Here is a 72089-nt window from a genome sequence, read left to right on the forward strand (position 1 = left end):
TCCTAACTATTCAATGAAAACCAAGAAAGAGGGGAAACCAAAATATGTGTGATGATAAAATGAATGGTTCGGAAGTGGGTCTACCATTATCCAAATTCATTATATAATATATCAAATTAAGGCCCTATTTTCCTAGTTCCTAAAGATTCTAACCGCTCATCAATTGGAATTTTATTGAGCAAGTTATGACCAATTTACTACTTACTATTCAGTAGAAACTGAGAAACATGGGAAACTGAAATGTATGTGATGATAAAATGAATGACTTGGCAGCAAGTATACAATTATCCAAATTTAGCGTATAGTATATCAAATTAAAGCCCTGCCTATCTAGTTTCCAAAAATTCAAACCGCTTGTCAATTGAATTTTTATTAAGCAAATTATGACCAATTTAATATTGATTTTAAGTGGAAACCGAGAAATAGGGGAAACTGAAATATGTGTGATGATAAAAATTAAACATTGTTCAACATATTTTTTTGAATAGGCAATAGTAATTTAAATGGTGCTTTTTTTAAAGACAAGAACAATGGTTCGACATATTATAATGGTTTCGAATAATACAAATTGATCAACATATTACAATGCTTCGACAATTTTTTTGAATAGGCAATAGTAATTTAAATAGGCATATTATTTCAATTAAACATTATTAAGCATTTTTTTTGCTATACAATTGTGAATGAATCATGGTTCGGCAACAAGTATCTTGCAATTCTATAGTACTATTTATATAGTTTTGCATCTTTGTTCTTACAATTCAATAGTAGTGAATTATAGCTATTGTAAAGATACTTTATGGTTCGGCCAATGGCTAACTACAATACTATAGTACAATTGTAAACAACTTGATAACCAAAATGGTTTGACACATGTAAAGAAAATAGTAGAAAAATAATTGAATGAAATATTTCGGCACATGGATTTTTTATAGTACAACTGTAGACAAATAAATGGTTTGGAATGGTTCGAAATATGCTTTATTATAATTCAATTTACATAATTAAGTTTTGGCAAAATAATTTTGGCGATCCTGTAGTCGACTTTATAATCAACATGTGAACTATCAAAATTGAATACTCAAAAAATTATTGTTCTACAATATAAATGTACAAAAATTAATTGTTCGGAATGGTTCGGCCCTACAATATAAATGTACAAAAATTGATTGTTTGGAATGGTTCGACCTCTATCTTCTTCTAAATGAATGACAAAATTAATGGTTTGGCAAATGGATCTGACAATTCTGTAGCAGAATTTACAATTCAACATCTGGACTAAAACAATCAAATTGTCAAAACCATACAATTAATTACATAACCTTTTAACAAAAACTATATAGCAAACATGATAAGCGATTGAACATGAGTATTACAATACATTACTGTAACAACTGCTGTAAGCTAATACAATGCATGCATAATAACAATAGAAAATTGGACCCAAAAACTTTCTTTTCATTATAAGTCATATGTCTTTTATACACAAAGAGGATTGTTTACAAAAATTCATTTTAAAAGACAAAACAGGGGAAACAGTGTAGCTATTGCTCCTCGCTTGCCGACGCCCCTCCAACTGCATCAACACCTAGATCCTGCATCCACAAAGGAAAAATAACGGGGTGAGCACAAAATAATGCTCAGTAAGTAAAACCCTCTATCTGTCTATCCCCGTATGTATTACTCTTAATTCTTTCCTTATCCTATTTCTGTTTCTATTTCTGTTTCTACTAAACGTCATGGCCTCATCTTACCGGAGGTACGGTCGGATGGCGTTCACACAGTACCATCTCACTCTCCATGACTATCGGGTGGAATTCACACAATACCAACCCGTTCTTAGTGACTACTGAGTGGGGATCACGAAGCACCTACTCGGTTTTCGTAACTATCGGGTGGAGACCACCTAGCACTACCGTTTCTCATGAATTTTGGGTAACGATCACCAAGCATTAACCGTCTCTAATCATTGTCGGGTGATGATCACAAAGCATCAACCCCTTCTCTAAAAACTAACCAGGTGGTGGTCATAAGGCATCCACCGTTTCTAATACTTATCGGGTGATGATCACAAAGCATCAACCCATCTCTACTACTCTTCTCATTCACTCTATTCTAGCATTTTTCATTCTCCTACCCTTAGGTAGTTGCATCCACCAAGTTCTCACTCATAGAGTAATTGCATACACAAAGTTTCCTACTCTTCTTAGGTCACTTTTCAATGCCAATTAGTGCCTATGGATGGTTCATCTCCACTAATGCACTTATGAAATGCCAACATGCAATGTTGCCAAGAATAAGGTTCACTACTCATACTCAAACCTCTATTAGGCATCTTCATCCAACACTCAAGGTAATAAAAACTCTACTATACCAATGATTCTAAATCTCTCTCTAACCATCAAAATGGGGAGAAACCTCCTCACATAGCCACAAAATTGCCAAAGAAAGACATTCCAAAAGGGTCCCACAATACCCCTTCAATCCATCTAACAATAACTTTCCACCCACAACTCACTTCTTATATTTGAAAGGTATAAACAATCACAAAGACCTAGAATCTCTATTTAAGCCTCAAAACATGGATATAACATGTATATAACACACATACATAAGTGCTATCAAAACCCTAATCAAGAAAATTCCCAAATCTCAACTTGGTTGGGGTACTTACTTGTTATGGGAGTTCAACTAACTCTTCCTTTCACTTGGTTTGCTTGACTTTTTCTCTACTCTTAAACAAAAGACAAAAACCCTCAATATTCAATATATACTAAACTCACAAAGTTCAAACCAAAGCAAGAATCCTTACCTTAGGATGTTAGGTTGATTTTCTACCCCAAATCACTCCAAAAGCCCTTAAAACTCCTTGATCAAAAGAAGAGAAATTGAGAGGAAGCAGAGAGGAGAGTGGCGTTGGAGAAGAAGAATGAGGGGTTGTAATGTCTTAATTCCTTTTAATGAAATTTATACACAACCATTCCCATTTTGCCTTACTCTTCTTGGGAATTATATCTTATCCTTTGATTCATTACAAAACACACCCCATATCAACATATCTCATGAAAATTCCTTACATTTTACTCCCACTTTTCCTACTAATTAGGGGTAGAATGGTCAAATTGCCATGGGAAGAGAACATCTAAAACTTAACAAATATTTTGGTCGGATGTCGCCGCGGGAGGAAGCTTTTGTCCGCGCAGCGAACCGTCCAGAAGTTTCCCGTGGCTTCAACACATCTTCGCGCGGCGAAGATTTTTTCGCCCGGCGAAGCTTGGCACATTGAAATTCTTCTATTTTCAATCAATTTCAGGGCAAGTATTCAACACAGCACTCAATCAAAGGTCAACCAAAAATATACCAAGAGACCAAATCAAATAAGAGCAAAAGAAGAAACAATAACTACGTACCTCAAGTGGGGCGTACAATTTCTCCCCCTTAAAAGAATTCATCCCCGAAATTCATGCAAATAACTCTGGGAAACGATTCGCTGTCCCATTCTCTTCCCAAGTGGCCTTTCACTTTGCGATCCTCCAAGGATCTTCACTAGCGGAACACTTTTGTTCCGAAGCTTTTAACCCTTCGATCTAAAATCTGAACTGGACGTTCTTCATATACTAGATTCTCTGTTACTTAAAGTCTCTACACTCAGGAATGGAGGGGATCACTTAATATTCCGTAGCATCGAGACATGGAAGACATCATGCACCCTATCCATGCTAGGTGGTAGTGCCAGTGTAGGCCACCTTTCCCACTCGTTGCAGACCTCAATGGACTTACATATCTCGGTACTAACTTCCCTTGCTTCCGAAACGCATCACTACTTGTAAGGGGAAACTTTCAAAAACACTTTGTCGCCCACTTGGAATTCCACCTCCTCCCTTCAAGTCGGCATAACTCTTCTGTCGATCTGGGCTTGTTTCATTCTATTTCTGATTAACTTCACATCTTTACTAGTTTCTGAGTCATCTCTGGCCCAAGAGCGGCACTCACTCATCTTTCGCCTACTTCATCCCAATGAAGTGGAGACTTACACCGTCTACCATACAAAGCCTCGTAAGGTGCCATTCTAATTGTAGATTGATAACGTTGTTGTAGGCAAATTCCACTAAGGGTAACATCTCATGCTAGGATACTCTATAATCCATGCCACAGGCTCTCAACATATCCTCGAGCACCTATTCGTTCTCTCGGTTTGGCCACCGTCTGAGGATGATAGGCAGTAATGAATGCTAAACGGGTACCCAAACTTCTCGTAAACCTCAGAAGGCTGAGATAAATCTGGAATCTCTATCCGACACTATAGTCTTGGGCATACCATGCAACTGACTATCTCCTGAGGTAAATCTGAGCCAACTGATCTACATTGGCACTCTCCTTTACGGGAGGAAATGGGCTGATTTGGTTAATCTATCCACAATCACCAAACTTGCATTACACCCTTCTGTACTCTGGGAGACCCGTGATAAAATCCATTGAAATGCTCTCCCATTTCCACTTGGATAATCAATGGTTGAAGCAACCCTGACGACGTTGATGTTCCGCTTCACTTGCTGACAAGTTAGACATTTAGCCACAAACTCTGCAATGTCTTTCTTCATACGACCACCAATAGCCTTCTTTACATCTTGATACATCTTGGTTGCTCCCGGATGAGCGTGTATGGTGTGTCATGAGCCTCCACAAGAATTTTCTGTTTCAACTTCTCATTCGGAGGAATGCACAACCGATGCTTAAAATAGAGGACACCATCTTCACAAAGAACTCGGATGTCTTGCCCTCAAGCACTTGCTGAACTGTTTTTGACACCACTCATCAGCCACTTGCTTTTCTCTGATTTCCTTTAGTAAAGAAAAATGTACCTCTAGACTGGCAACTCTCCGGAACCACTTCAATCTGCTCCTTAGACAATTTCTATTAAACTCTTTCTGCCTGGTAAGCCGGAAAACATGGGCTTTCTACTCAAGCATCGGCTACTACATTGGCTTTCCTCGGTTGGTACTTGATCTCACAATCATAATCCTTAACCAGTTCTAACCACCTTCTTTGCCTCATATTCAACTCCTTTTGAGGGAAGAAGTACTTTGACCTTTGATCGGTGTAGATTTACTCTTCACACCATAAAGGTAGTGCCTCCAAATCTTTAAGGCAAAGACCACGGCTGCTAATTTAGTCATGCGTAGGGTATCTGGTCTCGTACTCTTTCAATTAATAGAGAAGCTAAGCTATAACCCTACCTAACTGCAAGCACGGCGCCAAGTCCGCAGAGAGCGTCTGTATAAATGTCATAATCTACACCCTCTTGTGGTAACACTAGTACATGAGCTGAGTTAACCTCTTCTTCAACTCTTGAAAGCTTCTTCACATGCTGCTGACCAGACAAAAGGAGTTTTCTGTTTGGTAAGAGCTGTCAACGGTTTAGCCACGGGGGAATCCGCTACAAACTGGGTAGTAACCTGCTAAGCCTAAGAAACTCCTGATTTCTTTCACTGTTCTCGGCTTTGCCATTCCAGGATTGCCTGCACTTTACTCGGATCTACCGAAATCCCTCCTTCGACCGGTATGACCCGGAATATCACTTGATTAAGCCAAAACTCACACTTAGAAAATTTTGCACACAACTTCTTTCTCTTAGCCGTTGCATACTAATCTAAGTGTTTCTCATGTTCTTCTCTGACTTGAGTAATCAGAATGTCGTCAATGAAGACAACAATAAACTGATCCAAATATAGGAATACCGTTCATCAGTCCAAAAAACTGCTGGGGCATTAGACAAGCCAAAGGCATCACTACAAATTCATAATGCCCATAATCAATACACATCCTTAGTGATCCATCCTTCTTTTTCACAAACAGGATTGGAGCTCCCCAAGGAGAATGACGGTCGGATAAAGCCTTTATCTAAAAGTCTTGGAGTTGCTTCTTTAATTCTTGAAAACAGCTGGGGCCATTCGATAAGGGGTTAGATATTGGTGCTGTTCCAGGTGCTAGTTCGATATAAATTCTACCTCCCTTTCTGGAGGCAAACCCGGTAACTCTTCCGGAAACACATCTAGAAAGCTCAACTACTAGCACCTTTGAATCTCAGCTGTGGAACATCACCACTCTGTACTACATGGGCATATATCCGATTCCCTAACTGTCGGTGATGATCACCAAGCATCAACACGATTCCATAACGTCAGGTGATGACACAAAGCATAACCCATATCTCTACTACTCTTCTCATTCATCTATTCTAGTATTTTTTCATTCTCTTTACCCTTAGAGTAGTTGCATCACCAAGTTCTCTACTCATAGAGTAATTGCATCACAAAGTTTCCTATCTTTCTTAGGTCACTTTTCAATGCACAATTAGTGCCATTCATCCACATAATGCACTTATGAAATGACAACATGCAATGTTGCAAGAATAAGGTTCACTACTCATACTCAAACCTCTATTAGGCATTTCATCAAACAACTCAAGTGCATAATAAAACCTACTATACCAATGATTCTAAATCTCTCTCTAACCATCCAAATGGGGAGAAACCTCCTCACCTAGCCATAACCTGCCAAAGAAAGACACTTCCAAAAGGGTCCCACAATACCCTTCAATTCCATCTCAACTACCTTTCAACCCACAACTCCTTCTATATGAAAGGTATAAACAATCACAAAGCACTAGAATCTCTATTAAGCTCAATAAACATGGCTATAACACGTATATAACACACATACATAAGTGCTATCAAAACCCTAATCAAGAAAATTCCCAATCTGAACTTGGGTTGGGGTTTACTTACTTGTTATGGAGAGATTTCACTAACTCTTCCTTTCACTTGGTTTGCTTGACTTTTTCTCTACTCTTAAACAAAAGAACAAAAACCCTCAATATTCAATAGATCTAAAACTCACAAAGCTTAATAACCAAAGCAAGAATCCTTACCTTAGGATGCCTTAGGTTGATTTTCTACCCCAAACCACTCCAAAAGCCCTTTAAAACTCCTTGATCAAAAGAAAGAGAAATTGAGAGGAAGCAAGAGAGGAGAGTGGCGTTGGAGAAGAAGAATGAGGGGTTTGCAATGTCTTAATTCCTTTTAATGAAATTTATACACAACCATTCCCATTTTGCCCTTACTCTTCTTTGGGAATTCTATCTATATCCTTTGATTCATTACAAACACACCCCCATATCAACATATTCTCCATGAAAATTCCTTACATTTTACTCCCCACTTTTCCTGCTAATTAGGGGTAGAATGGTCAAATTGCCCTTAGGGAAGAGAACATCTAAAACTTAACAAACATTTTGGTCGGACTGTCGCCGCGGCGAGGAAGCTTCTGTCGCCGTGGCGAAACCGTCCAGAATGTTTCCCCGTGGCTTCAACACCTCTTCGCCGCGGCGAAGATTCTTCTTCGCCCCGGCGAAGCTTGGCACATTGAACTTCTTCTATTTTCAATCAATTTCAGGGCAAGTATTCAACACAACACTCAATCTAAGGTCAACCAAACAATATTACCAAGAGACCAACTCAAATAAGAGCAAAAGAAGAAACAATAACTATGTACCTCAAGTGGGGCGTTACAATTACCTTCAATAGGAAATAAATTGCAACTATCAGAACAAATTTTGCGTTTCTAACAAAAACTATATAGCAACCATAAGGAGCGATTGAACAGGCATATTATGCTTCAACCAATAGTACATACCTACATCAAACCACAATAAAAAATGTTAACAATAAACGGCCAAAAGCAAAACAAAAAAATTATAGAACAATTAAATATTGACCAACTCTCTTTCTTTAGATAAATCATGTACCAAACTGTTAATATATTTGCATATATATATATATATATATAGGATTCAAAGTAATGAATCCTTTCATATTCAAATAAAAATAAATATATCTAACCCTTCATATTAATTAACATACAACATATCTTTTCACATTCACAAAATTCGATAATACACCTTATCAATCCATTAATATTCACATTCATTCATATTAATATATCTTTAGATCTTCACATTCAATTCAACAAAAACATTGAATCAAACATAAAGCATTATAAAATGTATAAATCCCTTTACGTTCACATAATTGTTTCTTTAATATTTAATGTGAATGTGAAGCGTTTGTATTTATGTAATTAAACTCATTCGAAAAAAACTTTGAATGTATATTGTATTATTGTTATATCAGTATTTGTCATTAATAATACAAAATATGAAAAAAAAAATCATAATAATCCACATGTATCCAAAAAAACCTTCATATCATCAAAACCAATAACATATAGACAAATGTACAATTAAATAGCCAAAACCAATTACATGCATACACTTGCAGCAATTATAGAGCTTCTGAGATCCTACGTGGCACTCAATTAGCCTGTGCTTAAGGATTAATATAGATATATGGATTGACTAAATAATTAGGAATTTCATAACATTTCATAATTTTTAGATCAAATATAAACACTTTAACGAAAAAAAAAAAGTAAATTTAATTAATTAATTTAAAAAATAATGAATTAAATTGGATATTTATGCTTATTAAATGAGGATATTCTGAATTAAATGTTTCATAAATTTAAAATTTAAAATAATTTAATCCAATATAATTTTTATCTTTAAATGTGAGATTTGGTCAGGTTTTTATTTAATATTATAACATTTTAATTAATGGGCATGGACCGATTGGTGCATGAATCAATTAGTTAGATTTAGTCTTAAATTCTCACATTGCATAAGATAATTTAATATATTGCGAGTAATAAATTCATAATTTAGTATATAAACAATTCATTAGTAATATATAATATTTAACTAATAAAATAATGATTTTAATGTGGTAATTGGGTTTTTGTATGATTCTAGAGAGATAATTAATCATATGTGAGCTATATAATTAATATTGTAATTGATATTTTTATTTTTTAAAAATTTAAATAAAGATGAAAAGTTTAAATTTTTGTTCTCAAATTTAAAAATAAATTCGCTTTCATTTTCTGGAAACAATATTTTCCATGGGCCAACAATACTAAAAATATCATAGATGAAAGAATACTAAAAATATTGTTGATACGAAAACTCGCACAAACTAGAGAGATCCGATTGACCTTGACGGAATTGGAACCGATGTGTGCATGATTTAATGAAAATCAGCAATGCAATATGAAAATGCGATAAAATAAATAACACAAACGAATTTTTAAGTGGTTCGGCTAGTTAGAACTTAAGCCTACATCCACTGTTCTCTTATTACTTTAGAAAGCTTACAAGAGAAATATATAAGATGCCTAGAACAAATTGCTAATCACCCTCTTATAGTTTGAGGGGGGTATTTATACAAGTTCTAGTAAAAGGAAAGAGGGATAAGTTCGGGATAGCGATCAAATTTGGTATGCAATCTTGTGATCTTCGTGATTGAGCGTTGAGATTGCACTGCCAGTGCTATTGATCTTATCTCTTCCAAAATATCCGAGATTGAAGCTTATCCTTGATTTTTTGAGTAGTTGTTAGGATTGGTCTCTACGACAAGCTTCGATTGGATCGAGCTTACTTTGGATTGTATTGATTCTGGGTCAAGCTTGTTCTAGGTCGAGTTTTCTTTAAGTGTAGTTGATTCTGGGTCGAATACAGCTCTGCAAGCTTCTGAGATCTACGAGCTTTCTTGCAAAATCACACACAACATCTGGCTCCAGTGTTCAAAGGTCGTGCCAAGCTTTGAAGACTGAAACTGCTTGATTTGCCGTGCAAATCGAATTCCTTCGTCGATTTAGCTTGCACATAGGTCACTAAGATTATTCGAGCTTCATCACTCGACCTTAACTTCACCCAACGTGACTAAGACTTAGCTTCTCATTACAATGTTGTTCAATTTGAAATTTAAACTGAAGGACACAAATGTAATTTTTGAGCTAGCATGTCGCATTAAACACGGCCGACCTTTGCAGTTACTTTTCGTCGTGTGTGAACTATTATAGCTGGCCACGCATGGAACTGAAGCGACATGCGTCGCTACTCGTAGAGTTAAGGCGACGCATGCTGACAGTTATCATTGCTCGATCTGACAGTTGATTGCCCCTTACAGATCATCTCCATGTGTAACCATTGGTCGATCATGATTGCTCAGTGAATGGATAGTTGAGATTCGTTGCAAATCAATGCCTGAGATCGACTCTGCCATTTTGGCTTCCCACTCACCACTATAAAACGGGCTATTTGCCCTCATTTTCTCCATTCTTGCAAATCTTGAGAACTTTTCTTACGCTTAATCCTCTTCTTCTCTACTAGCTTTTGCGGCTTGTTTTTACGACGACTCTCCAGCAAGCCTTCCCATCACTTGCTTCTTAGTAAGCATTCTTTACACTTACTCTCTTTAGTTTCTCTTTTAGTTTTTTGCTGTCGGGGTAGCCACTGTCATGGTCAAGTTAGTTATTTGGGTTTAAAACCCTCTAACTTGGGTTTTAAGGGCATCTTGATGAGCAGCCATCGGAATCCTTTGCTAGAGTTCTCTATCGGTTGTTGGGAATCTTGATAGCTCGCTCAAATTTCTAGGTTTAGCCTTAGGTCTTGTTTTTGCATGAGCTTTTTGGATGCCTGAACTAGATACAAGTGTGAATACGTTGCCCATAATCTGACATTTGACCCTTGTTTCTTCATGTTTCAAGTATCCATAAGTGAGCTAGTCAAACATGTCTTCCCACGACGTCAGCATTGAGAGGATGTTCTCAGACGCATCAAAGCAACTTTGGCTGGTAGTGGGGAGAGAGCTCGGGATGAGCTCGTTGCCGAGGCTCTTGAGAGGACCACGAGTAGTGGAGCTGAAAACTTACTAAACCTGAGCGAGAAACCCCTTCTGCGAGCCCTCTACGTGCCTCTAGGTTTAGAAAGGATCTAACCTCATCGATCACCTCGAGTGACCTAGAGCGAATAAAGGGGAGTTATGCGATCAATAACTATCTTCGTGCTCTATGAGATTTCTTACGAAAGAATCCCCCCACAGGTTGGGTAGCGATCTCTGAGGCTCTCCTGAGGTCCCACCTCACCCATTCATTTCCAATGTTTTGAATCGTTTCAACGTCTCTCCCCTTCAATTGATGGGGAATTCGTATATAATAATAGTAGGCATGTACATTACTTACAACTTATACGAAATAAGTGAGTTATCTATAGAGGAACTTGTCCATCTATATAGACTAAAGAAAGGTCAAGATGATACTCTCTACCTCTCCAAAGCAAGAAAGACCCAGTTGGATGGGTTGGTCAATGTCCCCAAGAAGCTCAAAAGTGTTTCTTCTATCACTCTAGGGGCAATGATTCTTTTGTAAATGAAGCCCATGTGTATTCTTGCTTTTTTATTATTGTTAAGTATTTATTGGTCTACTTCTAACTATTCTTGTCTTCCTTTGTAGAAAACATCCAGCAAACCTATGTCGTTGCAGACCACAGGAGTCGATTGGGCTTTTGGCGACTTTCCTAAACGTTTTTGCGAAGTGCCGAAGCTATCATGCTTCCTCAACTGAAAGTGTTTGGGTTCTGCCCAGATTCGGCATTTTTCCCAATAATCTTTGAGAAAGATAAGTGTGGAGGAGCTCGCTTTTTCACATTCCTCTTCTTTACATGCTAATGTGCTTGTTGTTCTTGCAGACATGTAGGCCAAGAAGCCTCAAAATTTGAAGAAGAAAATGGTAGCTCGCGCTGCTGCAAAAAAACAGCCCTAGGCTTCTGCCAAACTAGTGGGGTTGGAACCTCATGGGCCTCAGTAAAGAGGATTGGGGGTGAACTTGAAGGGGCTCCCTGCTCCAAGAAGCCTGCAACTGCCACTAAGGTGGTTACAAAGAAGAGCACTCCCAAGCTCCAAAAGAGCTTGACGAAGAAAGTTGTTAAGCCAATGGAAAGCTCGAAGAAGAAAATGGTCAAGCTGATGAAGGGTTTGAGAAAGAAAGCTATCGAGCCCATGGGAGGCTCGAAGAAAATGTTGCCAGAGCCCTAAGAAAAAGCAAGCTCTTGCTATTAAGGCCCTTAAGCCAATGACTCAAAGGAGGATCTTGTCACGATAGTGCGACGAAGAGTAGAGGGATGTTGAGCTCAAAGCTAAGATTGACAAGCTGATCAGTGAGCTTCCAAAGCATCTCGACACGAGTGCAAATTTGGTTAGGCAAGCTGTGACCGCGAGGCTCTATTAGCAATACAAAACATGGCCCCCTCATGAACTGCTCTCTCGTACTACAAGCATGGCCACCAAGGTAAAGTAGCCTGTTTTTTCCTCTTTCTTGACTATCTTCCTTTTTTAGAGTTAATCTTACTCTTTCTTTCTTTCAGACTTCCATGATGGCCCAGCTCTTCTATCATGAGATCCACGCATCGCTCGTAGGCTCAGACAAGGCTCGAGAAGAAGCGGATAAGTCTAAGAAAGAGGCCTTGGCGAGGACCAGGGAGTTAGAAAAGGAGAACTGGGTGTTGAGGGACCAGTTCTAACAGTTGAAGAAGAAACAAATCGAAGCCCTAGCTATCAAGGAAAGGGAGTTTGTGGACAAACTCTCCCAAGTCAAGGTTGCCAATGAGAAAGCAACCAAAGACCTGGCACAACAATGAGGTGCCAACAACAAGCTGGCCTTCGAGCTCGCTGAGGCTCAAGCCAAGGTAAGAGGATTGGAGCTTCTGCAGCTTTCGGAGGATTATAAGGAGGCTGCAGTAGACTTTGCTCGTTTGACGAAAGACGTTGAGCAACATGCTTGGGATACTTTGGTCTTTCTGATCTAGCAAATATGGGAGGCCCTTCCTTTGCTTGACTTTTCCTTTCTTCCTCCAAAATATCAAACAGAGGTAGAGAGGACAAAATTCGAGGTTGTGGGCTTGGAGTTTGTCTATTTGGACAGCTCCGAGTCTGACAAAGGCTTTGACGGTGAGGATGAGGTTAAGGAGAAGGATGTGATCGAGGATGTGACCTCACCTACTCTAACCTCAACTCCTATTGACATCCTTAAGGCTACAATTGACACTTCTACCCTGGAAGAGCCACCAACCAATCCTCTTTTAACTCTGGCATTAGATTAGGCTCGATAGTGCTGGTCTTTAAAACGTTATTTTTGCTTTTTTTTCCCCTTATACTATTTATCAAACCATCAATAAAGGGAAATTTTTTACAAGTATATTCTTTCACATGTTCTTTATTGCTATTTATTACTTTCTTAAGAACTTTTTAACAAAACCTTGAGAGTTGATGCGTGATTCGACAAACATGCATATGTAGCAAGTGCACTAGTCGTAAAAAGTAATACAATGATGAAGCAGAGTATCGTTCCCACGAGGATTGCATGCTAATTATCGAGTTTCCTAATTCTATTACTAATTGAAGAATACAAAAATATTGGAATTGTGGGGTAAAATAAAGCTAGAATTAAAACACAAAATCAAACAACTAAGATTAAAACTAAGCTCATCAACACAATTTCAAATCAACACAAAAGAGGTTAGGGTTCGACTTCACTAGGATACTCTAGTTTAACCTACAACTTCTATTGCTTCCAAATTCACATGCAAGGATTATAAATCGAATTCCTTAAGTTGAAGAATATACCTTCTCATGCTATATTCTCCTACCTATCCCTATTAAGCTTCCACACCCAACAAAATGAAGATTAATTGAAGAGAATAATGGAATTCTTAATCCTTATTAAACATGACTAAATACAAAGAATTTATACAGTAATGAATTGTTATTCTAGGAAGTTAATCCCTAGAAATCATGAAACAATTAACTACTAATTTATAGATAATTGATTATAATTACTCCCTATGATTACTGCTAACCCTATAATTATTGCTAAATATAAGAATCTTGGGATTTCAATTAAATCTGAATTTCCAACACTCCCCCTCAAGCTGGGGAGTAGATATTTGCCATCCCTAGCTTGCTTATAATCCTTTGAAATGTGGAACTTGTCAATCCTTTAGTTAAAACATCTACTAATTAACCCTCTGTAGAAATGTAGGGAGTGCAAATTAATCCGCTCTCAAGCTTTTCCTTTATGAAATGTTTGTCAACTTCCACATGTTTAGTTCTGTCATGCTGAATTGGGTTATGAGCTATGTTTATTGTAGACTTATTATCACAATAAAGCTTTATTGGGTTCTTCCATTTAATCTTCAAGTCCTCTAGGATAATTTTGAGCCATAACAACTCACAAATACCTTGTGCCATAAAATGAAATTCTGCCTTTGCACTAGATCTTGCTACTACCGATTGTTTCTTACTCCTCCAGGTTACCAAATTTCCACCAAGAAAGGTACAAAACCCAGATGTTGATCTTCTATCAATAACAGAGCCAGCATAATCAGCATTTGTGTAGGCTTCTAATTCCATATTTGTGCTTTTTCTGAAGAGAATCCCTTTTCTTGGACTACTTTTCAAATATTGCAATATTCGGTATATTGCATGGAGATGGACATCCATAGGGTTTTGCATGAACTGACTTACCACACTCACCGCATATGCATTGTCAAGCCGTGTGTGTGACAAGTAGATTAACTCCCAACAAGTCGTTGGTACATGCCTTTGTCAGCTGGTTTTCCTTCCATATACTCTCTTAGTCTATGATTTGGCTCAATAGGCATGTTTGATGGTCTACAACCGAGTTTACCTGCTTCTTCTAGCAAATCAAGAACATATTTCTGCTGTGAAATAAATATTCCTTCCTTGGACTGAGCTACTTCTATTCCTAATAAATACTTTAACTTCCCAAGGTCCTTGATTTCGAATTCTTTTGCTAAATATTTCTGAAGAGCTTCCTTTTCATTTGGATCATTTCTGTAACACCTACTGAAAACTAGTACAATGCATGCAATTAACTATGGAAAATTGGGCCCAAAAAGTTTTCTTTTCATTACAATTCACATGTCTTTTATACACAAAAGTTACTGTTTACAAAAGTGCATTTCAAAAGACAAAATAGGGGAACAGTGTAGCTATTGCTCCTCGCGCGCCGACGCCCCTCCAACCGCACCATCACCTAGATCCTGCATCCACAAAGGAAAATAACGGGGTGAGCACAAATAATGCTCAGTAAGTAAAACTCTCTATCTGTCTGTCCCCGTGTGTGATTCTTAATTCTTTCCTTTTCTAATCTGTTTCTATTTCTGTTTCTAATAACATCACGGCCTCATCTTACCGGAGGTACGGCCGGATGGCGTTCACACAGCACCATCTCACTTTCTATGGCTACCGGGCGGAATTCACACAGTACCAACCCTTTCTTAGTGACTACCGAGTGAGGATCACAAAGCACCAACTCGGTTTCTCCTAACTATCGGGTAGAGATCACCTAGCACCTACCCGTTCCTCATGAATTTTGGGTAATGATCACCAAGCATTTACCCGTCTCTAGTCACTATCGGGGGATGATCACAAAGCATCAACCCGCTTCTACTAGCCGTTGGATGATGATCACAAAGCATCAACCTACATATCTCTTAACTAATCGGGTAGTGGTCACAAAGCATCTACCCATTTCTATTACTCATTGGGTGACGATCACAACGCATCACCCATCTCTAAGGCTATTCGGATGATGTCACAAAGCTCAATCCGATTCCCATAACGGTGGGTGATGATCACAAAGCATCATCCAACTATACTACTCTTCTACTCTTCTATGTAGCATTTTCAATGCTCTCTACCCTAGAGAATTTTACCCACTAAGCTCTCTACTCATAGGGTATTTCTATACACAAAGTTTCCTACTCTTCTTAGGTCACTTTCAATGCATATAACATGCACATGGATGATTATCTCTACTATGCACTTGTGAAATGCCAACATGCAAAGTTGCAAGAATTAAGGTTCATTACTCACACTCAACTCTATTACATTTCATCAAACAACTCATGTGCACCTAAAACTTATCATAGCCATGAATCTAAAACTTTCCTAACCATCCAAAATGGGGAAAAACCCCTTCACAAAGCAAAAGCCTGCATAAAAACACTTCCAAAAAGGGATTCATAAACCCCTTAATCCATCTCAACTACCTTGCCAAACCAACAACCCATTTCTCAATTTGCAAAGTAAAACATCACAAAGATAGAAATTTATTTCATCCTAACATGGCATATTACATGAATCACATACATACATCATCATCAAAACCTAATCAAGAAATTAAATCTCAACTTGGGTTGGGTTTATTACTTGTATGAGAGAACTTCACCAAATCTCTTTCACTTGTTTTGCTATTCTCTCTACTTAACCAAAAGAATGAAAACCCTCAAACTCAATATGGGTTAAAAACCAAATCACAACTTAAGAGAGATCTACCTTAGGAAGCCTTAGGTTGTTTTTACCCCCAAATCACTTCAAAAACCCTTGAAAACCTTGATCAAGAGAGAAGGAATTGGAGGGAAGAGAAGATGGAGTGTCGTTGAGAGAAGAAATGAGGGTTTGTATTTCTAATCCTTTAATGAAATTAAACAAAGCATTCCCATTTGCCCTTCTCTCTTTGGGAATTCCTCTATACCTTTGATTCATTACAAACTCACCCCCATAACAACACATTCTCCATGAAAATCCTTACATTACTCCCCACTTTTCCTGCTAAAAAGGGTAGAAAGGTCAAATTGCCTTAGGGAAGAAAATGTCTAAAACTCAACCAACATTATTCGGCCGTCGCCGCGGCGAAGAAAACCTTGTCGCCGCGGCGAAACTGTCCAGAGAGTTTCACCCTTGGTTCAACCCATCTTCGCCGCGGCGAAGATTCTTCTTCGCCCCGGCGAAGCCTGGTACACTCAAATTCTTCTATTTCAACCAAGATTCAGGGCAACAATCAAATAACACTCAAACAAACAAATATAACAACAACCAACTCGATTAAGGGCGAAAGAGGAAACAATAACAACGTACCTCAAGTGGGGCGTTACATGGTTGGAGTTGTTGTTGATGGCTAGATTTCTGGCTATCATTTGGCCGTCAATGATAGCCAAGATATGGCCATCGTCAACAGCCAAATCTGGCCGGAAAAGGCCAGATCAGTGCATGACCAGCCAGATCTAGCCAGTCGTGCATCATTCCAACAACTTTCGGCCACTATCCAATGGTGGTGGGCTGCCGACAATAGTTGGGTGGGTGGGGTGTTTTTGTTAATTTATAAACTTTTACTATGGGGGCTATTTAGTTAAATTAACAAATGTAGAGAGTTAAAAAGAAATCTAAATAATTTCAGAAAATATTTTCCAAAACACATTCTCATAATCCTATCCTATTTCATTAAATACTAAAGGAGAATCCTATTCTAAAAAGCCTACCAAACGCAGCCTAAGTTTTTTGATTAAACAATAAGGAAATTTTCAAAGTAATAACTATGCCAAGTATGGCAGATTAAGTTAAACATACCTCATTTTGGGGCTATGCCCTAAAGGCCGTGACTCACACACTGAATTGCATGTCGTCAAAATCAATAAATAAGACTTCATATGAACTATGGAGTGGTTGTAAATCCACAATGTCTTATTTGAGAATTTGGAGTTGCAAAATATGTCAAGAATTGACATCAAATAAGCTTGCCTCAAAATCTGAAAAATACATCTTTGTGGGGTATCCTAAGGAAACTAAAGGATACTACTTCTACCATCTAGAAAAGCACAAATACTTGTTGTTCATACTGGGGTCTTCTTGGAGAAGGAATCTCTTCAAAGAAGGACTAGTGGGAGGAAGACAAAACTCGATGACATTCTGATCCACAAGATATATCTAACAAAGGATAAGTTGATGTGCTATAAGAAATGGTTGGACATTGTGAGAAGGTTGCACCATAGCATATGGAACAAAGTGAACCACCTCAAACTACACAAGAGCTATGTGGATCTGGTAAAGTACATCGAGCTTGAGAGTTTTGGATTTCTCATGATCCAACACAGCGACATACATGTCTAACAAGACGATAAACCTAGAATCTACATTGATGTTATATTGAATCCAAATTCTGCTAAATGGATTGGATGCACCAAAACCAAGTATGCACTCTGGTGGATTCACCTAAAGGGGTAAAACCCATAGGGTGTAAATGGGTCTTCAAGAAGAAGACTAACATGGATGGTAACGTGCATACCTATAAAGCACAGCTGGTTGCCAAAGGTTTTAAACAAAAACATGGCACCGACTATGATGAAACCTTTTGGCCAGTTGCAATGCTTAAGTCCATTCAGATTTTGCTTATGTCTGCTGCATACCATGATTATGAAATTTGACAGATGGATGTCAAAGCTGCTTTCCTTAATGGAAACCTTGTAGAGGATGTCTATATGACACAACCTAATGATTTCATTCTTGAAGAGAAAGTTGTAAGATATACGAGTTGTAGAGGTCCTATATGGACTCAAGCAAGCTTAAAGAAGTTGGGATATTCATTTTGATGAATTCATCAAAGGGTTTGTCTTTGTCAAAAACAATTATGAGCCCAGTTGTAACGCCCATATTGAGGTACGTAACTTATTTATGCTTTTATGCCCTTAGTTTTGCTTGTTTTTAATGTGGAAGATTGGAAAATTGGGAAGTGCAGACTTCGCCGCGGCAAAGGTATTTGCCACTCTGCCCAAATCATGTTTTAGAAATTGCAGGCTTCACCGCGGCAAAGAAGAAATCTCGTTGCGGCAACGTATGCTTTGGAATGCTTTGCCAAGGCGAAGAAGGATTTTCATCGGGGCAAAGAACTGGCTAGAATTTTTTAGAAAATTCTAGAAAACTTCCTTAAGGGTTTAATGACCATTCTACCCCTAATTAGTTGTAAATGTGTGGAGTGAAAAGTAAGGAAATTTTATGGAGAATGCAATGAAGGTGAGGCATTATTGTAATTGATTAAAGGGCAAAGATGGAATTTCTTAGAAAGTGTGAGAGCAAAATGGGAAAGTAAAAGCATTAATATGAGATATTAAGGGTTCAAGAATGGAAACCCTACCATTCTCTACTCCTTCACACGCCAACTTCATCTCCAATTCTCTCAATTCTCTTCACCAAATTTTCAAGGAGATTTAAAGGATTTTGGCTAGGTTTTCATAGAATTTCAATCCTAAGCATCCAAAGGTAAGAATTCTTGCAATAAGATGTGAGATTAATTTTTAAATTGTTGAATTCTTATAGTTTATATGCTTTGGGTTTAAGAAGAAGAGGAAGTCTACCAAAGAGAGAGATTCTAATGTGGAACTACTCAAGTTCAAGGTAAGTAAATCCAACCCTAGTCATGATTTGAGCAAGAGTTGTGCAAGGAATTGTGCAGAGAAATTTTGATATACATTTATGCACTTGAATGTTGAGAATTGTTTATGAATTTGATGTTGAGCGTTGGTTAGAACTCCACCATGAAAAGTAGTGTTTAGTATGGGATGAATTGGTGGAAGTTTGAAGAAGTTATGAAAGAGTTGGAATTGAATTTTGAAGTGTGAATTTCCTGGCCAGGTTTGAAGTTAATTGTAGAGAATTATGCTCTAAATTTTGGTAGCTAGAAATAAGAGATAGAAGTGTAGCTAATTTAGTGCTTGTTTGTGCATACAAAGTGTTTGATGAAATGTCATAGAGAAGTGCATGTATGAGTATGTTGATTTATTATTTTCATATGAGCTTGTAGATGGTAGAGAATGACATGTTTACATGCCATATTGCATTCTTGCATTTAATAGGGCTGTGCAAAACCGGGTACCCACTCCGAATTTGGCCAAAAACCGGGTACCCAAAAATTCGGGTACCTCCAAAAATATACCCGCTAACCGAACCGGTTTTAAACTACCCGGTTTTGCGGGTACCCGAAAATTCGGGTCAAAAACCGGGTAACCGATTTTGGTACCCGAATTTTTATATTGCTTGGTTACAAAATTTTTAAAAAGATTTCAAATATTAATTAACCAAAAAGAAAAAGGTTTTAACATGTAAAAATAGATTGAAATTTTAACAATTTAATTAAGCTCCAAAAGAGCTAATGAGAGAATCTCAAAAAGCCGTAAATTAATTTATTTAAAATCCTACAAGCCTTCTTAAAATACAACCAAATAATTCAATGTTGTTTAATGTTTATGACTTTAAATAAGCTTTTCTTACTAATAAATAAACTCTTAGATAAGTTGTTTCATTGTCAACAACTCAACTGGATAATTTCGGCTTCAAATATATAATTAATTTATGAGAAAATACATATTTACATGGGGTTTATGAATTATGATTGATGTCAAAATCTGTGACTTGCCCCACAACTTAGTATCATTAGTTAAATATATTCCAAAGGATATAGAAATGTACAACTTAGTATCAAATATGTAATTAATTTATGAGAAAATACCACATCTAATCATATATATTCCAAAGGATATAGAAATGTAAAACTTAAATCTTATTCATGTAGTATCATTAGTTGCCAGAACATCAACTTTTAATTTAATGCCTTCAATACTTAAGATTTAATATACACCAAATCAAATGTAATACTCTATATCCTTCATCTCAATCTCCAAGTTCAGATCTCTCCATTTTCAAAGTATTATTTATGCTCAAACAAATCTCAGACTCCAAGATCAGATCTTTCCATATAATTTAACCCAACCAACCATCTCCTGAAGTTAAGTTCATCTCTAGAAACTGAAATGAAAGTTCACCCAGTACCAACAATTAAATCCATTACGAGAAAAATAGTATCATTTTAGTTTCTTGGTCTGCAGAATGAAATTAGGCAGAAACAGATATTGATTCCAAAATATGATAAAGCCAAACCAATTCAATGAGCAAGAAATAAACCATAAGAGATTTAATATAATTAAGAAATGACAAATGTCTTTTACACCAGCAAACAGCAAACTTATACAGCAGTACCGTAGAGCACTAGAGCTGGCCAAGTCGCCAAGAGAAATTGCTAGTTGAAGTATGTAGCTGTATGACTTTCCTTTAGCCAGTGTAATCCTGCAGAAATCAGTTACCATTAGGACCATCATTCGTATGGAGTTTCAGAAAATAAAATTTGATTTTCAGATTTGACAGTGGAGACTGGAGACTGGAGACTGGAGAGTGGAGAGTGACGGCCTGAAGGGGTTTTAGTTTTAGGGCAACTGAAATTTTCAGATTTGGCATTTGGGGATTTTTTTTGCACAGATGACTCGTGACGTCTTCTTTCACTCTTAGTCTCTTTTGTTAATTTGTTTTTTTTTTTAAAAAAAATAAAAACCGGGTACCCGGTTTTTAAAAATAAAAAACCGATACCCGAACCGAAAATTCGGGTACCTTCTAAAAACTACCCGAAAATTCGGTTTCGGTTCGGTTCGGTTACCGTGTTCGGTTCGGTTATCGGTTTTTTTTGCACAGCCCTGGCATTTAACATGGAATTGAGAAAGAATCATAAGAAGAATCCATCTACATGCATATAAGCACATTAAAGAACAAAAAGAAAGAAAGAAGAGTGCTAAAGAAAAGAAATTGAATATTAGTTTCTAAAAGATAAGAGAAAAGAAAGGTTGTTGCGATGAGGAACCCGTGAGTGATAAGAAGAAGAATATCCCCACATGCACGTCACCTTCAGTAAGTGGCCTAAGAATAAGAAGAAGAATTTATACAGTCCGTAAGAATGCATGTGGATGAGGGCTGTACCCAGAAGAATATACCTACATGCACGCCGCCTTTAATGAGTGGCCTAAGAAGAAGAAGAATTTGTACAGTCCGTAAGAAATGCATGTAGATGAGGACTGTACTCACTCACACGGCCAAGGTTCCAAACCAATTTTTCAACTGAGTCCAATCGGCAAAGAATAAGAAAGAATAGAAAGAAAAGAAAGAAACACAGAAAAGAAAGAAAAGCAGAATAAGAAATAGAAAAGCAGAAAGAAAAAATACACATCCTATGCATTGTGCATTTGCATCATACCTATGCATGATACCATGCCTACTATCATGAGTAGTGAAAAGTGAGAAATTAGAAAAGAGAAAGAACAGAGAGAATTAGAAATACAGAAAAAATTAAAGAAAGAAATAGAAAAACAACAAGGAAAGAATCGAGAAGAATAGAAAGGTGTGATGTAAGGAAAGCAATTCAGAATACAAATAACGGAGATACAAGAATAGTGTAGAGGATTTACTTACTGAGCAACTAGTGCTCACCCCGTTGTTTTCAATGCTTTTGCAGGAAATAGGTGAAAAGCGATCGGATGGAACATCGAGAAGCAGAGGGGAATGGCACTACTATCCACTGTATTTTTCGATTATGGATATAATACTTTTTTAATGTAAAGAAATTTTTGGGCCCACTATTTTGTACTTAAATATATATATATATTCTATGATATAATTAGTGGTTTTATATTATACTTCCCAAAGTATACTAGCTAGAAAGAGTTGTTACACCTGTGTATATAAGAAAGTCAGTGGAAGTGTAGTTGAATTCCTGGTGTTGTATGTTGATGACATAAATCTATTGGATATGACATACCGAGCTTGCAATCGGTAAAGACTTAGTTGTCCAAGTGTTTTTCCATAAAGGAATTAGGAGGAGTAGCCTACATTTTTTGTATTAAGACTTGTCGAGATAGACCGCATAGATTGCTTGGTCCTAAGTCAGAGTACATACATCGACAAAGTACTGAAAAGATTCAACATGGAAGAATCCATGAAAGGATTTCTTCTAATATGTCACATGGCATTTATCTCTCTGAGAACATGTGTCCTAAAAAACCAGAAGAGAAAGATAAGTTGAGTAGGATACCATATGCATTTAAAACTGGATCCAACATGTACGTCATGTTATGTACTCGGATTGATATCTGATATACGATATCAATCAGATCCAGGAAAACGTCACTAGATTGTTGTTGAGAATATCCTTAAGTACCTCAGAAGGACTAAGGACATGTTCTTAGTTTATGGAGGAGATTAAGAGATCATTGTGGAAAGATACAGTGTTTATAGATCGCAAGTTGTAGTGAGCTTGAACCTTTCTAGCAAAGCACTGTGTCATATTCTACAGTCAAAACTGAGTATATTGCATTGTTCAATGCAACCTAAAAGGGTGGTTTGGGTGAAGAAGTTCATCACTTATCTTCGTATGGATCTTAGCATTGTAGATCCAATAGTAATTTACTATGTTAAATATGGAACCGTTTTATAGGCTAAGGAACCATGGCCTCAGCAATGGTCCAAACACATGCTCAGTTGTTTTCATATGATCAAGAGATAAATCAAAAGAAAGATGTGCAAATTTGCAGTATACCTACCAATGATAACATTTCATACCCACTGTCAAAAGCTCTATTGCGGTATAAGCGTGAAGAGTGCTTAGTGTCATTTGATGTTGTATACATAAATGATTGACTATAGTGCAAGTGGGAGATTGTTAGAGTGGGTGCTCTAGAGCCAATCATATTTGATTCTTCATAACATCAAACAAAGGCATCTCTCTATATCATGTAAATCATATCCTTATATGATTTGATATGTGTGCTTAGAATGGTAGAACCGTGATGAGTGAATCAAGTGTTTTAAATCTTGATTGTGAGGACCCTATGATCATATATGGTGGCCATTCTAGATACATCTGTAGCCCTAGTATTATTCTGATCTTGGGCATAGATAATACAGTAGGCTATCATAACGTTGAATAACCCTATCGAAAGGTAGTGACAAATCTCACATGTCAAAGTTGTTTGGTGACAACTTGGTGCAACGCATGGGTGCATGTTGCTTACAAGTTCACTCGACTAACCCATTAGAGGATTCCATATGGATGGTAACCCTAGTGTTTATGGAATAAATCCTCTAATGAATGGTGGTGCATGTGATTCTTAGACTTGAGATCACCGGAGCATCTTGTGTACCTATTGGTGTAGTTTGACACTAGCCTAACGTAGTCCTATTTAGGGCTATTAATATGGTAGTGATTGGCTACATTGAGAAGTATATTGAGGCTATGGTGGATCAAATCCTGGGTACAAGAGAGAGTTATCCCACTGTGCAGTTTGGTTAAGTGGACACGACACATAAATCTATGGCCATAGTGGGATTAAGTCGTCGCTCTATCCAAATTTAATTTGGTTGTTGATCCGATAACCAGATATTAACACATCAGGATAACATCTGAGGTTGACACTATTTCTATGCTTCACGCTAATGGGATAACAGTATATGAAAGGATTTGTATTGCATGATAACCATACGGTTGATAGGTATTACTTCTTCACTGATCTTTACTTGCTGGGTGGCCATGACGCCTTGCTAAAGGCCAATCTTGGTATGTGAATAATGAACTATTAATTGGTGGTTAATCGCAATCTTGCTCACTGCCAACATGATAGGGAGCCTACAGGTCACACACATAAGGAGATTTGATTGCGGAATGTATATTTAATCAAAGAAGGGGTTATATTTTGGTCTTTTCACAAAGACAAGGGTAATTCGGTAATTCTACATGGGTAGGCTTCTATGTGTATTTATTGTGTAATAAATAAATTACCTAATTAATATTTCTTATATTTATTATATATATTAGAACTAATTGTATTAATTAAATTACCCTAATTAATATTAAATCTTTATATTTAATATTAATTGAAAAATAAAATTCCTAATTAGTTAAGTAATATATTTAATATATTAATGCTATTAGGAAACTTAATTAATACTATACTTTTTTGGTTAGGATTAAAACCAAACAACAGAAAGAATAGTATCCTATTCCAAATTGGAATAGGGTTTTAAGTTGCCTGTATAAGACAACTTAAAATTAGGTTTAAGATGTGAATTCATTCAATCAAAGATTGAGAGAATTTTTTAGAGAAAAACCGTAGCCTCCATTCACTCCCTCTCTAGCTATTAGGATTTTCTTTGATTAATTTGCAAGGGTTATCAATATGGGAGTGATTGGCTACATTGAGAAGTACATCATGACTATGGTGGATCGACAAAGGATTCATCACTCCTATATACAGGAGATATTATGTCGGTGAGATTCTGGTGAAGGACAACGACCTTGGAATCTATGGCCACAGTGGAATCGAGTTGAAGCTCAATTGGTCGATTGGTCCGATAACTGAATCTAAACATGTCAAGGTGGTTTATACTTGAAATCGACAGTACTTCTATGCTTCAAACCTTGATGAGATAATAGATGATGAAAGGATTTGATTGCACAGTAACTATACTTTTGATAGGTAGCGATTACATGAGAGCCATCTTTAGCTCCTTCATCCATTTTACACTTGAACAGCTGTTTTGACACCTCATACCTTTCATTATGTTGAAGGTATAAAATCATGGTAGAAGGATCCATGTTTTCATATGGCTTTTGCAGTTTAGGTGTCATTGATGCTAACATAATGTACTTGATAATTTCTATGTTAGTATCATCTAGACGTTTTTGGTAAACATCTTGCTGTTCTCGGGAGATGTCATCACCAGGCTCTTGAGGTAGAGCCTAATCGATGGTATATAATTTACTTTCATACTCAAGTATAATCCAAAGAATTCTATACCAATCTAAAATATTACTACCATCTAGCCTGTGTTGATTATCAGACACATTGTAAGGCTGTTGTTATTCATTTTATGATTCGACAAGTGCAAAAAAAACAAATGTTATTATAATGTTTATTATTTTTTAATAAGGTCTTTTATTAAATAATTTCTCCCACTATTTTCCTTAAGCTAATACCCTCATTATTAACACGGGAAAGCTCGTTGGCTTTCCTAGTGGACTGAGATCCCATCTAGCCCATTTCAAACCTTCGCTTTAGCGAACAAGCTAAAATGGGTTGATTAGGTAGGTCAACAAACTTAATTCATACCAATGATAGCTCCTACTACCAACCTCAAATGCGAAATAAGCTAACAAACCAATCACACAATTCAATGGTTGAAACCATTGTCCTCAATGGTGATTCCTAGTATCAGTAGAGTGGACACTACATGTCACCACGTACACATAACAAGTGTACTTCTTTTACTATGCCTATGATGTGCTTATCAACCTTCACTTTGGCGAACAAGCAAAACACATCATTTAAGTCGACCCATCACCATTAAGGAAAACTCTAATGATGTTTGACCTCCCACTGGTAGAAGTATACCCTTTGCTTTAGCAAACAAGTTTTCAACAAATAGTGGTTTGGTCAAACCCATGGTGATGGAAGGCATTTCAATTAATTGACTTAATATACTTTAGTTGAGGGGTTTTTATTTTATGTCTCACCAATTTTATCTTATTAGGATGTTATAGTCATAATATACACCCTTACCATGCATAGTAAGCATTCAGGAAACATGTTGGTGCATAGCCTTAACTAAAACCGATTTCCTCGAGCCTAAAGGAATCGGTAGGTCAACCTAGGTTTAAATAATTAAATGGATTCTTCAAGTAATTCGCCTTCTTCTTTCCATTGCTTCTTCTTCTCGATTATTACACAACTTTCAAAATAAAATTACATTTTACACAATTGAAAAGAAACCTCGAGTTACCTTCGAGGGGAGTAAGATGAGAGAGAGAAGTTACATTGGAGAGTATAGACAAAGGCAGGGCATACAGGCCCTATTTTAAAATTACATAATCCCAAAAATTATTAAACTAGGTTCATAGGCTTATACACCAAACACCATGCATTTTCAAAAACAAGAAGATGCATAAACAATCAAAATTTAGAAGTTTGATTAGGTCTAACAAGTTTTAAAATTTTTATTTAAGTCCCTTGTTATCAGGCCTTACTCAGTTGGGCCTCCATAATGCTTCTAACATGCAGCAACATTTAATGGATTTAAAATTATCGTGTAACGATGTGATCACGGCCCAAAATTCAACTCATTGCATCAAATCATAGGTTGCCCAAAAATTACAGATTCGGTGCACGTTTTTAACGTGCACCAGATCAGGCCCTTGGCTGAAAAACCAAGTGCCGATCAAGCCCAAGTGTAGGGAGCACTTGGCCACCACAGGATAACCACATATAGTAGCTCACGGGGAGGACAGTAGTGGCACATTCGCATGCACTGCTGCTGTGTGCGGCAGCAACCTTTGTGTAGTTGCACAAGGCTACTGCTGTGTCGTTTGCAGGGCAAAGCCTAAGGCCTTATGCTGGAGCATGTGGCCAACACTCCTCCACGTACGATAGCATGTAACAGTAGTGTTTTTGCACGCGTTCTATCTAGCAGCAGCGCACATTTGCGCGCAGCCACTGCTGCTCTTTGTTGTTGCCATGTGCAGTAGCACACAGTAGCAGGTACTGCCCTTCTCGGCAGTGCACTCCACAGATCAAGATCAAGTTTTATTTGATCTTGATCGAACACAAACAAGTCAGATCTGATGCAATATTTATTCAAGGCAACACATCAACCAAAACAGTTTTTTTTTTTTTTAAATCAATTTACAGTTTTTAAGAAAAACATTAAAACCCTAATTGATACATATCAAAACCAAATCATCCAAACATCATATAAAACAACTTAATAAGGTAGAAGAGACTCTGATACCACTGTAGGTTTACAGATCAGATTTACATAGCAGATTTCAAAAGTAAACTTGATCCATAAACCTTCGAGCCCTAGATCTTTATACCCATTTACAGTATTTGCATATGAAACATATATTAAACTAAAAATCAGAGTTTCATACCAGCGTTTGGAGGCTCCTTTAATCGATATGAACCACTCCCACTTCAAGTTAGAAGTGAACTTTCGGTATCCACACAAAGACAGGACATCGATCACCAAGTGGTTCAATGTGCCAGCCAAACCCGCGAGTATCAAGGATGGGAATGCAGAATTTTTCTTACAAAAATTCTCCTCCTTCAACAATGGGTCCACGGTTTAGAAGAGTGAGAGAGAGAGAGTGTGTGTGTGTGTGTGTGGGCGGCTAGGGTTTAATTTTTGGTGAATATTATTATTTGTTTTGATTTTAAGTACACTTAAATAGTGCACACCAAAACCCTAATTTAATTTTGGAATTATATCAAATAATTCCATAATTAAATTAAATATATTCAATTACCAATTTCAAGGTAATTTCCCACATGACATTTTATTTCAAATTCAAAATTGAATTTGATTTTATATTATCTTTAATATTAATATTATTCAAATATTAATATTAATATTAATATAACATTTAAACAGATATATATATATATCTATATATATATATATATATATATATTATATATATACACACACAAAATCTCACTTATTTTAATTTCCATATGAAATTAAATATAGGCAACGACCTCAGCAAATTTAATTATACTGTGAGATTACCAAAATACCCTTCCATCTTAAAAGACAAAAATACCCTTTGCACTTATTTATCCTTAATATGTCTTCTATGTGTGTGACCTGAAGGCTTCTTATCATATCGGCAGTGAGTGATATCGCGATTGACTCCCAATCAATCGTCTCACTAAACACAGACCAAGATTGGCCTCTAGTAAGGCATCATGGTCACCTAATAGATTCGGATTCAGTGAAACAGCTTACCTATCAACGATATGGGTATCATGCAATCAAATCATTTCATCATTCATTATCTCATCAAGGCTAAGGTATAGAAGTAGTGTCAATCTCAGATATCCTTAACATCTTGGTATTCGATTATTGGACCAATGATCGGAAATGGATTGGATTGAGTTACAACTCAATCCCACTGTGGCCACAGATTTAGTGTCGTTGCCATTTATCGAATTGCTTAGTGAGATAATTTCTCCCGTATTCGGGAGTGATGAATCCTTTGTCAATCCACCATAGTCTTGATACACTTCTTGATGTAGCCAATCACTATCGTTCTGATAGCTATGAATAGAACTAAGTTAGGCTAGTGTCAAGCTACACCAATTGGTGCACAAGGCGCTCCAATGATCTCAAGTGTAAGGATCACATGCACCACCATCCGTTAAAGAATTTATTCCACAAACACTTGGGTCTGTCCGGTGAACTCGCCTATGGCAAGCACCCATGTGTTGCACCAAGTTGTCAACAAAGAACCTTGACAAGTGAGATCAGTCACTGCCTTTCAAAAGGGTCGTTCAACACTATGATAGCCTTATCATATTAATTGTGTCCTTAGTCAGAATAATATTAGGGCTACACACATTTTTAGAATAGTCACTATTTGTGATAATAGGCTCCTCATTATCGAGATTTGAAATACTTGATACCCTTTCACGGTTCTACCATTCTAAGGGCATACATTATGACATCCATAAATATGAATTACATAATCTAAAGAAAGCCTTTTTATTGATTATAAAAATTATTACTAGAGTCAACATTACAAAATGAATTGGCCCTAGGGCACCTACTCTAATATGATTAACACCCTATTAATTGTCTCACTACACACAAACCAAGATTGGCCTCTAGCAAGGCATCATGGTCACCCGATAGATTCGGATTCAACAAAATAGCTACCTATCAACAGTATGGTTACCATGCAATTCAATCCCTTTATCATCTATTATCTCATCAAGGTTTGAAGTGCAGAAATAGTGTCAGCTTCAAGTATGAAATTCCTTGACACATTCGTATTCAGTTATCAGACTAACAACCAAACAAAATTGGATTCGAGCAACAACTCGATTCCACTATGGCCACAAATTTAAGGTCGTTGCCTTTTACAGAATATCTCACCGAGATATGATGAACCTTTGTCAACCCACCATTGTCATAGTGTACTTCTCAATGTAGCCAAACACTGCCATAATGATAACCCTAAATAGGATTACGTTTGGCTAGCGTCAAACTACACCAATTTTTACACATGGCACTTTACTGATCTCAAGTCTAAGGATCACATGCACCACCATCCGTTAAAGGATGTATTCCATAGACACTAGGGTTACCATCTATATGGAATCCTCTATAGGGGCCAGTCCAGTGAACTCATGAATAACAAGCACCCATGCGTCGCACCAGGTTGTCACCAAACAACTTTGACATGCGAGATCTGTCACTACTTTTTGGCAAGGTCATTTAATGCTATGATAGCCTTAACATATTATATGTGGCCTCGATCAAAATAATATTAGGGCTTTGGACGTTTCTAGAATGGTCACCATATGTGCTCATAGGGATCTCACAATCAGGACTTATGATTGCTTGGTTCCCTCATCACGGTTTCACCACTCTAAGGACATATATTATTACATACATTATAAGATATGATTTACATAGTATAAATAAAGCCTTTTATCAATAGAATAACATAATGCATAGAGTCAATTTACAATTTTTCATTGGCTCTATGGCATCTACTTTAACAGAGCCTGGCTCACCTAAACGTCCCAACGACCAATGGTTCTTTTAAGATCATTCTTACTTGATGATTGGATGTCTTCGGTTGATAAGGGTTGCATTCCTCCTGGCTCCCTGGGGCTTCTGGCTAGCCCACATATTCCTTTAGTTGTCCCTTCCGAATTAAGTCTTCTATAGTGTTCTTCAAAGCTCAAAACTCGTTGGTGTTGTGGCCGGTCTCTTTGTGGTATCTACAGTACTTCTGGGAATCTCGCCCACCACGAGGTCCTTTCATCTTGTTTGGTGGTGGTAATTGTAGGGTTTTAATCTAATAAAGTGTGAAATAACAAAAAAAAAAAAAAAAATTCATTCGAAACCCATTTTATCCCGGATCATAGATTGATGTTAATAACCCATTCAAAAAATATATACATAAAAGATTAAAGAATCATTATAACCAAACCTTTGATTTGAGGCTCCACCACTTTTGATTGAAAGGAAAAATGCTCCCACTTCAAGAGGATAAATGAACACATGAAAATTCACACAAAGACAACAAGACCCGCACAATCAATTTGCTAGTTTGAGAGTGAAGGTTCAAAGAGGAAAAAGGGGAGAATATTTCTAGGAAAATTTCACTTTACAACTTTTATCTTGAGTGGTAAGGATGAGCTAAAAGAGGAAATGGGGTTAAGGCCTCTTTTTATAGGGAAACGCTAACCCTAATATTCCATTGACATATGCCAAGGGATATTCCCTTTTATTTCCACTAATATCGATTATTTATAAACAAATCATCTTACTTAGTGCGTAAGATAAGGTTGTTTTTGGTATTTTATTAGTATTGCATTATTCATACAATAATGATTCATTATTTAAAATAGAGGTGGGTAGGGACTGGTCCCATTTGGGACCAGTCTTTCATGGGCTTAGGACCCGTGAAAAATTTCAGGGCCCGGACTGGTCCCTAGGAGCTGTCCTAGGCCCATAGGACTGGTCTTGGGATCGGTCCCATGGGCTTAAACAATTTCATTTGCTCCCTTTTATTTTTTATCTATTTAGAGACTTAATTGAAATTATATATAGGGGTTTATGTAATTTTTAGGGGTACTTTGTAAATTTTTTAATTAATTAGTAAATAAATAATTAAATATAAATGAATGATTAAATGTTAATGAATAATGACTTAATTCTTAATTAGTTATAAATTTAGGGTGTTTTTAATTTAAAATTTAAGGAGATAATAATAATTTAATTTTAACATAAATATAATATTCACGCAATCACACTTCACAAATAAACAATTAAATAAATTTGATTTTATTAAACTATTAATTTACATCGTCAACAATATTTACATCCTCCGAATCTGTGTTTCTGAAGAGGTTGAGTAGTTCAGATCGTCAGGGTGTTGCTAATCTCTTCTATCTGCATGAGTCCAATCCTGTAAACATGTTATGACTTCAACCATCTCATTGGTTAAAGAACATCTTCTCTCTTCAACAATACGACCACTAACTGAGAATGTTGACTCAGATGCCATTGTCGAAACTGGAACAAATAAAATGTCAGGTGCCATTTGGGCTACTATAAGGAATTGACTTGCATTGTGGTTCCACCATTGAAGCACATTCATCTCACATTTCTCCTTCGTGGTCATGTAGGACATGTCTATTTGTAGGTACCAATGCAGCTCATTTGGCCTAATTGTCTGTACAAGTTGCTACTTTCACCACCACCGCTGCCACATTCCACAATCCTCTAGATGCTCATTCCTTGCCATCCTTGGTCTTCATTAGGGTCATGTTGCTCGTCTTTGCTGGTGCGAGATGCTCCAATGTGCCTAGTCTGATACAAAGAAAAAAGGCTTTCCAATTTTTTGTTAAAGTCTATCAAATAAGAACTATATATAATCATATTGTAAATTATAGCCTATCTCGACAACCATACAATTAAATACACTTAATTTAAATATAGAATCTACAATAAGACCTAATCCATATAAGAATGGAATATCTAACCAATATTTATGGTATTTTTTCCATTGGAACAACAATGTCGTGCAAATCTTCATTATATCTATATGTAGCAGAAGTTGTAGAAATTCGAAGTAAAATATCTAACGCTACATTAGTAGTAGGATAATAAATACCACTTAATATATTAGTGGAATCGTAAAAAACTTTAAGAAACGAAAAAACTAGTTTGCAAACCGTCTAATCGGATTCATTGACGACTTCCTCCGGATAGTTCTTCCAATTGACGAACTTTGTAATTTGTCTTGCGGTTGGCATAGCTTTTTCCAACATCAGGTACGTGGAGTTCCAATGGATAGGCATGTCCGTACATAACTTCTTTGGTTCAATCAGCGGATACTCTTGGCGACAATATTTGTGGAATTTAGTCCATCTTGAATTGCTACCGGCGATGAATCTAATAGCTGTGCGCACACTTTCAATCCTCAAATGTATAGCTTTTAAACTTGCTTCAACAATTAAATTGATGATGTGACAAGCACGTCTTTGGTGAAAAAATTTGCCTTCACCATGCGGATCCAATCTCTTTTCAAATAAAGGAATTGTCGAGGTGTTAGCAACTACATTATCAAGTGTTAGCGCCACAACTCTCTCAGATAATAAATATTCTTGTAAAACTTTAATAATTATAAAATAAATAGTGTCAGCACTATGTTTTTCATATAATGCTTTAAAACCTATCAAATTTTGTTGTAAATGCCAACCATGATCTAGATAATGTATTGTGACACTCAAAAAATCTGTTTTTGATCTAACAACCCATATATCTAAAGTAAGTGCAATATATATATTCCTAAAATTTTGAAATTATTTTTTAAATTGATTTTTAATTTTATCATAAAGTTATATCATGTCCCTTCTAATTGTACCTCTACTAAAACGGGTAAATGCTAGACAAAAAACATTTTTAATCATGACAACAAAATAAGGTTTTTCAGATAAAGAAATAGAAGAGTCCATAGCACATATGATTTTGCTATGCACTCTCATGCTGTGAGTGCATTGTATTGCCATGTTGAGAGAGTTGAGGATTGTGGATTAAAAGTAAGTTGAGTTCGAATTTGCCTACCTAGTGTGGTTGAACTTGAACCAAACTGGCGGGACTGTTGCATATGTTGGGGGTGCTTCTTCTGCTAGTGCCACTGCATCGTCAAAGTCTCGTTCTCAATGCTGATAATGGTTGAACAAAAATTAAATTCCCTGCACGTCTCTTCCCCCAACTCATTTAGCTTTGACCATTTTGATTTGGTGAAGAATTGTCATACCCCGAACATGGCCCTCTTTGATGGTCGGGCCGTGGAGTCATAGCTCACTTGTGTTTGGCTGGACCCAGTCCCGACCATTTGTGGTTGTGGAATTGGAGTTGCTACCTCTTGAAAGGGTGAAAATGGATCGAACCCTTCCATTTCTTTGATGGATGGAATGTAAAACTTATTTGGGGATGATCCTCCGAATGCATAATTTTGGGAATCCATTATGAATTTATAATAAAATAATAAATAATTAAAATGAAAGAAGAACAAAATTGAATAATAATATGAATAATAGATGAAATTGAAAAATGGAAAAAAAATTGAATAATATAAATAATAATATGAATAAATGTAAATATAAATTGAATTGAAGAGAATTGGAGTACAGAGATTGAGAGTTGAGTTGTGAATAAAATGGAGGTTTAGGGGGGTTTTTATAGTTGAGGTTTGGGGGGGAAAGTGAAAAATAAAAAAACTACCCCCCCCCCCCCCCTCCAATTGCCTTTGAGCAGCCAATGGTCAACTGACCGTTGGCTGCATTTATTTAATTTTTTTTGTAAAATAGCATTCTAGCTCCCATATTTATTGTATATTTCAAAAAAATGGGGGTTTTTGTAATTTGCCAGGGTCCAATTTAAAAAAAAAAACTGAATAAGGGTTTGGGCCCTGGCCTAGGACCGAAACTAGGGCCCAGGCCCTCCTCAATGGTTTTAGGACTAGGGCCCAGGCCCAGGCCCTCCTCCTCCTCTAGTTTTAGGACGGGATCTCATAGGATCGGTCCTCACAAGGATCGATCCTAAACCCAGGTTTTTGGGTGGGTTTTTTTGGTCCGGTCCCAAATTCCCACCTCTAACTTAAAATGCATATGCACTAATATATTAATTTAAATCATGTCTATTTGTTCTTTTTAATATATATATATATATATATATATATAGATATATATATATTTTGAATAAATAAGTAATCTTACAAATTAAAATCCAATATTAAAATTGGACATAGGCAACAACCTTTAGCGAATTTAATTGCATCATAAGAATTACCAAAATACCTTCACCACCAATGATGAAATGCCCCTACTCCAAATCTTTTTTATTTGTCTTTTAAGTGTGTTGACCTGTAGGATCCACGTATTGTAGTGGGTAATATCGCATTGACGACTCAATCAATTGTCTCATTACACACAGACCCAGATTGGCCTCTAGCCAGGCATTAAAGTCAGCCGATATATTCGGATTCAATGTATTAGTTGTCAACTGTATGGTTACTGTGTAATCAAATCTTTTCATCATCCCTTATCTCATCAAGGTTTAAAGTACATAAATAATGTCAACTTCAAATATGTTACCTTGATATGTTTGTATTCGGAATTCAAACTAACAACTTAACAGAACTTGAGCACCAACTCGATTCCACTGTAGTTCTACAGTCATTTTCATTTATCGAATTACTTAGCGAGATAATTCTCCTATAATCAAGAGTGATGAATCCTATGTTGATCCACCATAGCCATAATGTACTTCTCAATGCAGCCAATCACTTCTGTACTAATAACTCTAAATAGGACTATGTTAGGCCAGTGTCAAACTTCACCGATATTTACATACGACACTCTGTTGATCTCAAGTTTGAGAATCACATACACCACCATCCGTTAAAGGATGTATTCCATAGACATTGGGGTTATCATCTATATAGAATCCTCTAGTTGGTCATGTCCAGTGAACTAGCTAATTGTAAGCACCTATGCGTCGCACCAAGTTGTCACCAAACACCTTTAACATGCAAGATATGTTACTATCTTTTGACAGGGTCGTTCAACGCTATGATAGCCTTATCATATTATTAATGCCCTTACTTCAGGATAATATTAAGGCTATGGACGAATTCTAGAATGGTCATCTAATGTGATCATAGGGTTCTTACAATCAAGATTTAAAGCACTTGATACCCTTGTCATGATTCTACCATTCTAAGGACATATATTATAACATATCTGAAATACAATTTACATAATATAGTCAAATTGCTTTTTATTAATATCAACAAGTTTTCCAAGTAGTCAAATGCTACAATTTGATTGGCTCTAGGGTGCCTACCCTAATAGTAATTGCTTGACGACATCGGTGACCACAAAGATCTCATCAATGGGGGTGATCGAAGGTGTGTAGTCACCGAATCAAAAGGTTAGCTCAAGATCCCTCTTCGGCTCTATCTATGGCCTCTTCGGGAGTCGATGTCGATCTCGTGGTGATCATCCCTCTTATTATTCCCTATTCGGTTGGGCTGACCAACAGGGGAACTGGTTGAGGTCGTGCCGCTTAGAGTGGCCAGTGAGTTTTCTATCCACTGATATTTCTCAGCCATCTGGTAGAATTGGGCGAGAGATGTGTAGTCTTCCTTTTGGACTTTCCATAGTTTGGTTTGCGGCCTCACTTTGGTAATCAAGAGCGTTCTCACTGCCTCCTCTGGAGCATCTACTACCTTGCTTTGTTCCATCTTAAACCTTTTCAAGTATGAAGTTAGGCTCTTGCCTTTTCTTGTGGATATTGTTGAGGTAGTTTATCAACATTGCAAACCTATGCTGAGCTTGGGATTGTTGAAGGTAAAGTTCCATGAACTAGTGACAGGAATGGACTAAGTTTAGAGGGAGCCTCTTATACCACCTCTTCGCGTCACCTACATTTGGTGAGATCGGACACCTAGTATAACTCCATCAAGTTGTCAAAGGTGTGGGAACTATGTTGTGGCAAGTGCAGAATTTTGACAAAAAAAATTCTTGCCATGGCATGATCCCCTTACCCAAGATCATGATTTAGACTGAATAATCAACATATAAAACCATACAAGGTTATGTGATTTACCCCTGTTGGTGGCTCCTCCTTTGGATCTTTTAAACTAGACACTATCAATCCAACGTAGGATTGAGTCTATCGGTATCCACACGAAGGTAGACTCAGGATCACCCTAGATTGACTACTAGATCAATCGGAGGGCTTAAGGGAGGTGGCGGAATTTAAAGAGAGAATTTCTCTCTAAGGTCGGTGGCGACTAGGGTTTTGGGAATTAATTTTGCTATTCAATTTGCAAAATTAACTTTATGAGAATTGCTCTCTTAAATCAAAACCCAATGACCCTTTATATAGGCAATCCCAAATAAGAATCTAATAAGGATTGTAAATCCTTAATTCTTATTTGGATTGGATTACAATCCTTTTAATTTTTATTTGAATACGATTGCAACCCTTGATATAAGGGATTAGAATATCTCTTAAAGATATTCTCCTTAAATATGAATCCTAATTAAATAAATATTCCTATTTATTTAATTCCTATATAAATACATATTCTAATTAAATAAATATTACTATTTATTTAATCCATATATATTTATCATATTTAATATATGGGTTTTAATATATATTTAATTAAATATATATTCTCCATATTAATTAAAATTAATATGATTCCAATTTTGCTCAAAATTCTCCCAATAAATTGGATAATGGCGTCAACCCCTTAGCAAAATTACCAAAGTGCCCTTTTTGCCTGTAATGACGAAAATGCCTCTGGACTCCCAAATTAACTAAATACCCTTTTTAGCCCAAAGATATGATTGTCCTTCTATTTCCATTTCTCACTTAACTACCTTCTATGTGTGTGACTCGAAGGCTCTTCACTTTGCTGGTAGTGTCCCAATAGCTAATTAAGCATCAAGCAATTAGTGTTTTTGTACACTAATCAAGATTGGCCTCTAGCAAGGCATCATGATTCCTCAGTAAGTAAAGAATCAGCAATTTAGGTTTACCTTGTCTTTGATATGGTTATCGTGCAATTCGATTCATTTCATCATCTTTTATCTCATCAAGGTTTAAGGTACATAAATAGTGTCTACCTCAAAAGCTACCTTGACATGTTCTATATTTGATTCTTGAATCAAACGACTATAAAATTGGATTCAAGCACCAACTTGATTCCACCGTGGCCACTGATTTGAGGTTGTAGTTCTTTAACCAAATATCTTGCCGAGAAAAGATCTCCTATAACCAAGAGTGATGAATCATTTGTTGATCCACCATAGTCATAGTGTACTTCTTGATGTAACCAATTGCCATTGTTCTGGTAATCCCTAAAAGAGATGACGTTAGGCTAGTGTCAAATCACATCGATATTTACACATGGCGCTCTGGTGATCACAAGTTGAAAGACCACATGCACCACCATCCATAAGAGGATATATTCCATAGCCACTGAGTTTACCATCTCATGTGAAATCCTCTTATGGGTCAGTCCAGTGTACTTGCACAAGCAAGCACCCATGTGTTGCACCAGGTTAATGCCCATAACGTTGACATGTGAGATTTGTTACTACCTTTCGATAGAGTCGTTCAACACTATGATAGTCTCTCCGTATAATCTATGTCCTTAGTCAAATTTATACTATGACTACAGACAATTTAAGAAGGGCCACCATTTGTGCTAATAGGGTTCTCACAATTAAGATTTATAACACTTAATTCCCTTATCACTGGTTCCAACCTTTCAAAGGACATATACTATTTTCTTTACGCATAGTAAATAGATGTTATAGTATATATGCTCATAAATAAGCGATGCCTTTTTATTCATTTATTTGAAATGCGTTTACAAGAGCTAAATCATTGGCTCTAGTGCACCTACTCTAACAAAAGGCGTCAAGGTGATCTTGTGGATCGTCTTCCCCATTGAATTTGATGTATGGGGTTTTGAATCCTACCAATAAGGGCACCAGATGCATCTCCTCCAAAAAGGGAAGCGAGAGGCTATTATTACATGATTGACATGTCGTATGCACAAGTCGTCAAGCATCTTTTGCATGTCTTCTAACTATACACCAACCCGAAGGTTGCTTAAGGGAATAGCATTTCTCCTGTTCTGGTTAAGTTGGTGGCAGAGATCGGGTTTTGGGCATTTAGATGTCTGCAAAGATCAAAATCAGGGTTTTGTTGGCTCTCCTCGTTGGGTACACTTACATGCAAAAAGGAATTATGATTGCTCAAATAGTAAGGATCGACTATCAAAGGTCAACTCTTGATACCCTCCATGATGCAAGTTTGAGCTAGCGCATTGCTCTTGAGGGTTGTGTTAGTATGGGATGAAGTTTGAATGCATCTATTGGGAATGCGCTTGCGTGACCCTATCGTCACGTTGAACTCATCCGTCCCTTTGCCCATATTAGATAGGCTCCTGGTGGTTCGTTTCCTCCACCATTAGTTGTTTTCCTGGGCATCACCCTAGGCACTCCAGATCTAGTGACCTCCCTTTGATGGGATGATTTCGTTGTAACCCTCCAACCGTGCTAGAATGATCTGCGGCAATCCTGCATTCCTAACTAAGAGTTGGAGAAACGATGCTTCATGGCTCCGAAGAATTGTTTACAACTTGCCTTGCCCTCCAATCGGTTACCTCCCGCTAGAGATTACCAATTGCATGGGTGATGTTCCAAAGCATCTACACGATATGTGGGTTCTCGTTGTGAGTACCTGTATCTTGGCAATTTTCTCCTGGGGAGAGTGTAACAACTAGTGAGAGGTTGTTGGCAACCTCTTGGGTGTTCCTTGGACCTTCTGTTGTGAAGGTGCCAACTTAGTTTGCACTAATTTGACTCTTAGTGATTCTCGTTTACGTGCCATTTCCAACGAAATATTGTGACCGACTTAGTGATAATCGTATTGAGTTACAATGAAGCTGACTTCAACTAGGATGCTCAAGTCGAGCCATTCATTCTAGCGCCAAGATGTTGATGCAAATTTTCACACTGACTAAAGCATCAAGGCAAAGATACACGTCAACTAGAGATACTTGATTGACTCTAGGGAGAACCGAGCAAGATGGGTGCGTGGTTCTAGGGAACTAGCAATAGAGAGTGAGCTATTGTGATGAGATTGGAGTCACGTGAGGTGTTTACAAATAATAAAAAATAGAGAAGCAGACTTCTTTAAGTGGTTCAGCCGAATAAAAAAATCAAGCCTCCATCCACTATTCTTATTTTTCAAGGCGAATGATTACAAAGATTTACAATATCAAGCATACAAAAATTTCATTTCTTTGTCTTTGATTCCTTCTCCCTTTTTTCTCCTTTTCTTTTGTTCTTTGCCCCTTCAACCCCCCCCCCCCCCCTTTTTTTTCTTTTCGGGGTTTTAACTTGGTATTTATAAGAGTCGCAATGGCAGTAGTTAGTGGGGATTTGCATCAACGAAATGATTTTTGTCTACCCTGACACATTTTGGGCAATCAAGGCTGTCAGGGCATTATGACACTTAATCGTGATTACGATTGTAATTAATTGAAGTTTGTCAGGGAGTAGCTACTTGTTATATAAAGCAGTTGCATGTATTGCACTTTGTGCTCATGTAGTTTAATAGGTTATTAGGTGTTGCTCTATCAACACTTGGCTCATCCGTCTCGAGCTGACACGTGCTTTGGATTATATTGCCACTTGATTTCTCAAGTGCAATGCCTGGGTTGGGATTATTGCATTGGTCTCAAGCTGGAATCTTTTTTCTGCACAATAAACGTGAAAACATGGATGTTTTTGCATTCTCCGTTTTAAATAGTTGTTCCAAGAACGAGCTCGTCATGAGAGATACGAGGTGTCAAAGCAGCTCTTTAGGAGTCATATGTCTGGCGAAACCCAAGTTGGTCCTCATGTACTCAAGATGATTGGGTATATTGACAAGCTCAAGGCTTTGGGTTTTGGCTTGGATGGAGTATTGGCTATTTATCTAATTCTTCAATCCTTGCTTGATTCATTGATTCTCTCTGTTCATATTGAATTTCAATATGAACACGATGGAGAAAACCCTCGCTGAGCTCCTAAGTATGCTAAAGACTACGGAGCAAGACAATAAAAGGTCAAAATCAATGATGTTAGTTACTTCAACACTGGTGGAGGGGCGAGCAAAGGTAAGGCCAAGGATATAGTTATGTCTACCTTATGAGACATGTAAAACACTAATACGGAAAATGCTCTTTGGGGGGGGGTGTTGTCGCCTTAGGGTGGTGGGAGATTAATAAAATAATGCGGAATAAAAATATCTCCAACAACCCAAATGCTAAGCACTTAAACAACCCTAGACACAACAATGAATGAGCAATAAATGGAGTCTATTTAAGAACAAATATGTTATAAACAATAAATATGATTTATGAGCATGAGGCAAGTATAAGCATTCAATAAGCAATAAATATGAGAGATAGGGAAGAGAAATGCTTAGAGATTTACAGTGGTTCGGAGCTATATCCACAAGCCTTCTACGTCCACTTCTTCAAGGCAACCTTCTTAAAGTTCCACTAGAATCAGATTTCGCCTTTACACTAGTTTTCACAGGATTTCACTTGTACAATAGATTGATAGGATTTCACCCAAAGGATTTTTGTCAAAGTGTTTTGTGAATGATTGCCTCTAATTATCTAGGCTTATAAACACAATAAGAGTTCAAAGCATTCTCTAAAGATATTTAAAGATTAGTACAAAAGAGAGTAATGATTTGGATTTTAAGCACTAGGGATTATGTGAGAATGTTCTTGATGTATTTTTACTTCTTTCTTACTTGTCTCTTGTTTCTCTGAGCAATAATCATTGAATTTATATCTCTCCAACTTAGATAAAGAAAAGAGTCATTGTTGCATTAAATGCAGTTCTGCAAAGCTGCAGAATCTAGGGGAACGGGCATTCCATCATCATGAGCAGTCGTTCCTAACACCAACAAACACTTTTTTGTTGACTTCAAGATCTTGGAATGGTCATTCCCTTTATTGAACATAACGTTCCCATAACACGAATGGATGTTCCACCATCTGGAACAGTCGTTCATCTTTGGTTCATCAAGGTCCAGAATTTCCAGAGCCTTAAACGGCATCGTGGAACGATCTCATTCCTTCATGGAACGATCTTCAAGGATTCTGGAATGGGTGTTCGTTCAGGTCGTTCAGGTCTCACATTTTAATTCCAAGATTTGATTTTAGCTCACAATTTCTAACCCTGAATCTTGACTTTGATTGGAACGGGCATTCCACCAAATGGAGCGGGCATTCATTCTTTGATAGCAATCTTACGTCAAGATTCTAGAGTCATAAATGATGAGTGGAACGATGTCGTTCACTATAGAATGGGCATGATGGACGATCTTTCATCATTGTTGTTCTATTTTGAATGAGCATTCATTCTAGTCATTCTGTTTGGAACAGTTTGATCACTCATCCTAGTCGTTCTTTATGAAATGAGCGTTCATCTTGGTCATTCTATTTGGATAGGCTTGATCTTAAAGCAGAAACTTGGCAGAGTTGTGAACAGGCATGAGGAACGATGTTGTTCCATTTGGAACGGCTTCCTGGTAAATTTATAAAGGAAGGAACAGATGTTCAGCTGAATTGAACAGGCCGGGCTTTCCATTAAGGAAAAATCTGCAATTTGTCAGGGTTATGACATAAGTCATACCTTTGCATTTTTGTTAGATTCTAACCAATCTTTTGATTAGTTTTGGCACATCAAAACACATTAGAACTCAACAATCTCCCCCTTTTTAATTGATGACAAAACTAAAAGCAAAAACTCCCGGAGCATTTCCCTTAACCAATGCCAAGTAAAACAAGTTAAGCATAAGCTCCCCCTCACAACAAGCATATACCAACAATCATTGCACAACACACAATTAAACTTCTTCTGATCTCATTTTTGTCATCTCAGCTACTCTACTCACAACACAATACTCAATTTATACTTCTTCTCCCCTTTTTGTCATCAAACAAAAAGTTCATGGTTATCATCAACCCAATTATAAACCATAACAATAAGCATGATGAAAAGACATGCACATACACATCAAAGGATATATATATATATATATGAGGAAAACGTAAGAACACAAAACATTAAAAAAAATAATAATAAATAAATTCAAGTGTCCAGTGAACACAACTATTTCCCGTGTGCAAAATAAGCTAAATAAGAGTCAAAAAGAAAAAAATGAATCCTAGACTCTAGGTTGAGGTGGTTTTGGAAAGGGTGGCATAGATGCTTGAAGACGACGAAGCTCGTCGGACATCTCGAATAGCTGAATAATTAAGATCTCGAATTTTGTCTCGAAGTGTTCCTCCATTTTTTCAAGCAATTCTTTAACTGAGCTTGCTCCCCTTGAGCTAAAGCCAGCTTCGGTTCTTTGTCTCTTTCGAGATTTTTCATCAGATGACTCAGATTCTTCCTCCATTTTCCCTTTGCCTTTGTCGTTTGACATCGTCCAAGTTCCATTTTTCTTCTATTTCACCGTTCCCATTTTCTTCAACATGTAGCCAGGGTTTTGTGCTATCCTTACTTTCGTATAAAATAGCAATTCAATACAAAACTCAAAAAATGATGAAGAATAATATGTAATTAAAAGTAATACTATGTTAGTTTTTTCAAATCAGTTTTCATATATACTGCTACTATTACTACTCTTGCTATTATTCATGCTAAAAGAACATTTATATTAACTTCTCTTTGTGTTTGGCCTAATAACAACATAATTTTAAATTTAAGTATAAACCTCTTTAATATTTGCTAGAGGATAAGAAACAGTAAAATGTCGCAATTACTCTCAGAGAAATTCTAAATCTACACATTAAATCTCTTGCCAATTTTAGCATATTTACGTCATAAAACAATGATATGAGGTTCCAGGCAATTTCTCAACAACCTGACAGTTTATTATTTTGTCAATTATCGAGTGGTCAGAGGTATTGAGAACGTACATGAAATTCCAATTATTTTGGTAACGTAGTTGATGTTATAACTAATCTATCTTCTTGAATTTCCTAATTTGCACTCCTTATTCAATGAATTATTACCTTTCTCATAGTATTTGCCAAAAAAAAAAAAAAAAAAAATTACACCATCTGTTTCAGAAAATCATAATCAGGTAATCAATGCGACAAATTAATTATTTAGAATATCACTTGAGACTTTATCAAAGATGAGGTTCAAGCTAATATTTTGGTAAAAATAAAATCAATTTTTATGAGCATGGTCCTTTTGATAAGAGTTTGGCTTCTTTGAATCAACTTCTTCTTCGGCTGAATAGAAAGGTTCATCTTCTGATTCAGCTTCAGCTTCAGCTTCCTCCATTTCAATAAGCTTTTCCTCATATGGAATAGGCTCCACAAATTGAACATGTTTTTCCTTCTTTGCTTCAACCATCTTATTCCCCTTCTTCACTGGACTTGTCTTTTCATCTTTGCCGTTGTTTGTGTTTATGCTACAGTTGGTGAAAGCACGGCTTTGCTGCACATCTAAAATGATGCCAAGAAGTACAACAAAATTATGTGCCATGAAATTAAAGCCGTACCCACTTATTTCAATGGTTTCAAAAAAATTATGTACGATTCTAAATTTTTCACAAATATTTAGAATTTATTGAATTAAAAAAAAACAGAGTAATGGCTACCTTGATCTTTGTTCCTAGGCTTGTTGTAACCCGTCTCTGTCCCGTCCGTTTTCTTTGAATTGCTGCAACCCATTTCCCCCTAGAATATTCTGACAGAAACTTTTGAGCAATATCTTCGCATTGTGAAGTTGTAAGTGAAGAAGATGTGATGAATGTCATATTAAGGAGGTAATTTATTACTGGATATCAAAGAAGATTTACCAGAGCAAAAGATTAATTGCACACTTGGGATAAATCCCTGCTGAGTAATTGTATTGGGCGCTGAGAGAAACCTCAACAATTAAATGACAGTTGTGTCACCAACTTTTCATCATGACATTACCATTTCAGCAGAAAGGGGGTTGACTTTTGATGTTGTTACCATGTAATAAGAATTAAACCTTAGTGAATGTTACCACATCCAGATGTGCACAAAGCAAATATGCTATCAATTTGGAGAAATAAACAAGCTTGAAAATATAAAGCTATAACAGGATCTGGTCCTGCAACTTTGTTTTCTAATTGTGTACAATGATCAATACTTGTAATTTTGCTGAAAGTGGATTCCAAAATTGATCATTCTCACTCACTATTTGATTTTCTAAACGGGGAGATCATCTGTCAAAATACTATCGAGTACATCCGACCAGAATAATAATATCAAAACTAAAGAAGCATCTTATGGAAAGTATGTAGCTCAACTAGTAAAGTGCAAACACAAACTCTTTTGAGCAACTTAAACTCATAAGTTAAGAAATGAAAGCACTCAAAAAATTTAATTGAATCCGCAAATAAAAGCTGCAGCAAGGAAAAGGATGACTATAGCACAATACTCAAACTAGAGCTCCAAAAAGGTATATATAAAACAGTTGTACAAGTACCTTCAGGATTACAAGATCTTGCAACATATACTTGTTCAGTTTTGCTCAAAAGCAGAAAGCTAGACACAACCGAACATTAGGATTATTCTGTACAATGCTTGTGGTTTATAACCACGACTAAACCCAACAGACAATGTTCTGTCCCAATTAATTGGGAATCAACTCTCTACATAATAGCAAAACTACTAGAGGTCCCTCAATTTCCAGTTCTCTTCATACCTTCCAAACGAATGACCCATTGAAGGCGCCTCAGTTAAGTGTAGATGATCAGGTTCAATGCCATAATCAGTCAATGGTCTGTGCTCAAGAACATCATCATGACTTTGCACAATTTCAGGAATCTCAACCTCTCCCTTCTTTATGTCATTCCAGAGATACTGAAGGCGGCTTACATACTTGATTTTCCAATATAAGCTGCAAAGTTAAAGAATAAAACAAAACTTGTTCATATTGCTCATCACAAGTTCAAACCATATAGAAAATTTAGGCTTTGAATTTATGTCCACTCACCCTCCACTTAAGAATAATCGGCCAAGAGTGGCAAAGGCAAGCCTCGACCACAACCCAGGGTGAAGGAAGTACATGACTTGAAGCCTGTCCTTAATGTTTGAAGGAAGGTCTTCATAAATCCACCTCAAGATAGTGAGGCCAGGGTAATTGTCCTCCTTTTGCACAGTACTATGCATGTAAACAATGCAAAAAGGCCCCTCTGGCAATTCACTGCATATTTTGTGGAAAATATACTTCTTCAACCGCTCCCCACTCAGAACTGGAGCTGCATATTATTAAAGAACCAACTAGCTCACTACTATATCCAATTAATCAAAACAAGAATACAAAATTTACCCAAATCAAAAACCCTCAATTAACACTTAATACAAAATTTACCCGAATCAAAAACCCTCAACTAACACTCAATACTATGTAGCATAAATCATCCACAAGAAGCAAAGTTTACAAAGAAAGAGAGAAACCATCACACATATTATAATCAGCTTTACTCTGTAAGAAGTTTGTCATATTCACAACCAAAATAAGAATCAAATGTAAAAGAAAGAAAAGGGGGTGTTTGGTTACCGGGAAAATACTTTCCCACGATGCGAAAAATGCGGTTTCCGGATTTATCAGAGCCTTGGAGGGAAAAGAATTGAAGGACATCGAGATCTGAGAAGTCTTCATCAGAAGAGAGGTACTGGGCACAATCGTGCCACTGTTCATCTGGTTCTTGTTCTTCTTGTATTTCTGACAGAAAAGGACGCGCATCTATTCCCAAATCTGAAGCCAGTACCACCACCGAAAATTCATCTGATGATGAACTCCCCATCTTATATTTTCTTTCTCCCAATCAAAATTTCTTTGCTTCCCTTTGTGCTTTTGCATCTACTTCATTCCTTCCTATGGTACGGGTTTAATCGTGTTTTGGTAGTGAGGTCCTTTGCAAGGACAATTAATTAAAAACCCTAGCAAAATCATCCTTGACGTTAACAGACTTTGGTTTGGTGAAAGTAACTCGCTCCTTCGGTTTTAGAAAGTCACTTTTTCAATCTAGAATTTTTGAATAATGGCATTTGCATTCTTAAAGCCGAAAAAAAAAAAAAAAATGCTACATAAAAACTGTTGAAGGGCAAAATAAGTAATTATACAGAATTGTTATGTGTCAAAATCTCTTAATCCGTGCTTATAAAAGAAGAGCTGATGAGAGTAGAGTTTATATGAATAGAGCTTTTATGAAAATTTGTTAGTTTTGGTCAAGAAAATGTAAAAGCACTTTCTAATATTAAGGTATGAAAAAGGGAATAGTTCAAGTAAAAGTTGTATGATATTTTTAAAATTTCAACATTTTTTATTAGCTCAAAAATAGCTTATGGTAAAAGCTCAAATTTTGAGCTTCTCCTATAAGCTGTAAAAAAGCTTATTTAAAAATACTATAAGCAATTTCAAAAGGTAACCAAACAATTTATTTTTTTTTATTTTTTTTTTAAAAAGTGTTTATAACTTTAAATAAACTCTTTTGGCTTTAAATAAGCCTAATCAAACAATCTTAAATCTTCCATTGGACCATTATCTTTTGCATCTCATTAACTTCTAAAAATCTAAGAGCATCTCCAAATAACTCTTTATATGACCCAAACTCTTTATTATAAAGAGTTTATCTATAAAAACAAGAGTCTAACAGACTCTTTATCTTTAAAATATAAATTAGAGAGTGAGTTTGACTCTCCACATTTGGAGAGTCAAATTTCACTCTCTGTCCTAATTTTAATTAATAAACTACAAGTTTCTATGCATTTTATTTATTAATTCTGTCTCTCATTAAGTCTCTTTCTTAAAAATAAAGAGCATCTTCATTAACTTTAAAGAGTTTATTGGATTTAAATAAAAATTGTATTCTTTATATTTTAAAATTAATGAAGATACTTTTTATTTATATGAAAGATGTTCTTTAAAATAAAAAGTATCTCCAAATGACTCTTTATATGACATAAACTCATATATTATAAGGAGTTTATCCATAGAAACAAGAGTTCAACAAACCATTTATCTTTAAATATAAATTAAAGAATGAGTTTGACTCTCCATATTTAAAGAGTCAAATTTCACTATCTATCATAATTTTAAATAATAAATTATAAGTTTCTATATATTTTATTTATAATTTATTTCTCATATTAAGTTTCTTTCTTGAAAAAACATATTCTCTCTCCTAAAATTTAAAGATTCTATTAGATTTGAATAAAAATTTTGTTCTTTATATTTAAAAATCAATGAAGATGTTTTTTATTTATATGAAATATGCTTTTTAAAATAAATAGCACAATTAGAGATGCTCTAATACCTTAAAATAGGGCAAAAATTGTTAATTAATTTTTAATTTATTGTTGTTTTTATTGTAATGACAATAGAAAAAAAAAAATTCAAAGGTATTTCTATCTTTTGACATGATTTTAATAGATTTTATATTTTGGTAAGAGAATATTTTAAACCCTTAAAGGGGATTCTTGAACGAGTGAATATAGGCAAGTTTGTCAAACGACTATTGCATGTTTGATTTTTCTATCCTCTCTCTTTAATTTGTACAATTAATTTTTTAATATTTTTTTTTCATATTTGTTCAAATTTAATAAATTGAATGAAAATTGACTTAGTAATTTAAGAGGAAAAAACAAAGTAAACTAACGTAGAACATGGAATTAGTTTCACATTCAATTCACCCGTCGCTTGGGTAGTCCATCCATTCTTTCAGAGGCATTGATCTCTTTATCCATGTTGGGCTAACTTTTTTTTTTTTTTTTTTTTTTTAACACTCTATAAATTTTTTTTTTTTTATTAAATTAATTTATAATTAAAATTTATATCATAAACATTACTTTTTTTTTTATAGAAAGGATATAAACATTATTAGATCCATATATTCTTAATGGTTTATGTATTTAGAAATAATAAATATTAAAAATATTTTAATTAATATGTTGAATTTATTTTTTAATTTGATTAGATTATACTTACTTTAATTTGTTATGTAAGATTACAAGTATTCGTATAAAGTAATTCCTTAAAATACTATATCACTAATTAAAATTTATGTTTAAATAATCTATATATTTCTTATTTAGGTTTATCACAATTATTAAATTATATGAATATCATGGCTGTGTTTGGGGCATTATTTCTACCAGATGGTATCTCTATCCTACCCAAAATACATATTTGTTTCCCTATTCTGAAAATTCAATTTTATTTTATTCAACTACTTTAAACCCTCTAGATTTGTTAATTTAACTAAATACCCTCAACAATAAAAGTTTATAAATTGACAAATACACTCCCCCCACCCACATATTCCCAGCAGCTGGCCACCGGTTGCCAGCATTTAATGGGTGAATATGGGTGTTTTTGTTAATTTTAAAACTTTTATTATAGAGGGTGTTTAACTAAATTAACAAATATAAGGAATTAAAAAAATAATCTTATCAAACACATTTACAAATTCAGATCTTACCTCGTAATAATAACTCAACAAAACTTTTTTTCAAAAATACTATTTAAAATAATAAAACAAACACACCTAACTATTAAAATGAATAATTTAAGTTACAGCGCCACACACACATCATAAATACATGCTATTAAAAAGGTTTTAGTAACTCATTATTGAATTTAGATAACAACTTGAGATTATTAATATTAATACAATAAAATTGTTATCATTTTAATTAATATAATTATTATCATTTTATTAAAATTGTATACTCATCATTTTATTTTCTTAATATTATCAAATGAAAATTTAAATTATGGTACATTCTTTACGCATAAATATTCTTAAATGTGTTATATATTATATAATTATACCTGGTTATCTAATATACAAAACTTATTTACTTATTATTATAAATTATATGTAATTAATAAAAATAAATATTAAATTAGTTTAAATTTTTTTATCGACTGTTTAAAATTTAATATTTATAAGACATAATTAGAGCTGGTCAAGGACCGGTCCCAAGAAGGCCCAGGCCTGGGCCCGTTTGGGATCAGTCGGTCATGGGCCTAGGACCGGTCCTAGGCCCATGAGCAATTTCAAGACCCAGACCGGTCCTGGGCCCATAGGACATGTCCTATGGGCTTGCAAAATTTTATTTTCCCCCTATCTTTTTTTATATTTTAGGGGCGAAATGATATTCTGTAGGGGGTTTAGTAATTTTCAAGGGTAGATTAGTAAGTTTTTTAAAGTTTAATTAATTTTAAAAATAATGAAATAATAAATTAATTAATGGTTGATTTTAACATAAATGTAATATTTGCACAATCACACATTCACGCTTCACAAATAAACAATTAAATAAATTTTTTTATTAAATTATTTATCTTCATTATCAACAATATTTAAATCATTAAAATATGTGTTTCTAAAGAGTTCAAGTAGTTCGAGATCTTCAGGGTGCTATTGTAGTCTTCTTTCTACATGAGTCCAATCCCGTAAACACATTACCACTTCAATCATCTCTTCGGTTAAAGAGCATCTTCTCTCAGATGCAATTGTAGAAACCGGCACAGATAAAATGTCACGTGCCATTTAGGTTACAATGGGGAATCGACTTTGATGTTGGTTCCACCATTGAAGCAAATCCATCTCATGTTTCTCCTTCTTCGTCATGTAGGACATGTCCATTTATAGGTAGCGATTCAGCTCATTTGGTCCATGTATGTATGAGCTGGAGCTGCTATTTCCGTCATGTTCCATATACGTCCACATGCTCGATCCTTGATGAAGGTCTTCATCAGGGTCCTAATCGTCTCTCCTGGATGTTCCACTTCCACTTCCATTTCCATTGTACCTGTTATAATATAAAGAAAAAAGACTTTCCAATTTTTGCTTAAAGTCAGTTAAATAAGACGTATAATCATGTTCTAATGCTAGTTTATCTCAGTAATTATACAGTTAACTATGTGTAATTTAAACCTATGATCTACAACAAGGTCTAATCCATATAAGAATGAAATATCTAACCAATATTTCTCATATTTTTCTTCCATCTTTAAAATAATTTCCATTAAAATGTCATTATATCTATATTTAGCAAAAGTTTTAGAAATTTGAAATGAAATATCTAACGCTAAATTAGTAGTTTGATAATAAATATCACTTAATGTATTAGTGGAATCATAAAAAAATTTAAGAAATGAATAAAAAAAGTTTACAAACCGTCCAATCATCATAGCTAACAACTTCCTCTAGATGGTTTTTCCAGTTGACGAAATCTATAATTTGTCTTGCGGTTGGCAAAGCTTTTTCCAACATCAAGTAGGTGGAGTTCCAACGGATAGGCATGTTTGTACATAACTTCAAAGGTAGAACTGGTGGGTCCTCTTGCCTACAATATTTGACGTACTTCTGCCATCTTTTGTTGCTACTGTCGACCATAAATCCAATAGCCATGCGCACCCTCTCCATCTTCGAATGTATAACATCTAAACCTGCTTTAACAATCAAATTGATGATGTGGCAAGCACATCTCTAGTGAAAAAAAAAATTGCCTTCACCACGCGGATCCAATCTATTTTCAAATAAAGAGATTGTCGCAATGTTAGTAGCTGCATTATCAAGCGTTAGCGCTACAACTCTATCAGTTAATACACATTCTTGCAAAACTTCAAGAATTGTAAAAATAAATAGTGTCAGTGTTATGTTTTTCATATAATGGTTTAAAACCCATCAATTTTTGTTGTAAACCCCAACTATGATCTAAGAAATGTATTGTGACAGTTAAAAAATCTGTTTTTGATATACAAGCCCATATGTCTTATGTAAGTGCAGTAGATATATTCTTAAAATTTTGAAATTCGTTTTTAAGTCTATTATTTATTTTGTTATAAAGTTTTAGTATATCTCTTTTACTTGTACTTCTACTAACAGGGGTATATGCTGGACAAAATGCAGTTTTAATCATATGAATAAAATAAGGATTTTTAGATAAACAAATAGGAGAGTCCGTAGCAACTATGAATCTTGCTATTTCCTCTCATGCAATATGTGCATTGTATTGTCATGTTGAGAGAGTTGAGAATTGTGGATTAAAATTAAGTTGAGTTTGAATTTGCCTGCCTGATTTGGTTGAAGATGTACTGGACAGTTACATTATTTGGAGGTGCTTCTTCTCCAAGTATTGTCACATCGTCGAAGTCCCCTTCTTAGCGTCAATAATGGTTACACATAAATTACATACCCCACACGATTCTTCCCCCTCCCCATTTGTCTTTGGCCGTTTTGATTTGGTGAAGTGTCGCCATACATCGGATACAATCCTCTTTGATGGTTGAGGGGGTTGGGCCATGCCCGTGCCCATTGAGTCGTAGCTCGCTTGTGTTTGGTTGCACCTCATCTCAGTCGAATGTGATTCTTGAATTGCAGTTGCTGCCTCTGGAGGAAACAGTGAAAATGGATTGAACTCTTCCATTTCTTCGGTTGATGGAACGTAAAACTCATTTGGGGATAATCCTCTGAATGCATCATTCAGGAATCAATTATGAATTTATGATAAAATAATAAATAATTAAAATGAAAAAAAATAAATAATAATATGAATAAGAGATGATATTGAAAAATATAAATAAATAAATTATAATATAAATAAATTATAAATATAAATATAAATTGAATAAGATTTTGATTGGCTACTACCAACGGTCATGTGACTGTTAGCTGCTAGCCAACGGTTATTAAATGCAAATTTTTTTAATTATTTTTAAAATTTCATTTTAACCCGTACAATTTCTGTTTATTTCAAAATTTATAGAGGGTTTTATGTAATTATCCAAGGGCTAAAATAAATAAACCAAAAGGTTTTAGGCTCGGGCCTAGGATCTGTCCCAGGCTTGGGCCTTGGAGGAGGGCCTAGTGGAGGGACCGAGCCTTCCTTAGGCCTGGTCCGGTTTTGGGACCAGGCCTGCTAGGACCAGTCCTCTCAAGGATTGGTCCTAGAATCGAGTTTTTGGGTCAGCTTTTTGGATCAGTCTTAGGATCGGGTTTTTGGACTAGGTTTTTGGACCGGTCCCCAATGCCTAGCGCTAGACATAATTATATATAGATAAAGTCAAGTCTTATTTAGTCAACTACTCCGTAGTCTTGTCTTGTTTTAAAAAAGGATATTATTAATGCACCAGACACTAGAATTTAGTAAGGGCATATATTCCCTAGCATTGAAATAATATTGGGGATAATTATGAAAACCCCCATGTGTTTCAACAAATAATTTGAGCCCCCACTCTTATTAGAAATAAAGTATAAACCCACGTTATGTTAAATCTATCTGTTAATTTTATAATAAAGATTGGCTCATAACTTAATCTTATAAATTTTTTCTCACAACCTCGATATGGTAACTTGCTATTGGTCACGTCATATTGGGATAGAGAGACTCATTGTAAGCTGACAAATTTTGAAGTGTCACATTAAAATTATGAGAAAAAGTTTATAAAATTAAATTATAAGTATAGTATTTACTGTTAACTTTAACGTATAATAAAATATGAGTAAGGGTAACCTTACTAATCTTCCACCCTAATCTGTGTATTAACTAACATGATATTGATGTGACAAATGTCATCTCATATGCCACATCAATTAATTGTCACATCAATGAGAAATTAAAAAAAAATATAATTAAAACTAATTTAAAAGAATAATAATTCAAAAGTAATTCCCACTAAACAATTTTCAAATTAACCCGTAATTCCCACTAAGAAAATTCCCAACCACAAACCCTTCACTGCCTCCGATCGAAAAATACCACTACCATCACCGGCTATTGGCTTTTTCTAAGCGTCTAAACGCCGCCTCTGGGGAAATATTCCCCTCCATTATTTATTTTTCCACCTGTTCCATCCACTCAAGCTCGACTTCCCAAAAAGACCCGTCCAGGGCGACAGAGATGAAAGAATCCGCAAAGAAGAGAGAGGGTCAATTGCAGGACCTACTCTAGAGTCTAGACAGCTTGATTTCCATGGCCTTGCCTTCATGGACCTTTGACATAACTCATTGAATCCGTAGAAAAGGAGAGAACAAATTAAGCATTAAAGGCTTGGGCTTGGTGCAACACCAACCGCATCAAATTGAAGAAAATAAACTCTCATTGTTTGTGTGGCCAAAAGAACTTTAGCCAACTGATAGCTCATCATCATCACCAACGTTTCAACCAAGATTGTTAAGAGACTACCTTTGAATTCTACAAAAGTTACAATCGCCATCAACCTGCAGGTAATTTATTCACTCTTTATCAATTCGTTGCATTTTTATGATGAAATTTTTTTAAGAGATTCTTTGGTGTTAATGCTTGTGGTAAGGCTATTTTTTTTTAATATATACTTTTTGAATAAATAATAAAAGCACTAAGTACCTTATTAAGTGGGTAAGATACATATGGTTTTATGTTGATGCATACAAAATGCATGGATCAGAGAAGTGGCCTTAGGACAAAAGCTAAAATTAAGATTTATTAGGACAAAAGACCCATCAATTTTGTATCTCAATATATTTTAAATTAAAAGATATTATTTAATATTTTTTTGAAGCAATATCTTTCCAGAGTTGAGTTGAGTTTTATAAATTTTCTTCTTTGGCGATGTTATTCATCTTTATTTTCTTTAATAGATCATCACATTCAGAAACAAAAAGGCCTTTTGAACTTAGTGATGGTGTTGCTTCATAGTATCAAAGATGGAAGAGTGCAGTCTTAAAAAATCGGAGAACTCTTCTTCCCAAATCAATGTCGTGGCTAACTGATATGAATTCTTACAACCACAATTCAATACCACCCTAATTCAACCAATTTCACTCCACTTAGGCTGTTTCTTCCAACTCCTTAAGACCACTCGGCTATCACCCTCCATACCACACAACTTTATGACAACTTAGAACAACTCCTGTATCGAACTCCAATCAACACAAAAGCACTCTTGTTCAAATACACCACAAATGGATTCATACACATCATGCAAACAAATCCGGAAAAGAGGTAATTGTAGCAAAAGGAAAATAACTTACAAAAAAGATGACCAAGGGATCAATCAAGCTAAAAGGAAACTCCACCAACTTGAAAGACACTCCACCCACCAATTTTGGCCGAACTTGGTAAGGAAAGCAAGAGAAAACGATTTCTCAAGGCAAAAGTACTATTCAATGTCCTCTACAAAAATGATCAAGTGGCCTTTAATAGCTTTACAAAAATTAAGGGATTTACCCTAGCAAATATTACATGATGGAACATATAAATATTGCATGAAAAATATAAACAATAGTCTCCACCAACAAGTCAAAAGCAAGCCTACCCTTAAATGTCATGGACAACCTTCCCTTTTAAGGACCCTATGTCCTTAATAATAATTTTAGGATTTTCCCCCAAATTTGAATCAAATACATCCAAACTTGGGTTTGGGCCAAGGTAACTTGTTCCCACTTCTTGTTCACGTTTTAGCCACAAAATAGGGCTTGAGCTATGCCTTGGAACCTTAAGACCTCTTGGACAATTTTGCGAGCTTCCTTGAGTGTTTGGTTGCTTGGGCCGATGTGTTCTTCATGTTGTCCTGAGTCTTCATTGAAATCCCTAGCATTTGTGATGAGTATGATGGGCTAGGATTCTCATCCTCTCCTCGGTTGAGAAGGATTTGTCCTCAAATCCGAAAGTATGCCTCTTCTAAGTATGAGACAAGTCCCAATGTTGAAGTAGCCGAAACATTGCCAAATTCAGAGGGTAAATCAATTTTATATGCATTATCCCCAACTCTCTTAAGGACTTCAAGGGACCATCGGCCTAGGTGCCAACTTGCTTTTCCTCTTGGAAGGAAATCTCTCATTTCTCAAATGAACCCATACAGATCACTCGTTGGAAATATGGGTTTTCCTATGTTTGTTGGCTTCTTTTTATAGCTTCATTAGATTTGGCTATTTGGGCCCTAATTGTTTCTGTACTTCTTCATGGACTTCGCTTCTCCTTAGCATCAAGCTCAATTGGGTATCAAGGGTAGGATACTAAGTTCTATTGAGTGATAGGGTTAGGCCATAAAGAACTTCAAGAGAGTGTTAGTGGTAGCACTAGGGGACCTATTATAGGCAAATCGGCATGGGCTAACTGTTGTCCCAATCTCTCAAACTCTTGCTCACCAAGCTTCTAAGGATGGTTCCTAGGGTTCTATTGGCTACTTTGGTTTGACCATCATTTGGGGTGATGGGAAGTGCTAAACAAAGTTTGTACCCAATCTACTCCAAAGACCTCCAAAATGGCTAGAAATTTTGTATCCCTATCCGACACTATGCTCCTTGGTACACCATGCAACCTCACAATTTCTGAAGAATAATTCAGCCACATGTGATGCATCATTGGTTTTGTTGCATGCAATGAAATGTGCCATCTAGAGAATCATCAACAACAACCATTATGGAATCTTTACCTCTTTGGGTTCGTCCATGCCACAATGAGTCCATGCTCAAGTCTTCCCATGTTGCTTAGGAATGGGCAATGGGTAGTATATCCCCGGCTTGAAATGGCTCTTGCTCTATGACATACTCCACACCTTGCCACAATGGTTGGACATCCCCAATCATCTTAGGCCAAAAGAAATGATCCTTAAGAATCTCCAAGGTTTTGGTACCCCAAAATGACCCCAAGCCCCCCTCCATGCACTTCTTTATAAGTAACTCTCAAAACTCCCTTGAGGTACACTGACTGGTTTCCCTTAAACAAAAATCCTTCTTGAACCACATATCCTCAAAGCTCCCCCGCAACACTTAGCCAAATTTCGGCCATTTGTTCATCTTCTTGTAATGCTCCCTCATCATGCTAAACCTAAGTACCTTGCATCCAAAATGGAAAGGATGGAGTATCCCTTGATAATGCATCCGCAACTACATTAGTACTTCCTTGCTTGTACTGGTACAAATGAAAAGGATTGAAGGAACTTAACCCATTCGGCATGCCTTAGTTCAACTTATGTGCCATTGATAAACTTGAGAGCTTGGTGATCCGAATGACAACACAACTGGTTAGGCCTCAAATAATGACTCCAATGATCTAAGGCTCTATAATGGCATAGAACTCTTTATCATAAGTGTTATTCTCTTCCTGAATCATTGAGTTTCTCACTAAAATATGCTAATGGCCTTTTATCTTGGGTAAGGACTGCCCCTATCCCAACTCCACTAGCATCACACTCCACTTCAACACCTTAGAAAAATCGGGTAAAGCTAGAATGGGTGCTTCACAAAGCTTCTTTTAATCACTTCAAATGCATCTTTTGCCTCTCTTGTCCACTCAAAACTCCCCTTTTTAAGCGCTTGGTGATGGTGACATTAGGGTACTAAAGTTGGGTACAAGTCTCCTATAAAACGAGGCTAAACCATGAAAGCTTCTACTTCACTAATGGTCTTAGGTTCGGCCAACTTCTAATTGCTTCAACCTTTGATTGATCAACCATAATTCCCTCTCCCGAAACTACATAGCCTAAGAAGACTACCCCTCCTAAAAAAACTCACATTTCTCCATCTTAGCATATATTTTTTGTTTTTCAACACTTCAAACACTTGCCTAAGATGGTTTTTATGCTCATCTCACTATGACATACACTAATAATCATCAAATAAACAACAACAAATCTGCCCAAAAAGGTTAAGTACCTCATTCATCAACCTCATGAGTGCTTGGTGCATTGGAGAGGTGAAGGCATGACCATCCACTCAAAAAGCCCTCCCTTAGTTTTGAAGGCTTTTTCCACTCATCCCCTTCTCTCTCATTCGGATTTGATGGTACCCACTCCGCAAGTCTATCTTGGAGAAGATGCAAAGCCATGCAACTCATCAAGCATGTCTCAAGCCTTGGTATGGGATACCTATACTTGATGGTAATGTTGTTGATAGCCTACTATCCACACACATACGAAAACTCCCATCCTTTTTCATACCAAGAGGGTTGGAACCGAACAAGGACTCATGCTCTCCCTCACATACCCTTGACTCATTAGCTCATCCACTTGCCTTTGCAACTCCTTGGACTCTCCCATTGCATATATAGGCTGGTTTGTTTGGTAAAGGTGCCTAGGGTAGCAATCAATAGATGTTCTATTCCCTTTAAAGGTGGCAGCCCGGTGGTAACTCATTAGGAAAACATCTTCATACTCATGTAGTAAAGGTTGGACTAGGGGATGGGGTGTACTTGCATCAACTTCTCTTCTCTCGACAATAAGCAAGGCTAGGATTGTTGTGTTTGGTGATGGCCTTTTCTATTTGGTTGCCATGAGGATAGGTTCTTTGTGAGGTTTCGGTTTTGGTTGGTGTAGGTGTGGAAAGTGTTTGATGGGTGGCAAGGGCTTAAGTGATGGTTTTCTTGTTGAGCCTAAAGTGTAAGTGTTCTTCCTCCCATCATGGACAACTTCCCTATCATATGTGCCAAGGCCTACCTAGCACAAATTACAACATCCTTGGTATTACATCACACACACTTCACCACATATCTCTTACCTATGGAAAGGGGACTACTACGGTTTTGGTAATATTAAGGGTGCTCCCATTGCTCAACCATTGTAATTTGTAAGGGTGGCTACGGTTTGGGTAGGAAGCTTCAATTTTTCAACAAGGGTGGTGGAAGCTACATTGGTACAACTCCTACTATCAACATAACTGAACATACCTTCCTTTTGATGGTGCAACGGGTTTGGAACAAATTTCCCCTTTGTTCTTCGGTAGAGTCAACTTGTGCATGCAAAACCCTTTTCAAAATCAATGCATCACCCACATCAGCTTCTTCAACAATCTCCTCACCACTCTCGGGTTCTTCCTCTTCACTTTCTCTTCTTGGACAACCTCTTTGATCTCTTGTATCTCTTTGGGGACATTACCCTATTGTTGGGACATTGGCTTGGAAGTGTCCTAGCCATGACACTTAAAACATTTCTTGTCCTTCAAATCCCCTCGAGTGCCTCCTTGAGCACAAATTTGGTTTCTCCTTAGGTGCTTCATTCACTCTTTTCTTGCCCTTGTCTTTGTTGTTGTTGACATAAGGTTTGGAATAAGATGGGGATCCTTTGTAGGAGTTGCTACCCTTGAAATACGGTTTGGTGCTGAAAGTTTCAGACTTTGGATTTGCTTCTCAACCTTGTTGGCTAACCGGCATACATCCCCCAAGGAATGATAAGGTTGCAATTCCACTTTGTGAGCTATTTCTCTTTGTAATCCTCCCAAAAACCGAGTGATGGTTTTGCCTTTTCCTCCGGAATATCACTCCTCATCATAAGGCCCTCAAACTCCCTTATATACTCCTCTACCTTCCTATCCCCTTGTTAAGATTATACAAGCTCATGTAGAGATCTTGCTTGTAATTGTCGGCAAGAACCTCTTTTTCACATTCTTTTCAATTTATCCCATGACCTTACTTTAGTCTTCCCTCTCTTTCTCTTTTTTTTTTAGTGTTTTCCCACCACAAGGAAGCATATCCCTTAAACTTCAGAATAGCACCTTACATTTCTTCTCATCCGTATACCCCTTAAACTCAACACTCTCTCAATATCACTCAGCCAATCTAGAAAGCATTAGTGCGAGCTACCTTCAAATTCAGGCAAGTCTATTTTGATACCCCTATCGTCATCAATTCTTCTCCTCTTAGGAGCTCTGGATCCACTAGAGGATGCACTACTATCTGTTAAATCTTCCATATCAGTTGGGTTCTGAATTATGGTTCTTTGACGGTAATGCGGTCGACCTTCCCGTTTGGGCGGTTGTAGGGATTCCTCAAAGGTGGGTTTTGGTTGGATAGATTAGCAATGTCCTTAGACTGCTAACCATCAACTCCTCATACTGGACATGTTCTCTTAACATCATCATTTCTTCGTGTATTTTCAGGTTGGCACACTCCCATGGGGGTTGGGATGAATTGGAGAGGAAGTGCTCTTGTTTGCCATGAAATGGGGTGAAATTTAGCTACTGGAACAGTAACTTCGGATGAACAGTGTCACTGTGGAATAGTGGAAATGTTATTAGTGTTGAAGGATGAGATATGAAATTTATACAATTTGTTTTAGGAAAAATGGTATTCTGTGAATAGTCCCTGTGAATAGTGTTCTAGAATAGTAAACTGTGAATATTATGTGGGATTAGGCTAGGAAATGGTGTTTAATATTGGTTAGTGTTTAGGGTTTTTGGTTGAAATGGGATTGGTTTGATTGAATTTGGATGGGATTGGTTAGGTTTGGATGAGGTGTCAAGGGTGGTTAGAGTTGGTGTTTAGAATAGTTTCAATGAAAGAGAAAAAAAAAATGCACAATGGATGACAATTGTTTGGCTTGGCTGAACTACCACACACTCAACACTTCCTTATTTTTTTTTATTTTTTTGATCAATCAATACCCCAATCTTCACAAATTCAATCCTCAACCTTAGCTCTGATACCAAATGATATGAATTCTTACAACCACAATTCATATACCACCCTAATTCAACCAATTCTAACTCCACTTAGGCTAGGATTTCTTCCAACTCCTTAAGACCACTCGGCTATCCCCCTCCATACCACACAACTTTATGACAACTTAGAACAACTCCTTGTATCGAACTCCAATCAACACAAAAGCACTCTTGTTCAATACACCCCAAATGGATTCATACACCATCATGCAAACAAAATCCGGAAAAGAGGTAAATTGTAGCAAAAGAAAATAACTTACAAAAGAGATGACCAAGGGATCAATCAAGCTTAAAGGAAACTCCACCACTTGAAAGACACTCCACCACCAAGTTTGGCCGAACTTGGGTAAAGGAAAGCAAGAGAAAACAATTTCTCAAGGCAAAAGTACTATTCAATGTCCTCTACAAAAATGATCAAGTGGCCTTTAAAATAAGCTTTACAAAAATAGGGATTTACCCTAGCAAATATTACTGATGAAACATTAAATATTGCATGAAAATTAATAACAATAAGTCTCCACCACACAATTCAAAAGCAAGCCATACCCATTAATGTCATGGACAACCTTTCCCTAATTTAGGACCTATGTCCTTAATAATAATTTTAGGGATTTTCCTCCAAATTGAATCAAATGACATCCAAACTTGGGTTTGGGCCAAGTTAACTTGTTCCCACTTCTTGTTCACGTTTTGGGCCACAAAATAGGCTTGAGCTATGCCTTGGAACCTTAAGACCTCTTGGACAATTTTGTGAGCTTCCTTAGGTTTTGGGTTGCTTGGCCGAATGTTGTTCTTCATGTTGTCCTTGAGTCTTCATTAATCTCTAGCATTTGTGATGAGTATGATGGGCTTGGATTCTCATCATTAGTTGGTAATTGGAAGATGATATCGGCTGGTGTGGTTTTGTCCCTTTCTTGTCGTTTTTTTTTTTTTTTTTTTTTTGGTAGGTTGTGAGGGTGGTCTGCTAGTGGTGACCTGTTGTGGAAGATTGGGTAGTTGGCTGCCTGCTTTTGTTTTTTCTTAGTGTAGCAGCTTTGCTTTTGTTTATGTTGTGGTTTTTTGTACAGGCTCCCAAGGTTTGCTTTTTCCTGTTGTCTCTCGGTCCTTGGTTTTTCTCAAGGGTCGGAGTTGGGGTCTTCATCCCCTTTAGGTGTATTCATTCATTTTTTTTTTATAAAATTACCATTTAAGTGCTTTCAGTTTTAGATTTATTAATGGGTATGGCTTTAAAATATTTATCTGAAGTCGACTCCAATAAAATTTCAGTCATCATTTAATAGTTAAGTGGATGTTTATGCTTCACTTGTATTTGGACATAATCTCAAAGAGTCTTTAGCTGTTAGCAGATATTTGTAAATTTAATTTGATATATCCTCATTGTGGCAAGGAATTTTATTTGATGATTTTCTGTCTATTGCTTAACATATTACAATTTTTTAGGAGGGGGCAAAACTGATACTCTGCTTGATTATCCACACAATAGGTTCGATCCGGTTTAGTTATTAATTAAACAACCTATTTTGCATGAAAAAAAATTACAAAACCACACGTTACATGACAGAGACAGATCCTAAAACCAATTGAAAAGCTCACGGGCAATTCCCAAGCGAGAAATTGGCCATATCATCATCATCAACCATCTTCAAGCAAATCAATATGACATCCTAGAAAAAACTTCATATATGAATTAAATAGCTCCATCATCATCAACCATCTTCAAGCAAATCAAATAAACCAGTAAATACAACTTCAAATAAATTGGATACTACACCGCCTGTCATACCTCCATCAAACAGCATAAGACACGACCTGCCATAGTTCAATCAAGGACTGCAGAAATTAGCACAGCCATACCACCCTGCCCCTACTGCCCCAAACATCTGGAAAAAACAAAGATAAACTACACCCTGCACTTTTGCTAAATCTGCACAGCCAACAGACAACTACTCCATACAATCTGCAATAAAGCAGCAACCTGCTGCACAGCTAGCTTAACTGCACCACCCAAAATCAGAACCAAGCATAAACCTGCTGCTGCAACTCCATACAATCCACACATTTTGTTTGCTTGTGCTCGGCAGCCTATGCACAACACAGACAGCAGCAAACTTTTTCTTGCCCAAAGACAAGCCTCCACCCTTAGTTCCACAATCACCCATAGACATCAAACCTGACATTAAATCTATAGCAATATGCATCAACCTAGTAATTAGTACAAATACTTGCTGCTGCACCTCCAATTCTCCCACACAAAAGCTTCACCAAACACCATACTCCATTAGCAGCAGTATTTGTGTTGAAGCAGCATCAAAACTGTACACCAACTGCATTTTTGAGATAAACTCACTTGAACTAGTCCCAGACTGTAGACAAACTTCCCAACCACAGAAACAAAGAAATTTATAACCAGACTGCATCATACATCACAATAGTAATGATTTATAAACAAATAAATATGTCAATGCTAGAGAAGACTCCATCAACAGGAGCCAACATCTTTCAACCTAGAAGATTTAATACAATTCAAAGAAAAGGATAAAAGTAGCTTTGCTTCATATGATATCCGATAAAAAAAAATCAAGTGTAACTTACAGATATATACACATTATTTGAGCCAGATTCTTGAGAACTGTTACCTCAGAGCCAACTCATACAAAACAAACAAAGAAAAGAAGCCAGAAATCCGCCTTGATTACACACAAAGTAAGGGAGCAAAAAAATGGCAACCAACAATGAAACCACACCCAAGCATTTAAATACAGACAATCATTTGGACACATGATTTTTATATTGGAAATGAGTTTCATGAATGAAAAATGAGTTCCTCTTCTTTCTTTATGATGGATATTGAGTTCACAAAAGATAAGTCTTACGGTGGAAGAGGAAGAGCGAACGACAGTGGTGAGTGGTGGTGGAAGACGATAACCCACGGTGGTGGAAGAGGAAGAGCGAATGATGACGTCCAGTGGTGGTGGAAGAGGAAGAGCGAATGATGACGTCCAGTGGTGGTGGAAGACGACTGCCAGCCGGCGGTGGTGATGGAGGAGGATAGATTGATGGGAGAGATTTGATTTAGAGGAATGAATGAGATTTCAATTTCGGGAATTTTCTTAGGGTTTCATTTCAATTTTAGGAGAACTGATTTGGGGGGAATTGACTTAAGGGAGGGAGGGGTTCTGAATCAAATTATTATTATTTTTTTTTCAACTTTTGGGATTGGTTGACGTGACAATTAATTGATTGACATATGAGGTAGCATTTGCCACGTCAATGCCACATCAGTTAGTATGGAAGATTGGATACGAAATAAAGTTTTCAATTCCTATTTCATCTCATTTCATCCATATGCACAACCATCTAACACTGAAACATACAATATTCAACCAACTCAACACAAATTCGGCCAAGACAAATTCAATCACTCTTAAACTCTTTTAACACCTTAAATCACCAATCCTAACATGCTAACAATCTCTAAGATCAACCAATCAAAACACTTCACAAATTGAAGCAAAGATTTCACACTCATAAACCAAAATCGAGAATGGGAAAATGAGAATCCAAATGAAAATAACTTACTAGGATAAATGGCCAAGGGACATTCAAGCTTAAAAGAGACTCAATCAGCTTGAATTAATCCACCATCAAGCTTAGGCCAAAACTTGGATAAAGGAAATGCAAGAAGACTCAAATTCCATTGAAATACCATTCATCATATTCATTTGTCTAACTTTACAAAAATGGGAGAGTTGCCTTTATATAGGCATTACAAATAAGGGAATTGCCCTTTACAAATATCTCAAAATATCACACATAAATTAAGGGCTTAATTCTCTGCCACGTATGCAAATCATAAGGCCATACCTATTTAATGTAATAGTATAACCACTCTCTTAATTTTGGGATCTATGTCTCTAACAACTAATTAACTTGATTAACCTTTGTCCACTTGAATCAAATAACATCCCATCATTGGGCTTGGGCCAAATAAACCTTTCCATATTTGGCCCACGCATATAATAGGGCTTGAGAAGTGTCTTGGACCTTTAGCACTCTATGGACAAGCCTGTGAACTGCTTTGAATGATTAGACCGATTGGTGCACACCCTGCAAAGCTTGGGCTTCTTGATTCTCCAATGGAAATTCTTGACAACCAAAGACTCATTTGGGCCTAGAATCTCATCATCCTCTCCGGGTTGAGAAAGATTTGTCCTCAAATCCGAAAGTTCTCCATCTTCAAAGTAAGGAGACAAATCTCCAATTTTGAAAGTGGTCAAAACATTACCAAATTCAGATGGCAAATCAATCTTGTATGCATTGTCTCCAACTTTTCCAAGAACCTCAAAAAGTCCATCGGCTCTAGGTGCCAGCTTGCTTTTCCTCTTGGAAGGAAACCTTTATTTTCTCAAATGAACCCACACAATGTCACCTAATTGGAAATAAGTGGGCTTCCTATGCTTGTTGGCTCTCCTTTTATAAACTTCCTTGGATTTGGCTATTTGGGCCCTAATTAACTCATGTAGCTTCTTCATAGACTTTGCCTTCTCTTTAGCATCAAGATTCACTTGTATATCAAGGGGTAAGGCACTCAATTCTATGGGAGTGATGGGGTTAAGACCATAAAAGACCTCTAATGAGGAATGGTTAGTGGTAGCACTAGGGGACCAATTGTAGGCAAATTCGGCATGGGCTAGTTTGTTGTCCCAATCTCTCAAACACTTACTCACCAAGGTTTTTAGAATGGTCCCTAAAGTGCTATTTGCTATTTGTGACCTCGGTTTGACCATCGGTTTAGGGGTGATGGGAAGTGCTAAATAAGAGTTTGGTACCCAATCAACTCCATAAAGATCTCCAAAAATGACTAAGGAATTTGGTATCCATATTCGACACAATGCTTCTTAGAACACCATGCAACCTCACAATCTCTTTAAAAAAACAACCCAGTCACATGTGATGCATCATTGGTCTTGTTGCATGCAATAAAATGTGCCCTTTTAGAGAATCTATTAACAACAACCATTATGGAATCCTTACCACTTTAAGTTCTCAGCAAGGCTACAATGAAGTCCATGGAAAGATCTTCCCAGGTTGATTAGGAATTAGCAATGGAGTGTACATCCCTGGTTTGAAATGACTCTTGGCTCTATGACGAACTCCACATCTAGCCACTATGGTTTGCACATCCCCAAGCATCTTTGGCCAATAGAAATGCTCCCTAAGAACTTCCACTGTTTTGGTAACTCCAAACTGACTAGCAAGCCCTCCTCCATGCACTTCTTTCATAAGCAGCTCTCTAAAACTCCCATGAGGCACACAAAGCTTGTTGCCCTTGAACAAAAACCCATCTTGGACTACATAATCTTCAAAACTGCCTTTAGTACACTTAGCCATGATTGCGGCCATCTCTTCATCTTGCTAGTAATGCTCCTTCATCATACCAAACCCAAGTACTCTTGATCCAAAATGGAAAGGATGGAGTATATTCTTGACAAAACATCAGCCACCACATTAATACTCCTTGGCTTGTACTTGGAAACAAATGAGAAAGATTGAAGAAACTCAACCAATTCAGCATGCCTAGAGTTCAACTTATGCTGCCCATTGATAAACTTGAGAGCTTGCTGATCTGAATAAAGCACAAATTGTTTAGGCCTTAAGTAGTGACTCCAATGATCTAATGCCCTAATAATGACATAGAATTCATTATCATAAGTGATATATTTCCTCCTAGAATCATTGGGCTTCTGACTAAAGTATGCTAATGGCCTCTTGTCTTGAGTAAGGACTGCTTTTATTCCAACTCTACTTGCATTACACTCAACCACAAATACTTTGTTGAAATCGGGTAGAGCTAGTATAGATGCTTCACAAAGCTTCTTCTTGATCACTTCAAATGCCTCACTTGCCTCTTTTGTCAACTCAAAATTTCCCTTATTTAAACACTCGATGATGGGATATAAGAGTACTAAAATTGGGCACAAATCTCCTATAAAAAGAAGCAAAACCATGAAAACTCCTTACTTCACTAATGGTTTTAGGTTCAAGTCAACTCCTAATTGCATCCACTTTTGATTGATCAACCATTATACCTACTCCCAAAACTACATAGCCTAGAAACACAATGCTCCTCATAAAGAACTCACATTTCTCCATCTTAGCAAACAACCTTTGCCTCCTCAAGATAACAAACACTTGCCTAAGATGGCTAACATGCTCACCGTCACATTGGCTATACACTAGTATATCATCAAAATAAACCACTACAAATATGCCCAAGAAAGGTTATAGTTCTCATTCATCAGTCACATGAAGGTACTTGGTGCATTAGAGAGGTTGAAGGGCATGACCATCCACTCATAAAGTCTTCCTTTTATCTTAAAGGTTGTCTTCCATTTATCTTCTTCTCTCATCCTTACTTGGTGATATCCACTCCGAAGATCAATCTTGGAGAAGATGTTGGAACCATGTAACTCATCAAGTATGTCATCAAGCCTAGGTATAGGATACCTATACTTGATTGTGATGTTGTTTATAGCCTAGCTATTCACACACATGCTATAACTCCCATCTTTATTTAGCACTAACAATGCGGGGAACTAAAAAAGGGCTCATGCCTCTCTTACTTATCCATGGCTAACCAGTTCATCTACTTGCCTTTGCAACTCCTTTGTCTCCTCCAGATTGCATCTATAGGCTAGTTTGTTTGGTAAGGGTGCCCTGGGTAACAAATCAATGTGGTTCTTAATCCTTCCCAATGGTGGTAACCCCCGTGAGAGCTCTTCGGGAAAGACATCTTGGAATTCATGGAGTAAGGGTTAGACTAAAGGATGAATCTCTCTTTCTTGGGTTTCTTTTCTCTCGACTATGAGTAGTGCTAGGACTAGTTTTTGGTTATTAAGGGCCTTTTCTACTTGGTTGACATTTAGGAATAGACTTTTTTGTGGGTTATTGGTTTTGGGTGGTGTAGGTGTGAGAAGTGTTTGTTGTAACACCCCACTTAAGGTACGTGGTTAAGATTTGATGAATGGTTCGAATGTTGATTGATTTATCCTTAGTTGAGTCTGCATGTTGTTAATTTTGTTTGGTTTATCCTTGGATGAAAAGGTGTCTTGGTTTGGTTAAGTGTTTTCTTGAAGGTTTGTATGACTTGGCGAAATTTTAGGATTTCAGTCTTCGCCGGGGCGAAGAATATTTGTCGCCGCGGCGATGAGGGAGTGCTTCAACCCGGGTGGCCTTTGTGAGTTTTCGCCGAGGCGAAGAAAATAGCTTCGCCGCGGCAAAGACCCGGCTGAATGTCCCCCTTGAGTTTTTGAGATTTCTTTCTTTTGAGACTTAATGACCATTCTACCCCTTTTTAGCAGGAAAAGTGGGGAGTGAATTGTAAGGAAAATTCATGGAGAATAGTTTGATTGGGGTTGTGTTTGCAAAGAATGAAAGTCTTAAATGGAATTTCAAAGAGAGAGTAAGGGTATTTTGGGAAAGAGTGGAGAAAAATATGTGATATTAAGGGTTAGCTTTAGAAACCCTTTCATTTTGTTTTCTCACCACCGCCTCTTTCATCCCTTATTTCTCTCAATTTTTCATCCAAGATTCTAAGGATCTTTGAAGAGCTTTTGACTAGAAAGTGTTACAAGTTGATCCTAAGCACAAAAAGGTGAGAATCCTTACTCTAGAAGTATTTTCTTTATTTGTTGAGAAGAGTGGGATCCTTATTAAGTTATGTATTGAAGGTTAAGAGAAAGTGTCAAGCCATCAAGAGTGGAGAGTTTAAGTGGTTTCTACTTGTGTCCAAGGTAAGTAAATTCACCTAAGTTGTGATTTACTTGATTGAATGATGTGTAGAGAGTTTTAGATCTATGCTTGATGCTTGAATTTCTATGTTTAAAATGAGTTGTTGAATTTAAGGTTGTTATAAGAAAGAATTTCCACCATGAGAAGAGTGGATTGTGTTGTTAAAGTTGGGAAGAGATGTGAATAGAATTAGAAGGATTTGAGAAGATTATTTGAAGTGTACTTTTCCTTGCAGGTTGTATGATGTTTTAAAGGAGTTGAACTCCTACTTGGGATGATTAAGAAAGAAGTATAATTGAAGTTAGAATAGAGTTTATGTATGCACACTTGTTGTTTGATGAAATGTCTAAAAGAAGCATGAGTAGAAGTAGAGAACCTTACTTTATGCAACATAGCATAATTGCATGTCATGAATGCATATAAGGAAGATTTTAGGCATGAGTCATCCATATGCATATGTTTAATTGAGTAATCACATGAGAAAGAAATATGAGAAATGAGAAAGAAACACTCTATGAATAGAGATAAAGAAAAGAACAAATTCTCTTAGAGTAAAGAGAAAGAAAGAACTAGCACTAGAAGATAAAATGATTCTTAAGTGCTATAGAAAAGAAAAGAAACTAGGTTGTGCGATGGGGAACTCGTGAGTATAGAGTTACCCTCATGTAAACCGTTATGAGAAAGAACGGTCTCCGCCATGAGAGAGCGGAATGCGTGTAAATCGCTATGAGAAGGAGCGATCTCCGCCATGAGAGAGCGGAATGCATGTGATCCGTTATGAGAAAGACGGACTCCGCCATGAGAGAGCGGAATACACGTAAACCGCTATGAGAGAGAGGGAGCGGTTTCCGCCATGAGAAAGGCGGTATGAGATTGAGAAAAAGAAAAGAATAGAAAGAAAAGAAAAGAAAGAAAAATGAGAATTTGAATTAGAAATTTGATAAGAATACAAAGAGAATTGATGAGTAATGCACGGGGATGATAGCGTAAGAGACTGTTTTACTTACTGGGCATCTTTGTGCTCACTCCGTTGTTTTCTTTGTTGTACAGGAAATAGGTGAGGACTTGGTCGGATGGACGTCGGCAAGCGGGGAGACTTGGCTACACTGTCCCTTGTTTCGTTTTGTTTTGAAAGTCCTTGTACATATGATGTTTTGTTTTGTAAAGAATGTGATTATTAAGTAAAGAAAATTTTTGGGCCCAACCTGTTTTTGATAAATATGCTATCTTTTTATTAATCGATATTACGAATTTGGTAGAAAGAAAGTAGTTGTTACATTTGTTCAGGTGGTAAAGGGGATAAGGTGATGGTTTTCTTGTTGAACCTAAAGGTGTAGGTATTCTTTCTCCCATAATGAACAACGTCCCTATCATATTGCCAAGGCCTCCCTAACAACAAGTTGCAAGCATCCATGGGTATCACATCACATACTACCTCATCAACATATCTTTTACCTATGGAAAAAAGAACTGCAACCTGTTTGGTAATATTTATGGTACTCCCACTGTTCAGCCATTGCAATTTATAAGGATGGCTATAGTTTTAGATGGGAAGATTCAGTTTTTCAACAAGGGTGGTGGAGGCTACATTAGTACAACTCCCATTATCTACTATAACTGAACATACCTTTCCTTTGATGGTGCAACGGGTTTGAAACAAATTTCTTCTTTGTTCTTTAGTGGAATCAACTTGGGCATGCAATACCCTCTTCAAGATCAAGGCATCCCCAACATCAGCTTCTTTAATGACTTCTTCACCACTTTCAGACTCTTCATTTTCACTCTCTTCCTCTTAGACAGTCTCTTCAATCTCTTGTATCTCCTTGATTGACGTTACCCTCTTGTTAGGACAATTGGCTTGGAAGTGTCCATGACCATGACATTTAAAACACTTCTTGTCCTTTAATCACCTTAGGTACCTCATTGAGTCACAAACTGTGGCTTCTCCTTGGTAGCTTCACTCATCTTTTCCATACCCTTGTCTTTTGTAGTGTTGACATAGGGTTTGGAATATGATGGATGTTAGAGTAGGTACACTAGAGCCAACGATTTAGCTCTTGTAAACTCATTTCAAATTATTGAATAAAAGGCATCGCTTATTTATGAGCAGATACTGTAGCAGCTATTTATTGCGTATAAAGAAAATAGTATATGTCCTTGGAAAGGTTGGAACCAATGACGAGGGAATTAAGTGTTATAAATCTTAATTGTGAGAACCCTATGAGCACAAGGTGGCCCTTCTTAAACCATCTATAGTCATAGTATAAATCTTGCCAAGGACACAGATTATACGGAGAGACTATCATCACATTGAATGACCTTATCGAAAGATAGTGATAGATCTCACATGTCAAGGTTATGGGTATCAACTTGGTGCAATGCATGGGCGCTTGCTTGTGTAAGTACATTAGACTGGCCCATCAGAGGATTCCACCCGAGATGGTAAACCTAGTGTCTGTGGAATGTATCCTCTTACGAATGGTGGTGCATGTGGTCCTCTAACTTGAGATCACTAGAGCACAGTCTGTAAATATCGATGTGATTTGAAGCTAGTCTAACATTGCCTCTTTTAGGGATTACTAGAATGGTGGTGATTGGTTACATCGAGAAGTACACTATGGCTATGGTGGATCAACAAAGGATTCATCACTCCTGATTATAGGAGATCTTATCTCGGCAAGATATTTGGTTAAAGAACTACGACCTCAAATCCATGGCCACGGTGGAATCGAGTTGGTTCTCGAATTCAATAGTCGTTAGATTCAAAAACCAAGTATAGAACATGTCAAGTTTACTTTTGAGGTAGACACTATTTCTGTAACTCAAACCTTGATGAGATAAAAGATGATGAAGCAGATCAAATTACACGATAACCATACCGAAGACAAGGTAAGCCTAAATCGCTGATTCTTTACTTACTGGGGAATCATGATGTTTTGCTAGAGGCAATCTTGATTGGTATACGAAAACACTAATTACTTGATGCTTAATTAGTTAGCGGGACATTGTTGGTAAAGTGAAGAGCGTTTGGGTCACACACATAGAAGGTAGTTAAGTGAGAAACGGAAATAGAAGGACAATCTTGTCCTTGGGCCAAAAAGGTATTTCGGTAATTTGGGAGTCTAGTGGCATTTTCGTCATTATAGGCGAAAATGACACTTTGGTAATTTTGCTAAGGGGTTGATGCCATTATCCAATTTATTGGGACAATTTATAGCAAAATTAGAATCATATTATTTTTAATTAATATGGAGAATATATACTTAAATTAATTAAATATATATATTTAATATGATAAATATATATAAATATATATACATTAAATAAATAGTAATATTTATTTAATTATAATATGTATTTATATAGGAATTAAATAAATAGGAATATTTATTTAATTAGGATTCATATTTTAGGAGAATATCTTTAAGAGATGTTCTGTTCCCTTATATCAAGGATTGTAATCCAATTCAAATAAAGATTGTAACCTAATCCAAATAGGAATTAAGGATTTACAATCCTTATTGGACTCTTATTTGGGATTTTTTATATAAAGGGTCATTGGGTTTTGTTTTAAAAGAGCAATTATCATAAAGTTAATTTGCAATTAACTCTCTCAAAAACCCTAGCTGTCGCCAACCCTAGAGAGAGAAACTCTCTCTCTAAATTCCTCCACCTCCCTTAAGCCTTCCAATTGATCTAGCAGTCAATCCTAGGGTGATCCCGAGCCGGCCTTCGTGTGGATACTGTCAGACTTGATCCTACGCTGGATTGATAGTGAAGTACCTGTGAACAATAGCCATGAACAGTACCCATGAATAGTGCTTATGAACAGTACTGAAAGTTCTAATCTAGAGAAAGAGCCACCAACTGGAGGTATATCACATAACCTTGTATGGTTTTTTTAACTTATGTTGATTAATTTAGTCGAAATTGTGATCTTGGGTAATGGGACCATGCCATGGCAAGAAATTTTTGATGTTATTTTGCGCTTGCCACGACATGGTTCCCACAAGTGGTATAAGAGCTACGATTCAGCTATTAATTGCATGTATGTGATTGGGTGCTAGATTGGCATGTTTATGGTTTAATTTTATTATATTAAACCTGCTGTATTTTAAATTTAATTTTGTGGAATGATTGGTTGATTAGGGTTTATGAAAACCCTAAATTTAGGTGGCTGATTTTGTGGGCTAAGCGCAACCACTGTCAATGGCTGCCTTTGGCACGCGCAACCCCTGCTCCATGGCTGTGTGCTGCCATGCGCAACCACCTTGACCATGGTTGTGAATAGCCACTCCAACAGGGTTGTGTTGAGTGCACAGCCCCAGGGCAACTTGCCCCATCTGCTGCGCATTGGTGTCTGCGACAACCTTGTAACCTGTTGCGCGTTAGTGCATGCGACAACCCCTCTTGCTACGTGTTGCCGCACGTGGCTGTGCCTGGTTGTATGTTCTACGCACAACGAAGCAACCTTAAAGGCCCTTGGCCATGCCTTCATGCATGACTGGCCCTTAATCA

The 72089-nt window shown here is 36.6% G+C and overlaps 2 protein-coding genes across 2 annotated transcripts; both read right to left on the reverse strand.

The window, feature by feature from the left end:
• Window positions 1-43459: 43459 nt before the first annotated feature.
• On the reverse strand, window positions 43460-44049 carry LOC116114158. Its single transcript, XM_031400307.1, has 2 exons — window positions 43974-44049; window positions 43460-43818 (listed from the first exon to the last, which is right to left on the reverse strand). Exons 1-2 carry the CDS (start codon window positions 44044-44046, stop codon window positions 43538-43540), a joined length of 354 nt encoding a protein of 117 aa, XP_031256167.1. The 5' UTR covers window positions 44047-44049; the 3' UTR covers window positions 43460-43537.
• A 736-nt stretch (window positions 44050-44785) lies between these two features.
• Window positions 44786-46390, reverse strand: LOC116114179 (protein GDAP2 homolog). The gene is made up of 3 exons (XM_031400337.1): window positions 45911-46390; window positions 45344-45608; window positions 44786-45247 (listed from the first exon to the last, which is right to left on the reverse strand). Exons 1-3 carry the CDS (start codon window positions 46155-46157, stop codon window positions 45019-45021), a joined length of 741 nt encoding a protein of 246 aa, XP_031256197.1. The 5' UTR covers window positions 46158-46390; the 3' UTR covers window positions 44786-45018.
• Window positions 46391-72089: the final 25699 nt, after the last annotated feature.

Source organism: Pistacia vera, unplaced genomic scaffold (genome assembly GCF_008641045.1).
Source record: "Pistacia vera cultivar Batoury unplaced genomic scaffold, PisVer_v2 Contig701, whole genome shotgun sequence".
NCBI lineage: Eukaryota > Viridiplantae > Streptophyta > Magnoliopsida > Sapindales > Anacardiaceae > Pistacia > Pistacia vera.

Coding starts and splice junctions, on each gene's coding strand:
- LOC116114158 (XM_031400307.1), bottom strand. CDS start 44,046: ATGGGTTGCAGCAATTCAAAGAAAACGGACGGGACAGAGACGGGTTAC. Junction 43,819..43,973: donor GCCTAGGAACAAAGATCAAG/GTAGCCATTACT, acceptor GCATCATTTTAG/ATGTGCAGCAAAGCCGTGCT.
- LOC116114179 (XM_031400337.1), bottom strand. CDS start 46,157: ATGGGGAGTTCATCATCAGATGAATTTTCGGTGGTGGTACTGGCTTCA. Junction 45,609..45,910: donor CGTGGGAAAGTATTTTCCCG/GTAACCAAACAC, acceptor AATAATATGCAG/CTCCAGTTCTGAGTGGGGAG. Junction 45,248..45,343: donor CGATTATTCTTAAGTGGAGG/GTGAGTGGACAT, acceptor TTAACTTTGCAG/CTTATATTGGAAAATCAAGT.